General features: G+C 36.5%; 1 protein-coding gene across 2 annotated transcripts; it reads left to right on the forward strand.

Annotated features, from left to right (window-relative positions):
- Positions 1–3,362: 3,362 nt before the first annotated feature.
- LOC116259311 (uncharacterized) lies at positions 3,363–10,423 on the forward strand. Of its 2 annotated transcripts, XM_031637061.2 has the most exons (8): positions 3,363–3,802; positions 4,524–4,630; positions 4,746–5,009; positions 5,709–5,935; positions 6,773–7,037; positions 7,922–8,007; positions 8,967–9,058; positions 9,851–10,423. In XM_031637061.2, the coding sequence occupies exons 3-8, from the start codon at positions 4,905–4,907 to the stop codon at positions 10,084–10,086; spliced, it is 1,011 nt and encodes a 336-aa protein (XP_031492921.1). In that variant the 5' UTR covers positions 3,363–3,802; positions 4,524–4,630; positions 4,746–4,904; the 3' UTR covers positions 10,087–10,423. The 2 variants fall into 2 exon arrangements, with proteins under 2 accessions (XP_031492921.1, XP_031492922.1); XM_031637062.2 differs by lacking the exon at positions 4,524–4,630.
- Positions 10,424–72,089: the final 61,666 nt, after the last annotated feature.

A 72,089-nucleotide genomic window follows, 5' to 3' on the forward strand; every position in this document is an offset into this window, starting at 1 on the left:
AGGTTGTGAATTGGATCCCATATATGGATCCAAATGATAGGTTGAATGTAAGATTGGATTGCGATCTGGTGTCAATGTTTACATCTGAATTCAAAATATGGATCTTGACCAAAATTTAGACTTCAGAAGGATAGTCATTTAGAACTTGAATGTGGATTTCGATAAAAGCTGTAGATCTACTTGGTGTACCCTATCTAAGTCTTCCTAGAACTAGACGCGATCGGACCTAGGTTGACTTGAACTAGTTGCAGTAAAGTTTTGACTGAAGGTGAGTCCATTCTAGGGTTTGACCATGGTTGATTGGGCTTGAGCCTAGTTGACCTTGTTTGACTAGGTTTAGGAGATCTACATCGTGCTGACTTGGGTTTGGATTTGGGAAAAATTGGGTTGAGCCAGGGTCTAGGGCATGCCCTTAGTTTTGGACTTGACTTGGGGAGAGACAGGCCAACTCAATTGACTGGGTCTGGTATGGGCTGGGTTCAGTCTCACGTATGTTTCAAACATACATGCTAAACATAGGTTTACTAAATTCAGAACTTAGGAAATAGGAAAATATGGAATTATGATCAAAGACAAAATGTCCTTGGATTTCCCAGGCAATTGACCATTTTGCGCTTCATAGTCACTTCTAGTTTTCAGTGGAATAATGTGAGATAAACCATAGGACAATGAAGAATATGTAATATGTTCATTTGTCTAAAATTTTATACCAAAACTGTTTCCAGTTTATCAAAAATTTGAATGTCTAGAAACTGATAGAACTGTCTTGGGAAAAGACACTAGTGCAGTAACTGGACTGGAGTCAGTCAGAGGTTGCGAATCTTGGATTTTAAATGGAATTTTCTTTTGCGGAGCTGGCGGAACCCATACAAGAGTACCACAATCATGACGAGCTGAAAAACAGAAGAATTCTGATGAGAATTGAGCTACAAATATTTCTTAAGAATGCTGTTAAAGTGTCATTGGTGAAGTGACTGAAGTGAGCTGCATCTAGGATACCTAAACTCAATCGAAACTAGACTCAAGAGGTGTAGCATAGTTGGTCGAGCTAGGGGCCTGTGAAGAAAGCAGTAGGTCACTAGTTCAATTTTTGTATATACCTTTGCATCTTAAGTGGTGGGGCATAAACCAAAATTGAAGGGTGCACAGCTGCTATCACTAATGCAATCCGAACCAGGGTAGGCTAAATCGAGATGAGAAAATGCAATAGTGAAGTCGATTCAAATAAACTCTGGTTGAGCTAGAACTGAGACTAGGATTTCATTAAGTACTACAAAGAACATGTTCACACTAGAGGGTTTTACTTTGCAGAAATAGTCCTAGGAGGTTGAACTGCATGAGCCACTAAGGGTGAGCTTGTTGAGTGAAAATAAGCTAGAACTAAACTTGGTTGGAAAATCAGTAGCAGATTGAGTGGGAATTAGACCATTTCCTCAAAAATGATCCCCTTTGGCTCATAATCCAAGCCAAATCAAACTTGCTAAAAGTTGTTATATTATACGAGCCACTAGAGTTAGATTGGTTTAACTAGGATAGACTTATCAATGACGGACATGTGAGATAAAAATTTTGCATGTAAACACACAGATTAAGAGAATGCATGATACATATAAAAGGCAAGCAGCAAATGACAAAAAAAAGGTGTTGGTTCAATGATGCAAATGAGAAACTGAAAATTACATTGCATGTACAAAGTAGTTATTTATATGTAACTGAAACAAAAACTTGTATTAAATTGTGTGTTGAATGAGATCATGTGGATGTAGGTTAATGGCGAACCACGAGAAAATTTTCTTCTCGTGTTGCTTGATTCTTTTGTGTGTTGACTTGTGTTGTTAATTGGGCTCTTTCACATAATGCTCTTTAAGAACTCGGTAAACCATCATTCAACTGTTTTGTACTTCATCCATTGATAGCAAATGGCCGGTTGTGGGATTCTGTTAGAACAGACTATTCTTTCAAATGTCCTACCATTATTCAGGCAAATTAAGGGAACAATTCTTTGAGAAGAAGTTTCAAATAGAAGCTTTCTACAAATAAGGTGGTTAACTACCACTTTGTTCGATCTTCAGCTTTCGTTTTGCTTGACTTTGTACGACCTTGTATATTGATATCGACATCTAATGCATCCACTAGTGGAATTGGAATAACCAACAAGCACCGTGTTTTCCAAACCTAGTGGTATCTGTAGGAATTGGCTTGCCGGTAGTCTATAGTAGGTAAAAGTCTGCTGCCTTTGAACCCATTTTTATTATATACATTTTAAGTGCAAAGCTTTTCATTTGGCTTAACTCTGATTGAGCTCACATGCTTTCTAACTGAAAGTTAATATGGTCAGATAATGTCTCGTACCATCAGTTTGTCAAAGAAGGGAAGATCCGTTTACAAAATGAATGATGCAAGCAACAATATTGGATAAGAGTTTCAACAGCAAAGAGAAAGAGAGAGAGTTGCACACCTTACTGCATTTAGAACTTCACCGTCCATGTTAATTGAAGTTGGATAGTAGACATAGGCATGCTAGGAGTGGAATTAGTTGGACAATTTGCTTTAATCTCTCTCTCTCTCTCTCTCTCTCTATATATATATATCTATATATATATATATATATATATATATATATATATATATATATATATATATATATATATATATTCGGCTCCGGACTTTCAGTGCCACTAAATTACCTTTGATGGGAGAAAAATGTAAACTATGAAGATTGCGCCCAAGCAATCTAGCGTTGAAACGATGGACTCAGACAATGGAATCAATCTGTCATCTTCAATGTTTGCCACTGAGCGTTTCAAAGCAATAGAAAAAGTCAATTGATTGGGAGAGGATTAGAGAAAGATAAGCAAATGTTGGTTGGTTGTTTTTGTTTTGATGGTGACTTCTCAGGTTAATTTCTTTGGATCATGAAAACTCTGCCGTGGATCTGGGACTTTAAAGACTTTGAGGAGGTCGATTTTGGGTTTTCCCCTTTTCCTTCTAAATTTTGGAAAAACTTTCGGACCTCTTTGTTCGTCTTTGACCGGAATCGGTGGAGGTAATTGTGTCACTCTAAAAGAGGAAGAAAGGGAAGGGAGACGGAAGTGGAGGTCAAGGTCGTCCCCGCCATCTGCACAGGGAAGTGGACCGCTCGTTCTCTCTGTGCTCAACGCCCAACCACCACTCCATGATGCCCGCCCACACCCCTGAGCCGCAAGTACTCACACCAGCACCGTCCCCACTGACAGAACGCCGTTTCCTACCTCGGGCGCGTCCCGTTTCTCCTTCACCCTCACCCCCTTCTCCGGACTCCAAGCCCCATTATTAAATTCAGCCTAAAGTTCCCGTGCGTCACGCCTCACAGGACGAGTCTCAAAACTGGAAGCTTTTGGGAAGTGCGGGAGTTTGGAGTCCGGAGGCGCTGAGTCATTGCTGTGGGCCGGAGGGAGGGCGCCATGTATCCTGATCCGACGGCCATGAGTCGCCCGATTGGACGGGAGCCTGGACTCCGTTCAACTCGACACTAGCCACGTGTCCGCTTGCCTCCTTCGCAGATTACGACGATCAGTTCTCCATTTCCTCGCGATTAACTTGCGGCGACTCGAAGTAGAAGAATATCCCGAGATTCTGGCTCTCGCTCCCTCTCAATCTCGCCGTCGCTGCTCTTCGTCTCTTGCGTTCCCTCCGCACCCCTCTCTCTGTCTCATTGGCAGCACCCCAAGAAGAAGAAGTGGTCGTCTTCTCCGATTGGTCCTCTGATCGATCTTCATTCTGAAACCCGTCGATTGCAAAAAATGCCTGGGTTTTAATGGATGTAAGCGAGCTCTCTTGTCTGGTTTCTTCTGTGCTAGCGCGAGAGGCTTGATTTCTTCGTTCTCTGAATGCTGCAGTCGATTCATCTTCTTTTTAGCTGAACTTTTAGGGAATCGCAGCACCTTAGTCTGGGAAGTTCAGTTTTCTCTTTGTTCTGTTTTTATCGTCTTCTTGTGACTCGGACATACCTCGTGCATTTTCGTGTCTCAGTTCGGTTTCTGTAAAAGGAAGGAAATCAAGACGTCGATTTCCTTTCTACCTTTTTCTGGAAGAGAAAAGAAAAGAAACAACGATTTCTCCCGACATCCCTTGGCCTTCTTTCTTCAGTGTAAGCTAGCTTTTGGAACGGAAAAGTGGATGTTGTTTTCTGAAGGTGTTTTCTTGTACGAAACAGTTTCCTGTATATAGGCCCTTGGTTGGAGTAGGCAAGGAAGGGGCGAAAAAGTTTCCTTCATCATCGCCTTTTTTCTGTGTTCGAACCGACGGTTTAGGCGTTTCGTTTTTTGTCCTCTTTCTCACCTAGAAGTGATTTTTGTTAGTTCCCTGTTGCTCATCATTTGCTTTGGTTAGCTCAAATCCCTCCTATTTCGAACCAAAATGAATTCACTAATTTATGTATAGATGATTTTCCGAAGTTGAATACTAAACTAAATTCTCTCTCTCTCTCTGCATACTTCGACGTTGATGCTTCCGATTTTCTAAAATGTCTCTTCTCTTTTTAGGGAAGCGGTTGTCCTGCTTCTTGATCGTGGAATTTCTTAGACGATGGAGAGTCTAGAGAGCATTGTGCTCTATATGTCAATATCTCTAGGACTCCATGTTTACAAAGGTACAAGTAGGCCTTTCCCTTGCGCGGACTTAATTCGCGATCTGAGATAGAAAGCCATTTCTACTTGAAGAAGCGGCCGCGGAAGAGCAATCTCACAGCCTTCTTTTCTTTTCAGTGAAATAGATATCTCTGACGCGGGATGAGTCCTTTTCGGCATCCGGGGGACGCAGATCTCTGATCGAACCAGAGGGGAGTTCCATAAGAAGGTTCGACTGTTTCTGGTTTCCTTCCGGCATCTCTCTCTCTCTCTCTGAGAAGTCGCAACCGGAGGAGAATGTCGTGCATGAACGAGCATGCTCTGAGAATGAGTTCGTCTTCCAATTTGGATCGGTTTCTGGACTGCACGACTCCATCAGTACCTGCCATCCCTCTGAAGAAGGTACCAGCACCACCACCTCCCGTCCTTGTCTTCCCTTTGCTCTGATATGTTGAAATGGTTTCAGCACTACTTTCTCATTAAGGCAAATTATTCCGAATTTTCTTTATCGTTTTGCCTCTCTCTTGGAGATTTAAGTCATTACACCTCACAATGCGATGTTCACATGATTATGTAATGATGTACCTTAACCCGGTGACTTGGAAAATAGTTATACTTTCACGTGAAAAAACACAAAACCAAAGTTTAAGTCGGATCGACAAAACTTTCTACTGTGATTTTCATCTCTATGGTGCCAAACACTGGCATCAGTTTTCTCTTTCGTTTTGGTATTTCTCTCCAGTTTCTCTGTGTGCAAGGGCCGAAGACTTCGTTCTTTATGGAAGATCTGTTTTCCATTCTCTTCTATTTTCTAGATTGACCTTTCTGCTTTGGCTTCCTTTGCGCGTGGAATCCCATAAAATATGCTAATTTCTCCGCTTCCGCTCACGTGTCGTCTTCTTCGTGTCGGTAAATTATAGTTCCTGTTGGTTTGTGCTGTCGATGTGTTTGAGCTTTTTCAGTAAAACTTTTCTGCTCGAATCGTTTTGCTTTCTTGGCCCGCATTGACGGAACCGGTTATCTTGTTTGTGCGCATCGGGTGGGTCACTGATGTGTGATGGACGTCTGTTTTTTTGTTTTGGGTGATTGAAACTGAGACAGGGGATGGAGGAGAGCAGGGCGTGGGAGCCTCTGGAGGAGATGCCGACCCAATACTTTGGGTTGGGTGATCTTTGGAGGTGCTTCGACGAGTGGAGCGCGTACGGTGTAGGCGTGCCCGTGCTCGTCAATGGCAAGGAGAGGGTGGTGCAGTACTACGTCCCCTACCTCTCCGCGCTTCAGATCTACACCACCACTCCCCTTAAGACGGCCCTCTCCAACCCTCTCAGGTATAACTCGCCTTCCTTTGTTGATCGCCGATGTCCTTCCGGCTTCTGGTTAATGAGTCGGAGAATAGGTGACCCGTACCGCAGAAGAGTCGGACTCGTACTGGTCTGACTCGGTATCTGCTTCTCCGCCAGCAGGGTGAGCTAGAATGAACAAACAAACATTTTGAGGGTTTGTTTGATCTGTTTTGTGACGTTAAGTATGCAAAACGTAAGGTTATTTTGGATAATTTAGGAAAAACACACTTAAATGTTATCTTATTTCAAATAGGCTTAAGTTTTTCACCGTTAATAAAAAAGAAAGCCAATCGTAGGTTAGTTGAATTGTATTTAGATTCTTTTATTGCATCAAATAATGTTACTAATTTATGTTTAACTATGTTCAAACAACAATTGGTAACAAAATTTGGTTAGATGAATTCTCTTTACCCATTTATGCAAGGAAAATTTAAGCGTTTTTGTATAATAAAAAATGTTTATTATCTTTCTAAAAAATAAAGTAGTAATTCTTTGTCTGCGCTCTTAATTTTTTAAATCTTAATTAATAAAAGTGTCCGTGTTTAGCGGAGGCCTAAGCACTCAATTTTTGGTGGCTCGTTGGGTGCGCGGCTTTCTACTTGTTTCTCGACACTACTCTTTTCCGGATCAGAAAGGACGGGATTTAAAATGTCGGATCGGTCCTTAATAAGATAAACATTTGCAAAACTTGACCTATCAAAAAAATCCACTTGTCTTGTTATCTTTCCCGTTTTATCGTTTCTTTTTTTTTGCGGTGATGTTGGGATTGTAAATAAATAAATAAAATAAAGGTGTCTGACCCGACTCTGTGAAAAAAAACAGAAACCGTCAGGGGGAATGCAACGACTCCGATACGCACATCGGAAGTGAGACTAGCAGCTCGAGCGATTCCGAGAGCAGTCGGTCGCTGAGCTTCAGGAGCAGCGGGAGCGGCAGCAGCGAAAAGTCAGAATCGTGGGATTGTGGGTCCGATGATTCGATGGGGGAGCAGGACAGCTCCTGGTGCCCAAGGGGCCGGCTGGGTCACCTCTATCTCGAATATTTTGAGCACGCGCCTCCCCATGCCAGAGCCCCCCTCCTCCAAAAGGTATTCCTTTAATCGCCCATCTCTCTGCTTGCTCCTTAATGGGGCGGTGGGATATGGTCGGTCCACTACCATCTTTCTATTGTTGCCGATCTATTATGTGTTAGCCGCTACGCCAAGCAGAAAACAGGTCACGTTTTCAAGTGAATACTGTCAATGGTCGGTTAGATCAGATTCAAGATATATGTGATTCGTTTTCCACGCCGAGTACGCGTCTACGTGGTTATGTCAGCTTGGTTCGAGTGAGTCAAGATTCTTGCCTACTAGACGGATACCCCACTACCATCAATAGAGGACTTCCAGATTTGTTTAAGAGCTTTGTTTCTCTTCTTTTGGCTCTCTTTATATCCGATGGACCTTTGTTGGGTGGGAGATTTCATGGCACTGGTTCAACCCATAGTTATCGGCACGGTTCAGCCCATAGTTATCTTTCTTTCTCATAGTTCACAACTCCAAGATTTGAAAAAAAAAAGAAAAAAAAAAAGGAAAAACTCATTAACTTTGTTAGGGAGTGGAACCCTGGCCGGTTAGAGATTCCGTACGTTCATTCACAGTTGTGTTTCTTCATTGTTTTGCTGCCCAAACACGCAGACAACATACCCCCAGCTCTGACGTTGTTGGGATTTGGCCTGATTTGGCTGGCGTTGAGTTCGTCAATGAGTCGGTGTACTCTGACCAAAAGCCACCACCTAGCTAGACTAGTCCGGATAGATCCCAAGGAAGCTGTTCTTGCGTATTTTCTTTCTTTGGTTCCCTATATAAGATTTGATAAACTCGACTGGAATTGAAGCTAAGCAATTTCCATGTAGGCATCGGTCGTAGGAACAGTAGAAACAGTGGTGTTTTTAGCGTCCTCTTATGTGGCTATCCTGTTTTATTGGTGGCAGATCAATCAGCTGAGCCAGGAATATCCGGAGCTATACCGCTTGAGAAGCATCGACCTTTCTGCAGCCAGTTGGATATCCGTGGCGTGGTAACAGTTTTGCTGCCGAACCTTTCATTTCAGTCGTTACTATCAGGAACTAATCTGTCATTCCTTTTCCAATAGTATCCAACAGTTAAGGTAGAATATTCCCAAGCATAAACTTAAGGAAGGGCTTTGTCATATCTGTCTCCTACCTTATGGGCCACTTTCATGTTTGTCCTTACATCATAGCTGTTCATAAATCTGTTTCTATTCCCCCTTTTCCTTGAGCATTCCTAGTTAGCTTTGAAAATTAATTTGAAACCCCGATGAGAATTCGACACAATTCGTGAAGTAAATTAAAAAAAAAATGAACGAGGTAAACACAACGACGTGCAAATATTTGTCAAATAACATAAATCCATTTCTCTGATGACATGGCCATACCAAAAATGTTTATTTTGTTAAAATAACGAAGTGAAGAAAATTGCTCTAGAAGTACAAATGTCATTTAGATTTGTCAATCTCAACAAGAGTGGATTTACAAGTCGCCTGCTTCGCTACCTTGATCACCTTTCCAGCTCATATACAGGCAATAACAGCTTTGTCGCTATGTCTCATTATTGCTACTTGCTATATTAGCTTAGGGTCTTCTAATCCCTGCAGTTCCAACTAGTCATGCATTTTTGGTATGTTAGCATCCTTGGAGTACGATGGTGGACACTGGACAGTTGATACCTAAATTTTATTTTTCTTTATGAATGGCAGCTGTAACAACAATAGTATGGATTCTTTCTCGTTCAGTATCAATTAGGGACGTTTAATCATTTATCGTGAATAACCATCTGATTCTAATTGACCCTGTACTTGCTTATTACAGTTACTGATGTATTTTCAAATGCAATGCTTTCTCTAATAATTGACGTAATGAATTCGGCTCTCTGGTCGCACTTGTGTGTCCTTTTTGGCAAACGGTGCCAATTTTTACTGCTCATTCTTAGAACTTTTTACCGTCTTTCATGGTGCAGGTACCCTATCTACCACATCCCTGCTAGACGAGCGGTGCGGGATCTGTCAGCGTGTTTCCTCACTTACCATACGCTTTCGTTTCCCTTTCAAGGCACATGCTCGGACCTTGCAAATCACCGTCATTTTAGTTGTTCATATCATGCATGCTTACTAGTTGTTATTGTCTGTGTTGACTGCCCCAAACATAACCGTTCGCTCCCATTTTAGTTGTTCTCGTTATGCATCACGGATTTCATTCTCGACAAAATCTGTCTTTCTTAACAAAATCTTATTAAGGTTTTTGAGTAAAATTTGAAGTTGTGATTAACGTTTTGAAAGTCTTTTGCTTGTCGTGATTAAAAAAGATGGCAACCTTTCAAAATTGGTCTTACTTTCGTTATCAACCTTATAATGATACTTTCACATCTCACAAGGTTTTCAAAAGAGTGCTGAGATTTGTGACTGCAGTCTGCTGATGCGAGGTCTATGGTTGCCATGCCTGATGTTTACCCAATGCTTGTTATACTCGATAAACGACGAATATATAGCTCATCTTGGGCAAGGGACGCGGCTTCGTCGAATGAAATGTGCAGACCTGAGCTGCGAAAGGCAGCAATTGCATGTCAAGGAAGCAGGTGCCCTGTTGAGTATGTGGAAGCCATGCTCTTTGCGGTTCCTTGCCATTGGTCAGCTTTTTTACTCTGCCAGCCCTCGCTCTTTGGGTGATGAAAAGTAGGAGGGTTGGATCGGACTGTCTAGTTCTGAGTTCAAACCGGTCTACTTGGGTCGCTTCTTGCTCTTGGTCCCCATGGTTGATGGGGCCAGGGTATGCGATTGATGTTGTTACATGTCAACCTCACTACGTGATGTTTTGGCTGATTGTTAATTATGACTTCATTTACAGACAGCCACGACGAGTCTCCACCAAATGCTGCTGCGGAGAAGGAAGAGCCGTCGTCCGTGATCCGGCTGCCACCATTCGGTGTCGCCACGTACAAGCTGAGCGGGGAGGTGTGGTTGTCGGACGCTGCCTGGGACCAGGATCGCATCTACTCACTGTGGACCTCCGCCCTGTCCTGGCTTGCTCAGCTGCAGCTTCACCACCCCGATTTCCGCTTCTTCCTAGAGCACAGAGAATAAACAAACCACCTCTCTCGCTCGCTCGCTTCTCTTACTTTCTCGCTCTCGCTCTCTCCCATGACAGTGACACCCGTAGGGCTACTACGTACCGTTGCTTGCTCCCTGTAATATGACGACCCCCGCTTCCTTGAACACAGAGAGGGAGAGCGTTGGAGGTTTCCGTTGTGAATAGTTTTCGTGGTTTTTGACCGACTCTTTTCGATTACTAATGTTAGGTTGCATGTACCCCTGTGGATGCTTGGTGATGCACGATCTGATGAAAGTCAGAGATAGCCGCCCTCCATGTTTAATAGTGAACGTTTCCTTGCTTGAGGACAATGTCTTTCGTTGTTTTTCATTTTCTTCTTTTTTGTCTGAACTTTGACATGATTGGGACATGGCTAAGCACTTGGAAAAATCAATAGGGCGATTGAGTGTGAATGTTGAAGAACCAGGTTAGGGTGCTACCCATCTTGCAGATGCAGTTAGAAAACCTAGTCTGTGATTTTATTTATCTTAATATCACCGAACTGAGATGATCACCTTGTTGACGAACCTTGTGTAGGTTTTTGAGGAAATTTGCAGAAGCTAACAAACTAATCTGGAAGCAGAACTCTTAAGCTTCAGGGTTGGTGCGTTTTGTTTGGGAGTATTGTATTCACATAAAATATGACTTTTATATGCTGGAACTTACCGGCCCCAAGAAAGGGGCGTTTGTTTATTCGGGCCAAAACTACCAATACACGTAGCCTCCTTTTCTTTCCCTCTTCGATAGGGTTTCAAGGAGTGGCCTCCAATGGTGGAACCTTCCATCCTTAGTGGGGAGGATCCCTTCCTAGAAAGAAGCTCATATCTTGATATCTTGTTTAGTCAGTTACTTTTGAAGTCTTTGCTGGATGGAGACTGATTTGGGTAAGGGAATCAGTCTAAGTTTGACTCATTTGTTCTCCACAAGGAAAATTGGCCTGCTGAAAACGAGTGGGGTTGGGCATCGGCACAATCCAAGGCCTCACAAACCCGGGCTTGATTAGGTCCGTAGCCTTTGTTGGCAGTTTAGATTAGGCCTAATCATTTATTTGACACTCCAGAAGGTTTTCAAACTTAAACTGGGGCTACGACTGTCCCATTTAGGTGTCTAACACTTAGAGACTAGAAAAATTTTGAACCAGTTAGGTTGCCACCGTCATGCCAAATGACTTTTTTGTCCCTAAACTTTAGAAAACTCCAAGAACTCTAAGAATCTAAAACCAGCTCAACTAGATAATTCTTGCTCAACATGCCAGCTTTTACTTATATCAAAACAACTTGTTTTAACCCAAGGATGCTCATAGTGCTATATCACCTTCTAAGTATTGTTCACTAAAATCATTTGAACCCAAGGCAGCTCACAGAGCTACATCACCTTATAATTATAGTTCACTGTGACATTGTCAAGCTTGACCAAGCTCAAGTTAGGATCATTTCAGTGCAATCTAACTTAAACCCAAGTTATTTTAAGTTATAAGGAGCCATACTTCAGTTCTACACTCAGTTGTAACCCATACTTCAGTTCTAGACTCAGTTGTTTGATTACACTTGGCCACTCTCTCACTTATTTGGCAGGATGTGAGCTCAACCTAAGTTGAATTAGAAATAATCAGCTGACATTAAGGTGGGATAATATTTTTCATCGATAGTTTTAACTATTTTTGGCTCGGTTTGAGGTTGTTCCTCCTAAATTGAGTTCGAATGCATTTCTGTAGATTCACTAAAGATTATCTAATTCCAGCATAGTGTACAACTCATCTTATGAGCTCAATTATTATCAACCCTGGCATCAATGTTCAATTTCTTCATTGATCTATGATAAGATACACTTCAAGAGAATATTTCTCTCTTCAATTGAATTAGTTAGCTTGTTTTCCAAGGTTACCCTTCACTATATTCATGTAATGAGCCCATTTATGCAGCAGTCAATTTAGAAAAATGTGATATTAATTGGGAAAATGGATGACTTTTAAACTAAAACTTAGCACACTCTTCTAACTTACAACAGTTGTGGTCAGACTGCCCACCCTAGTCATAGAACCCAGTTTTCGTGTTGAGGGTAAAATCATCATTTCAATACATGCATTATTTCTACATAGACCTAACTTTAGAGTTACAAAAGCCTACGTATGAGTCATGCATGAACTTGAGGAACTAGAACTACACCCAGTAGATCCATGTTTGGCTGAATCAAAGCTGAATTTGGTTTGAACTAGTAGAACTTTCATTTATCAAAGCCTAGATTGAACCTAGTTCTTGACCTAATCTTGGTCACCATGAACTCGCTATGTTTGGACCTCCCTAACCTAGATTGAGCCTGGCTAAGTGCACAAATTTATCGATCTCTCATCTAGATCTCTCCATAGTATTCCAGGTCTATGATTTGGATCTTTCCAAACTCAAATCTCCAAACTCATATCCCATATACAAACATATCATATCTATGATGTGTTTTTTAGAACTTTCACTAGATCCAGATCATGCACTATATCCCAAAAACAGATCTTTATATAAGGTATGCATATATTGAAACTTGACACTTCAAGCTTGGCACCAAATATATGTGCCTTATATGATATGCACACGAGTTCATGTGCAGACATCCTTCTTGATTTCTATCATCTGTGCATCAACAGAGTTTGTTAAACTCTGCCGAACTCTCCTACTATTTATGTAGACCAATGATCAAGCTTTAAATCCTATTTTCATGAAAAATATGTGTAAAATGTCAAAAGTATCACTCAAACCTATGTTTAATGCATGATATCATATATCTTGGTGTGTACATGATATTTCATTAAGGGTGGCAATTTCTAATTGTCAAAAGTAGAGTCTTCATTCTATTCTTGAAAAGTTTTCCCTCTTGGGAGCTTATCAAGAGGGGAATCTGGATGAAGGCAAAGACATAAAATCTAGAGGCACTCTAGAGACTAAAACCATGAGTTAAGCATATCACGGGTTTCTATTTTCTTTTTCTTCTTTTATTTTCGTTCTTTGCTTTATGTTTCCTTAGGATAGTTTATACATGGTTAGGATAGTTTGCTTTTGTTTTGCCTAGGCTACTTTGTTTTCTTCTACATGCCTTAGGCTAGCTTTTTTCTGCTTTCATAATTAGAAATTTTATTTCCATATCTTTAAGCTGGGATATGGAGGTCATGTATGCCTCTTTCTTCCTTTTCTCTTTTAGTTCGGTCCAAAATGTCCTCATATAGAACTAAATATGTATGTGTTTGTAAGCATTAGAATCAAATTGAGAGGGCTCATTCATGCTCAAATAGATACAAGATTAAATATAAACCCTCTTAATTTAGGAGTAGTTTGAGAATAATGTTTATGCATGTGCTCATGTTTTCAACCTCTCTAACAATACAAACCTCAATGATCATGTTGTTGGATCATCCCTATGAGTAGTAGCTCGGAGGATGGGATCCAACAGAGCTTCATTCATAAACAATAAGATACCCACGCCATATGCAGCCACCTTTAGCAACCAGTGAGATAACCACCTGCAACACCAAATTAGGATCATTCTTCTTTCTTCTTTTATTTATCTCTTACTCCTTTTATTTTAGTTCTTTCTTGTTTCGTTGTTCAAGTAATGCGAACTTCCACTTCAATCATTCCCACGTGAAAGTGAGGTAGCTGTCTTTGCCATCTATTCCTATTCTTTTTTAATTCTTTTTTCTTTGTTTTTGCTTTCCTCTTTCTTTCTTTCTATTTTTTCCCTTTCTTCTTCGGCTTGAGATTTTCTTTTGTTTACGTTCTAGCAAAGAGTTGAAGGTGAAGAGTAGAGCCTTATCTTGGGTCAGCAGCGCTAAGTTCCTTCTATTTTCTTTGTTTTGTGTGTTCTCCTATTTGTGGAAGACCATGTTATGGAGATTTTTTTTTTTGGTTTGTACTATATGATTTATTTGTAAGAAAAAAAATTAAAAAGAGCACTCAACAAATGAGCAAACATCTAATGAGTTATTGAATTTAAACAACAATACAAAAGCCCTTGTCCTTGTTATCAAACTCTCAGACAGTTGTTCTTCAATTATAATTATTTAAATAATGAATAAATTGACAAAAATATCTTCTTATATATATTATTTAAAAAATTAAAAATGAAAAATAAATTTAGAAAACTAGTTGACCCTCATTGGACTTGCCAACAAGGACTGTCGGCTAGCTTGCCTTGGGTGAATCTTACTGGGCTATCCCTATCACCAATCCCCTTCTTGTTTCTGAGATCCAACTAGATCGAATAGCAAGTCTGCAGTAGCCCAAAATAAAATAACAAGTAAAGGAGATACCTAACCTGATGGGAAGAGATGAGCAGGGCATCTTCCTTGAAAAGAAATTGAAAATGGTGCATCTTCAAGCACAAGTTCCATAAATGAAAGGCAATTGTTCCTTGCTCATTTTCCCCCTCAGATGTCTACCAACAAATGACCCTCATTTTCCACATCACCAGCCACCACCCCTTCTCACCAAGGGCTAAAAGCCAAATCAAATCTATTCAATGAGACTCAATCCTTGGGTGAGCCTCACCATTTGGGGTAGGAAACCCTTGCCAATGAGTCTGGACTTACTTTTTTCTCGTTATTTTTTTATAACATATGTAAGGGTTTTTGTCATTTTATTCATTATTTAACTTTTTAAAAAAAATCAACAACTGTTTGAGAGCTTGAAAAAAATGTTGATGGTGTGTTTATTGTAAAAAGTCAGGCAGCTGCTTGATAATATCTCTTTTATAAAGTACTATTTTGTAATTTTTTCAATATGTAAATAGGAAAGTATGTTGCATGATATTCACACACAAGAAAGAGATCAACATGTATCATTTTTTCCTATAATCATTGACTGAGCAAAGACAACTTCTTTTTGAGCATCATCTTTTTGATTGAGTACTAACACTTTCAGTTGTAAAAAAGGAAGAAGAAAATGAAATTTTCTTTTCCATATTCCTGGCTCTTAATTACATACCAATACATTTACTTTTATTCATTGAAGCTACTACACTTGACTAAATTCTTTCTTACAATCCAAATTTTTTACTATTGCTTTTGATTTAATATTGGAAAATTTTGCTTGTCCAGACAATAGAACATCAATTCATCATAATAATCATCACATAGTGAACTATTTAAAAAGGGTATGTAACATTACTTTTTCGCCCCAAAAGAATTTTTTCTTACTCATCACTCATCACATAGTGATCAGGTTCTCTTTTAAATCTACTACTTGCCATCAAAAAGGTAAAAAAATGAAAAGAGTAGTAGAAATTTTTCCTATTCCTTTTTCTCTAGGATTTTATTTATTGAGAAAAACCCTTGGATTTTTATGTGAGGACATGGCCTAATCATTTGTTTTCTTATCTCATGATCCTTTACCACACAGATGTGAGTTAAAATTCAAAAGTAGTAGCATTATCTCTGCTAAGCTTGTTAACATGCAACAAATTATGGACCAATTGAATGACACAAAAAACATTCCGTAAAGAAACATAAAAGTTTGATATATGAAAGGCAATACTAACGTCCTTGATTTTCTCTCCAATCTTGATTGCATCACTGCCTGCATAGGACTCATGCATTGAGATATTTCTAAGGTTGTTAGGTTTATGATAACTTGAGCATTGATCCAAGAACTAACTATTATCATAAAAAATGTGAGAACCGATAACATGGAAGGTGACATTGTCTTCATTGTTGTCGGTCTGGCCTTCAAACAAGTTCTTACGAATGATTTTGAAGCATTTTTGGATGAAGGTCGACAAATCACTTTCAGACTGTTCTAGTCCTTGCAGCTTCCACCAATCTTTCTCCTTACATGTTGCCACTTCCTTGGCTGAAGTGAACTTCTTTAGGATATGAGCTTCATCGAGAAAGATCAATTGGAAGAATGGTGGCATTGAGAGTGTTCTCTTGATCCTTGAGTTGGGCTTCTTGAATGAGAAGAAACCCATTTAACTTGTGAGGGAGACATGATTGATGTGAGTTGTTATGAAGGTTTTGATACCATGCATAAAAGGTATTATAAAGGGAAGCAATGAGATATACAAAAGACAAAAAAATAACACTTTTATGTTGTGTAAAGAGTTTTCTTTCTATGTCCATGACATCTTTATTGTACACCCAATAAGGAAGATAGTCGATTAATAGAATAATATTAGGTTACAACAAAGTTGGATGAGAATTCTTTCTTTATCTTTTTCTCACTCTTCAGTTACCATTTAGGAGAATTCAACTTCTCACTAGTTATATTTATTTTGCTTACCATTGCTATTGTCTATCTTATCCATTGTGGCACCTGCTTGCCACAATCTCTTGTAGGATTTTTAGCAGCATGAAAATATGATACTTTAATAGATAGTCAACAAAAACTTCAACATGTCATGTGAAAGAGGGCATTGTCAGTGGTATGAAAGATCTTAATAGCCTACATTAGAATGTTAGGATGTTACTTAAGTTGTTCACATCTTTGGCTGCTCCATTGTCGACGCAACTACCAAGGTAGGACCCAGTCTATTGGAACTCAAGTTTTTCATGGATTATAGAATGTCGAAAGGGCAAAATAATAGTCATCAATCAACCAAGAAGTTGATGTAGACGTTTGGCTATGTGAGAATTTGCATAGACTTGCCCCTCAACTAACTCTAACTTTTGCCTTTGGTTGTAGAAGTTAAGGTAGGCATAGAGGGACTGGTGTTTCAACCTCTCATATATGAAAGCCATCTTTGATTTTAATGCACTATGGATTCAGCTAACATCCACCAAAAATATTTGCTTGGAGAGGCACTAGAATTTCCTCCATGGGTGCAATCAAGGCTAATCAAGGGGACGATGGGAATCATGTTTCTTAGTATGGAGATTTGGCAGCACACTGCAAAAAATGGCTAAATCTAACATTCTTTATAATGCAAGTCGATTGTACTTTCTTTAATCCCACATTGAGAATCAAGCTTAGGAGGGGCTAATAAGAGTGACTAAAAGGCTAAGAAGTGTTATTACTCACTTATTTTTGATGTCTATTGTAGGACAACCCCATGCAAGGCCTCAAGCAACTACTATCAAGGAAGTATATAAGATGCCTTAGTTGAAGATTTAATTTAGCCAAGAAGAAACAAATCCAAATAAGGAGCTGGTGAAATCCTTTAGGACGTAATATGAAGAGGTAAGTTACTACCAAATGATGAATTTTCCCTAGCTTTTCTTTCAACATCAAATCTCCATACAAATGGTGATAGGCCTTCCACTGTTTGCTCGTAAGGTGTGTAACTCATGGTGTAGTTATCCTGTAGCTAAGATAAAGAAGAAGCTATCCCGCCCCATGGAAGGTGGCCAACCTATCTTATGCAAGGTGTCTCTACATAACTGTATATGTTAGCTAATCTGGATGCTTTTTGGTTCATGGTCTTCTCATTCCTTAGGGATGTCATTCCAAGCTCAAGCTAACCATATCAATTTTTCGTTCTTGAGGAGGCAGCAATACCGAAGCCTATCACCATTTGTCCTGCAAATTTCGTTCTAGATCAGTCATAGAAGGTGGTACTAATTTACAAAATCTATCCACCTAGACTAAGGCCAAACAATGGCTAGCATAGCCTGGAAATTGTGTTGGCGCAGTTCTACTTGTGGTTGATTCAATCTCAAAAGAATTACCTCAAATTTTATAACCATTGTTTATTGAAGTCAGTTGACAATGTGTCCTGGTTTTTCAAAGGCCCATGGTCAAGCTGGAAAGCATTCACAGAGAGAGCCAAGCGGTCAATAGGTGATGAAAAAATGGGGTCGGAGAAAGAGGAGGAGGTAGTCTGATCCACATGCTCACACCAGACAAGAGGTCCCAATTTGAAAGCACCTTGAAATTTCGTATCAAATAAGTGTTGAAGTTGGACTTAATTAAGAGATCTCATAATTTCAAGGATATCCTCCATAAGGTTACTATCATACTTAAGAATGAGGAGCTTTGTATGTGGCTGACGACATCCATTCTCCCAGACTGTTGGCCAAGTCTAGGAGATAAGGAAAACTAAATTCAGATTGCCTTAGGATTCGTAGTAACCCTTCTAGAAGAGAATCCAATGGTTAGCAGAATATTCCAAAGCATCTGTTTGCTAAAAAAATGATTGCTTAACCTCATCCCTAACTCTTTGAATTGTGTGACGAATCTTCTGTTTTGCTTGTCTCCAACCAGATTGCATGGTTCTAATGGCTGAGACCTCAATCTGAAGATGGGGGTTGTATTGGAGACTTCTATAGCAGTATCAAGAAGGTAATCATGAAAAGTTAGCTTTCTCTTGAGATAGTCTCTGTCCTTTTTCCTGCTATGTCTATTCTCTAAGAGCTGTCTCTACCATTTTTATACTTTAGGTTAGTCTGTTTGTGCATGTCTCTTCCTAATAAAATTGTCAAACTAATGGTCATTGTCAAAGTAATGGTCATCATCCCGCAACGTTGTTCGACAAGAAATGGTGGGTTGATGACTATTTCTAATGCCCATCATGTTGCCTATCACTACTTGTTTAGGATGCTAAATCATGGATGATTCCAATGTTGTTGCCTATCAACATTCAAGGTTGGCGAGAGACCATAATACAATCTAATAATCTATCATATTGTGTTCTTGACCCAAAAAAAAAAATCATATTATTAGAGCCTACAAATTTATATGATAAAGCATTTCAGATATTGATTAATTTGGATCATCACTAAACCAGTTCTATGTAACACCATCTGAACAAGGGTTGGATATATCATGTAAAAAAATTAAATAATAAATGACCCAAACCAGGGGCAGAGCCACATGTGGGCATGTGTGGGCAATTGCCTACACAACCCAATAACATTCATTTATTTACATATTGGTTAAAGCCAAAATTTTGCGTCAGATGTTTTGCAATTATATGAGCCAAAATCTTTCAGGACTCTTGGCATGTGCACCACCAAAGAGTACTTGAATATGAGATTTTATTGCCGTTTTCATGGTTCCCGTCATGGCCATATTAAAAATTATTGCCTTTCAAGAAAGCGCACGTTTAAATCCTTCTGGATCCACTTATGGCTGCCATTTTTTTGTGGTCTGTGAGTTTTTTCACTGCGTAGCCTCAAGGGACCACTGAGAACCTTGGCGTTTTCAGTTTGGAACGTGAAGGAAAAGATACTTTCTTGGTTTTGCCTCATTATTGTTGGACGTTTCAAGGGCCGCTGCTGTGCACACGAAAAATGCAACTGTAGTTGGTGCAGGAAGCAGGCCCAGAGGACTCCGTAAATGGTCACTGCATTAGAGTGGTCCATCCTGTTGCCTTCTCCACACCGATCTAATTACAATCTTAAGAGTTCGATTTAAATCCAAATCTTAAGTTACATTCTAAATCCTGAGACATGTCATGGCTTCGCTACATTATACCAAGTTGAAGGTTGCGTTTTGGATTTCCGGATAATTGTAAGCATAAAAAAATCAGCTGAATTCAAGCTTGACCTCATTGGGTCGTGTTTTTTTGTTTGTTTGTTTAAGAGAGAGGTAGTCCAAACCGAGCTGATCATGAACCAAGCTCCAGTTGGCTGAATTCACTAAACGCAGCTTCATTTGTCTCGTAGAAGAGTAGAACACAAGGAGTTCGAGTAGCTTAACTCGTGTAATAGTGAAGTTGAACTTGACAGGCAGGCTTTTCGTCCAGAAGCTTAGCCGAAACTGTGCTCCTCTGCGGATGTTGAATTTGATTTTCTACGTTGAATGTATATATATATATATATATATATATATATGTTGAATTCAAACAGTTCATCTAAGTGTGCTAAACAGATTCATGCAATCCTCTCCCAAGTTTTGAAATTTTAAATTTTACTATTAAATTTTTTAAAGGTTAACCCCTACAAAACTCTTAAAACACAGGAATTAGATAGTCATGGAACCGCTCAGCCCACTGATGATGAAACCATGGCTCCTCCCCTACCAGCAATGTCCTTCTCAATGAGAAGGATAACGCTCGTCCTTTTGGCATGTGAGGTCTCATAATGATAGGCTGTTCAAGATTAGGCTGGGCCGCCCTTACCTGGAGTAGACTTCACTTCTGGCATCTTGTACTTCACTTGGACTTTGTACTTCAATTGATATGCAGTCTTTATTGATCCCTTGTCTAAATCTAACGGTCACGGCAATTGCTCTTTAGATCTTTCTCGCCTTTTGTGGAGCATGTGATGCCCATGGACATTTTTATGGAGAATTTTTCATTTAAAGCCCGATATTTTTTGCATAATTTTGAGAAAGGCCACAAGTTTAATCATTTCAAGATAAAGCTCAATTTTTTCAAACATTCGCCGTAAGCCAGAAAGGTCATTTCGTCCAGTCATGTTTTCCAGTTTTATTTCACTATTTTCTGGTTTATTCAAGTTCAGTACATAAAATTTCCAAATTTATCTGATTAAGGAAAAATCATGAAAGTCAAATGTGTAAATAATATTTCATAAAGTTTCTAACGGTATTGATCTAAGCTTTATAGGCTCATCATGAAAATTCAACATGGTGATCATACTTTTGTGAATTTTCTTATTTTTATATTTTCGTCAGTCCTACATTTGTCTACATGTGGTTAAGTTTATTAAGAAAATGAGTTAAAACTCTGTGCAGCATATTTTGAAACCCGTATAATTCGGATCCATGAAATTTATCATGGTTCTTTTTTCTTGTTCCGAGAGTGGGCAAACATTTTTGAAAAGTTCGCAAGTAAAAGAAAGGAATGCACGCCCGTTGCAGTGGGGGCAGGACCCCTCCCCTTTTATAAAATATGGTATAAAAGGCCAACCTAAATGAAACTTTTTACGTTTGCCTCGTCGTCATCTCCATCCTCTTTTCGCTGCCTTTCGCCTCGTCCTCATCCCTATCATCTTTGGCTTTCTGCAAAATTGTCCTGCCTTGATTGTGGACTATAATGCGACACGTTTTGAGTTAGTCGTCTCCTTTTTGCTGCGCTTACTACTTTGACACAACCAAATTAAAAAAGACGGAATCATCTTGTGTTCGTACAAACAGTTAATTTTCAAAACGCAGTTTACTTTGAAACCTTATAGTCGATCAAGATGCAGACTTCATGTCTCAAGTCATGCTAATTGGACTAAAATCATGTGCTAGAAGTGGCAGGAAACAATTTTAGTAATAATAATAATAGTAGTAGTAGTAGTAGTAATAATAATAATAAGGCACCCTTATAATAAAGAAAATTTTTTGTGGCTGGTGTAAAGAGTTGCCCACATGAGATAAGATAATATGTAGCTATGTTATTGTACACTATGGGTTTCGGAAAAGCAAAACTACCTTTCACCCTCTTGCTCTTCAAAGTTTAAGGCTGTTTCAGGATGTCGGTGGTCATACCGTACACCATTCAACTCAAGCGTAACACATGTGACCATTTAAAAGAGTACTATCTACCGAAATCAAACTGATGATGCATGATCATCACGGCACTTGGGCTGCCCAACTAGTCTTTGCCTCCTCAGAGTGTGTTGTTTATTGTCTAGATAAGACACAATCGGCCCAAGAAGGCTGCTCGTTCGTTTAAAATAAGCTCTCCGTACACTACAATTTGCACGTCAACAGCATGCAGTGCATGTTAGTCCAACGTTTTTACTTGCATCAGCGTATATGGTTTGACTCCTAAAAAAGACTGTAAAACTTGAATGTCAACTAAAGGCTTCCAAACAGCGAAACAGCAATCATTTTCATTGAGAGATAATGTTCACATAAGCGTTAAATATAGACGGTCTAAGATTTATAAACATGATTTACGCTCAAACTGTGGAAATTTTGGTATTGATGATGAAAACCTCGCAAGACAATTCATATGGACGACATGATAATTTTATTAATAATTTTAGCAGCTTTTCTTGCGGGAGAAGAGTTTTATACGTATGAGATGAAAGTGTGCGTCGATTCACGTGACTTGTACGTATGAAATGGACAGGCCTTATAAAACCAAAGATGGGGTTCACATGGCTATCGATCAGAAGAGTATCGTTTAACAGTATCCAGTTCTGTCCTTTGGTCTGCGTGCTTAATAAATTGCTTTGGAAGTTTGGAGTTTATACAAAAGTATTGTGCATCTAAGAAGCCCATCCATCTAGGAAGCCCATCCACATGGCCGGGCCAAAAGGAAGATTGTGAGTGTGTATGTGCGTATAATATATATGTATGTACAATAGTTGCTGATCGGCATGAATGTCGATGGATTGGACTTGAATTAGATGGACCTTTTAGCATATCCAATTGTTCAGATATTCATAAATTCACAATCAAATTCGGATGAAAAAATAGTATAATATACCTGAATCATACTTTTAGATTCAACATTCAAATCCAATCTGCGTCCTAACTTTTAAATTTCAAATTTGATTCCAACTTTAGAATTTGAAATCCAAATTTGATTTGAATCTGACCTTTAAATTTGAGATCTGAATCCATCTCAAATCCAACCTGAATGCAACTTTTAAACTCAAAGTTGATTTTGTTCCAGTTTTGACTTTTAAATGCACAAAAAATTTGATCTCAAATCCAATATGGATGCTAATTCTTAAACAGCTGAAGTCAATCTGGATGCTAATTTTGAAAATGCAAATTCATGTTATAAATCTGAAAATCTAAATCTTAATCAAATTTAACAATGAAAAACAAAAACCTAATTTTTTGAAGCAACAATCAAAGATACAGGGAAAAAATAAAAAAGAAAAGAACACACATTTCACATAAATTACTTTTATATTTGTATTATTTAGGTACTAGGAAAACCTAAAAAAGTTCGTAGATGCAGCACAAAATCCATTTCCTTTTTCACCCGACCTTCGGATTGGAATTGGCCTGACTGAATGATTGTGTAATAGTATATATCCATTATTTACTATTAGTTTAAAGAAATCAAAACCTTTAAATTGCAAATTATCAAACAGTCCATAATAATAAGTATCACAACATGAGGTAAAACTAGTTTAATAACAATAAAAAGAAATAGAAAAGTTCTTCACAAAATTTTAAAACATACTTCAAACATGTTTGTGCCACAACGGGGACGAACGTTATTACGGAGACTTCCATGATGTGAAAAACAAAATGTACTTAAATAAATATCTTCAACACATTAGAATATAGTTTACCATTGTTATAAAGAATGCATATAATTATAAGAAGAGTTAAACACATGACTTGTCGATAAGTAGGGCTGAACACGAGCTGAGCCGAGCCCGAGTTCGGCCAGCTCGAGCTCCGCTCAACTGTTGTTTTGGTCAGCTCGGGCTCGGCTTGAACTCGAGTCGAGCTTTACAATCGTAGCTTGAACTTGACTCGATCAACTGTGTTCAAGCTCGAGACTGACTCGACCAACTCGTTTAACTCGATTAGTTGCTTTTTCAGATGCTTTTGATGTGGAAGGTGATGTCGCTCGAATAAGGGTTTGAGGGAGAAACTTTCTCCCTTGGTCTTCTTCACAGAGCCAGAACCAAGTGCCTCTTTGGGTGCCTTCTTCTCCAAAAAGGAGCTAGATTCAGGCGCTTCTTTCTCCTTCTTTTTCTTCTTCTTCTCCAACACAAAGCTAGAAACCTACACCTCTTTGTCCTTCTTCTTCACTGGAAGAGAGATTGAATCAGACGCTTTGTCTTCGTCCTCCTTATTCTCTGAATCAGAAACTTCTTCGAAGCCCAAGATCCCATGACCACCCATCAGAACAACCCCATTTGTGCTACCACGCATGGTCTGACCACTAGACTCTGAAGGCAGCAAGAGGAGGGCAAAGAAGAATATGAAATGGAAGAAGCGCACAACACCCATCTTAGGCTGAAAATCTGTTTCAATCTTCTCAGTCATGGATCTCAAAGAAACAAAGAAAGAACAAAAATGACTCGAAGACGAAAGGATGGGTGCCTTCAAGCGAAACCCTCACTCGAGTGAAACCCTTGCTCGAGCAGAAATCATTGGGTTATTGAGAGCCTCTCTTGTTTGAGGGAGAGAGGGTTTCAGAAACTTTGTTTTCTATGATTTAGAGAGAGAGAGAGAGAGAGAGAGAGAGAGAGAGGGAGAGAGAGAGAGAGAGAAGGAGAGAAGAGTACCATTGTTGCAGGGTTGCCTTCAGTTCCACCGATAGCCGGAAGAAGGAAGAGAGTGAAGAGAGAGAAAAAAAGATGAAAAATGAAGTTGACTGAATGAGGAAAACAATAAATATCTGTTCCTTGACCTAACGAGCCGAGTTGGGTTAAGCGAACTTCGTTAAACGAACTCGAACTTGGCTCGATAAAATAAACGAGCTCAACGATCAACTCGAGCTCGGCTTGTTGAGTAGAAAAGCTGGCCCAAACTCGAAGTCAAGCCGAGCTTTAATGAGCCGAGTTCGAGTTACTCGGCTCGTTGTTCAGCCCTATCGATAAATGGAAGTACCGCTTACTATGGGTTACTAAAAATCAACGATGACACTATCGCAGCGATGCCGTTACTTGAAGTACTGCCATGCAAGGTTTTGTTATGAAAGGTTCACTATTTAACGCTGAAGGTTGTTACTGAAAACTATGGCATATTAGTAAAGCATAGTCCATTACTAATTAATCATTTCCCACTCCACACCTGCCATGAGAAACAAAGGCATGTGTTTCGAGTAAGAAACTTTTGTATTTATATTGAAGCAAAAACAAATCTCAACAAAATTGACAACAAAGTACACGCAAGGAGAAAGTGGATATCATTTGTCCATGACTGGTTTTCATTGGCTTTAAGGTCTCCCCTACTGCCTGTAGGAGTTATTAATTTGCTTCTTCACAAGTAGCAGCAACATTTTCTTCAGACTGCAAAATTGGTGAAAGTTGCAAACTAAGGAAAATAATATTAATTTTGCATGATGATACTTGTTTGATTTTGATAATTTGGTAGTTGGGAATCACTTTCATGTAAATTTGTTGAAGTATCACAAATGGTTAGCAATAATGAAGGGAGACAAGCTCATGTAACATCACCCTCTTGAAACTTGAAACTAAAAAAACACCTATAATTAATAATATGACTATGTTCATTAAACTTTCAAATATCCAAATCTGTATTTCAAAGTGTAAGAGGCTAGAATAACCAATATCTTCTACTTGGCTAGAGTCCACCACAACATCTAAAAAGAGCACAGAAATTTCAGAAAGGTTCCACTATGTTATAAAAAGCAACAATGTGGAGTATTGCATAACCTCCGCTACACAAAGAACTGTAATGCACTTCAGACCAAAAGCTCAATCAAAGCTCTACAATCGTTTTCATGAATATGTTCAAGCAAGAAAGGATCAAAATAAGATTCACAGAATTCAAGTTGATGTATTCCGCCTAGGCTAATGTATTCAAGACAATTTCTTGTGGGGGCATGAGGTGATTCATTCTTTTAGTCGATATAAAGGCAAAACTGTGTGGATCAAGATTGACCTAAGTTGTATCACGGTGTAAGCCAGAGGTTCTTGGAGAATGCTATGAGGTGGCTGCTCTATATGTTGAATTGTGTGGAAAAGATTCTCACCTCTGTGACCTCAGTTTCCACTATTATTTTGTTGAATGAGCATGAAGGGGAATGAGTTTTTCCAGCCCATCTCCTTTGCCAAGGGACCCACTATCCCGTTACCTGTTTTTGATGGTAATGGAGAAGCTTTCTCATAGCATTCATGCACATCTAGTGGAAGGTTTTGTAAAAGCACCATGACTAGGGAGCATATGCAACTTAGTCCATTCTATCACATTTTGCTGATGACATTGTTCTTTTCTCTACTAGGGTCAGGAGTAGTCACAGTGACATCAATGAAGTTGTCTAAGAATTTGCCAAGTGCAGAGGCTATTGATTAATGGGAAAAAATGTGAGATGTATTGCTTCAACTTTTGTTAGAGGGATCAAAACCAATCAAGAGCAATTTCTGTGCTGGAAACATAGAAAGCTAAGGTCATGAGCTTGCAGTTTGCATGCAAGGGAAGTAACCAGCATGAAACAAGGAACCTTGTCATATATGAGACAACCCTATACTCTCTACCATTCCACAATATTGGAGATTGGTTTTAAAGCTTCATAGTAATACTGGAAGCACATTGAGCAAATTTGTAGTGATCTCCTATTTTTCATTTTTTTTTGGGGGGGTGGGGGGTGGAGCGGGAGGGGAGAGGACCAATAGGAGAGTAGTGAATTCACCTCCTCCAATGGGCCAAACTATGTATACCAAAGATGGAAGGAGATTTGGGCTTCAAGTGAATTAAAGAGATATAAATTTCTTAGCGACCAATCCCAATGGACTAAATTTGTGAGAAGAAAGTATCAGATGTGTAAAGGCTTATAGACTATACATCAATGTCTACATGTGTTAACTGCTTTGAAGGCTATAAACTAGGCATGCAAAATAGCTAAAGAGAAAGTGAAATGAGATATTAAGGATAAATTGTTGGTAGAGGCACTGAATGGAGTTAAATTTTATGATCATTGAGCCTTGGCTTATGAAATCGGTGGCATAAGTTGTATCTAATGCCCATTGGATGTGCCAGCTATTGGATAAAGACATCCTCCCAGTAACTCTCTACTAATTATTACCTCCATTTCACCCGATATAACTTACATGGGTTATACGTAGAGGTTAGCGACATGTCATAAGACCATGTAGGATTACTTACAGACCAAAGGAGTTCAAGAGGAGTGGGAAAAACTGATATGCATGGATCAGTCAAGACTTGCGACAAGCTTGTTGGACCCTCTACAACAACAGTGAATCAAGGCTGCCAATAAATGGGAGGCTAAAACACTTGGGAATCTCTCTCGCATCATGGTGCAGTCTCCGCAAGGAAGTAGAAGAAGCAACCAATCATGTCTTGTGCTCTTGTCTTATTGCAGCAGGGATTTAGAAATACACAGGTCGTTAATTTGGAGCTAAGTGTGTATTGCAACGTGATGCCAGAAATGAGCTGAGAAGATTGATGAAATGGAAATTTTATAACAATGATTCATGTGGATGCTGGGAAAACATATTTCATGTGTGCATTTGGTTTATTTGGAAGTTGAGAAACTTTGCAAAACATGAAAAGCTTATGTCATCTCCTCATTCAGCCATAGGAGCCTGGGGTCTTTGTAAACAACAAATCCTCAAGCTTAATTGAACATAATAAAAAAGGTAGGCAGTCATGGACTGAATGCATATAAGGATTGTAGGGCATTCACATGATACTAGGCAGTCATGGACTGAATGCATAAAAGGATTGTAGGGCATTCACATGATACTTACATATAATAAAATGTGTCATGCTTGTTGTCGTACTTGGAAAAAAAAACTGCAAGTGTGATGGCCTTCACATGATACAATGCATTTAGAAATGTGCCCAACACATGCCAACGTTGGTTCTCAACTGAAAAGCTGATAGAAACCATCTTGTCATCCACTTTCTCAAAAACCTAAAAGGTATTTCTAATGGAAGTTATTCTCATGAATATTTGCAATTTATATTATTTATTGTTGTTCAGATTAAGTAATTAAGCATCTTGTCCAAATGTTCCAGTAAAAATATAGGTAAGATAAATGCAGTTTATAGTTTACCATGTCGTCGTGGACCAATTTCTATAAAATATGTATCTCTAAAAGATGTCAGCAAACAAGTAGGTTCTTGCTCTTAATTGCTAAGCAAGTCGAAAAAGAAGACATTAGACTAAAAATTGGGGTTCAAACTGCGATCAAGCAGAGTCATTATCCATGACACTCACGTTTCTTAGAAGTAAAATGTTTTCCATTGAGCTATAAAAAAGAATAAGCTGAGACATTGCTACAACTACAAAATGTAGATATAACTTCATCAACCTTATCAACTGCAGCTTGGAGACTTACATGGCCACCCAATGACCAGATTTACTGGAATATTATTCACCTAAAAAAATCATTTAAAACAATTAAAAAACATCATTAAAACAATTAAATCAAATAAATTTACAATTTATAATAGATTTTTAAACCAGAAAAAACGAAGATTTAATTAGCAGCGTGACAAGACTATAAACAACCAAAATATTCACAATCCAAAAGATCATTGTACCTTCCACCATGAGATTTCCAAATTGATTTTCCAAGACCAAATTTTAAGAACAAAAAGTCACTTTTTGAGTTAGCATTGAAGATACAGACCCAAAATGCTGGGTTGTCCAAGCTTAACGTTATCATTTTGCCCCTACATCCTAGCATCTTGACCTTAAAGGTATGGATTTTTTATCAAAATTCTGAGAATTGCCGAACATTTGAGTAGTTATGCTATTTCCCAACTTTACATAAAGCCAAGAGTCACCGGAGTCAAGTCACCAAGGCTATCCCAATATGAAGCCGCCAGCTCCCTTATAGATCAAATCAGCTCTAGAGCTTAAAAATATGTTATTTAGCTCAACCAAATCAAAACAAATTCACTCTAATGGGGAGAAAGTTATATTTCGCTTATTTTGAGTCCTCATACTGGTAGGTCAAGTCCTGTCTCTTAGAATCCTATACAAGGAACGGAGGCGAGTATTGGTAAAATCTAATTTATATGGTTTGCATGTAAGATTGAAAAAAATTACATTTATAAAGAAAGCAAACAAACCATAATTTTAAAATCATGCATGTTGAAAAATTGAAGTAGATTTAAAAAATGGACTTGTGAACAAGGAGAATAAAATTTTAATGTTTGTTCATTTTGAATTATCATAGATCAAAGCAAATCAATATCCTAAATCTACTATGATGCATGCAAAAGCAAAGTCATGTAGACCGTATGCAATACCCTTGTAAAGGGAAATCGAGGAAGACCATAAAAGTCCAATTTTTGTTGAAATTTTCACACATAGAGCTGGAGGTGCTTGGGAAAGCAACTTATCTACAAGTTCATATTGAAAAATAAAAAATGTTGCTTTAATTTTGCAAAATTGAGCTTTACATTAGTTTTTAGAATATATCAAGTACTATGAATGAGATCCACGACCTTCAGAACTGAATTAACTGAAATTGGAAGGAATGAACTCAAACCGAGCTCAGGAGTATTGATTTACATATGGTAGACATATTCCCCACTCGGAAGCATTCAAAGCTGAATAGAACTCAAACCAAACTGAATGAATTCAAATTGAACTAAAAGAAACATAATTTGTACATGATAAACATGGTCCTAGCTTGGTTTTAGATGACATGTTGATGTTTCCGAGTTGAGTTTATTTTCAGCTCAAACCCCTAAAAACAAAAGAGAAAAAGCACATGAAACTGAATTGAACTCAAATCAAGATGAATGAACTCAAATTGAACTAAAAAAAGCTTTATTATACATGATAAACATAGTCCTAGCTCGGTTTTAGCTTGCTTTTCTAAGTTGAGCTTAAATTCAACTCAAAGCCCCCAAAACAAGAGAGAGAAAGACCAGCGGCAACCTATAAGTTAGTATAAGACTAAAACTTGAGCTGGGCGACTCAAAATAAGTATAATAAAAATTTCTCTCCATTAAAGAAAAATTGTTTGGGCTTGGTTGAGCTGAAAAGCACGGTTTTATGTTTTGGAAAGTGATTTGAACTATAGGGGAGTTGGCTTCGGACTGAGATAACCCTGATAAGCTCACTCTAATAACTTCTTTGGTCATGTAAAGTTGATAAATGGCATAATTGCTCAAACGTTAGGCAATTATCAGAATTTTTGTGAAAAATCCCATACTTTCTAGGTTGAGAAGCTAGGACGTAAGGGAAAATGGTAATTTTCAGCTTGGACAACCTAGGGTATCTGGGTCTATGTGTTCAATGCTGGTATATAAAGTACTTGTTTGGTTTAGAAATGACCTCTTGTTCTTGAAATTTGGACTGTGAAAATTAAATTGAAAATCTCATGGTGAAGGGTAAAATGGTTATTTGGAGTTGTTAAAATTTTGGGTGCTCATAGATGCCCCTCTTTGCAATTGGGCCAAGAACTACACTTAGTGGTAAAGACTAAACACCGACCTAGAAAATGTTAAAATTTTTGAAATTAGACTTTTGGAAAGAAAAATCTTTAAAAAAAATGCCCAATGTGGATACTAGTGCGGTTTTTGTGAAAAAAGCTTGAAAATTCTTGAGAAAAATATGCTTTGGATATCTTAGGTGCTGAAGTGCGAAAATCTCACATAAAATGTGAGTTCTTGTGGAAAAGCATGTAAAATTCATATAAAAATGCATGTGTGTTAACACCCCAAATTTTTCCATCTAGTTGATGGAAGCAATTTCAAAATCTTGCAAACAAATTTCAGAAAGCAATTGTGAAAAACTTCAATTTCATAGCCAATTTTGAATCTAAACACAATTTAGGTTCAAATCATGAATTTAATTTGTAGCACAAATCCCAAGGTAGGATTATGAGTCCAAGTCCTAATCCAGAGCTTAAGACTAAATCAAAATTAAGTTTTTCAAATTCAAATCCACTCACAATTGTCATTTGGGATCCATGTTCAACTTTTAATCTAGATCTAAATTCAAAATCTGAATCTAGATCCAAATTCAAAAACTGAATCCAATTCAAGATCCAAAATGTTGTGTCGGGCCCACATGTGGGTCCCACTTTGTCTGCATGGGCAAGGATCCACCCAAGAGGTCACACATCCCCCTCTTTTTCAAAATATCCATTCTCAATTAACATTTATAAGGAGGGATAAATAAGATAATCCAAGTAGGTTTGACCCTAGTGCACCCAAATGTGGTGCCAACTAAAAATGAGCTCAATCAACATGAGCTTAACCAAGTCAAAGGGCTCGGTCTATTCCACGATCCAACTACTGGGCAATGATAGACCTTGATTGGATCAAATCTACTTTGACTGAAGAAATTTGAAGTACAATTCGAAATTGAGCACAATTGAAACACACTTAAGTGCTTCCTTAGCTCAAATTCATCAAATTCTCTCAAGCAAGTCAACATCAGCTTACAAAATGAGCTTTGACTTTGATCAATTGAATTAGAATTCTATGAAAATCAAATGCACATTTGAATTTGTCAAATGCACAAATCAAATACAAAGTTGAAAATGAATACTTCAAATCGAAATTTGTTTCATTTAACTCCATTTTCAATTGAATTATGGACAAAAATGCACCTTCAAATCAAATTTCATATAATTTTCAAAATCTTTTAAAATTCAATTGAATTGTCAAAAAATGAATTCACAATTCAATAACATTTAGAGTTTATCACTAGGTTTGAACCTAACATATTTGAATTTCAAAAAAATAAAGCCAGAGTCAAGGGTATTTTCCAGATCTTTGGTTAGTCTAGGACCCAAGGTAGACTTGACTAGGTTTGGACCACCGGTTGACTAGAAATTAGCCAAGCACACCCAGCTCATGCGTGTGGGCTAGGTGTGTTTGGTTGGAGTCATTTAAAGAGTACTAAAAGCTTATTTAATCCCCTTTGACAAATCATCAATCCATGCAATATGGATTGAACCAATGAAAAATCAAGTTCCTCTTAGCTATTGGCTGAATTAGAGGCAGGTTGAGGTAGCAGCCACCTCAGCCCTTTTTCTAAAATTTAAGTCAAATTTAATTTCAGTTTGGCACCTAGCTGGACTTATCCTATCCTACCAGCTCAAACAGGGTCAAATTCCCAAAGCCTTGAGTGTGTTGCAAGGGGTGGTTAAAGGAGGTAGGTGCAGCCACCTCCTCCCCTTCCTCATTCATTTTCATTTCTATATAAACCTCCTTGAGGCCAAAGGAGGGGGACGGTTTTTTCTCTCACATCTTGTCTCTCTCTTCTCCTTAGTAGCAACCAAGAGGAAGAAGAAGAGAAGAATAAGTCAAGAAGAGGAGGAGCTGCCATCGTCCAAATTATATACAAACAAGCTTGAGTATCCCCTTGTTTTCTTCAATTTTGTGTCATTTTGATTCATGCATTCTTCACTTAGTTGATTAAGGGTCGTAGAGGAGATTAGAAACTGGTTTTCAATCTTCCTATGTAAAAGAATCCAGCTATGAATCATCGTGGTTCATAAGCTAAGTGGCACCTTGTCAAATATCTCATTTCGAGAGGCAAGTATATATATACATATATATATCTACACATATACCATCTTATTCAAAATCATTTTTGTCTTTTAAATTTACGTTGAAATATGTTTCCAAACAGATTTTAAAGAAAAGGAACTTCATTTTGATCTTCGTAGTTCAAAACTACAAGATCACTCAATATTTAATCTTAAAACTTTATCAATTCTTGGCATACATGCGTAAAATGCATGTAAATTGCTAAAATCAGACCATGCTTTTATAAAATTTAGCTTAAATATCTAAAGTTTAAGCTCTTTAAATGTTAATTTTCAGCCACAAAGTGGCTATCTTCCAAAGAACTAGAGAAAGTTACAATCTTATTGAAATCGGCGCCCTCAGAATATTTTAAGAGTCATTGGTTTCAATTCATATATTTCTAAATCTTGTGTGGGATTAATCAACATCCCATAATGCACCAAAATCATATTCAAATTCCAATCTTTATTTTTCCCGAAAGAGAACATCAAACATGTTGAAATCATCAAAGGAATGGATGAACCTTTTGGCACAAAATCTGAAATCTAATTTGATTTTAGAGAAGAAAGTTTTACTAGAACTTTATTCATGACCCAACGTGTATATCTAATGCTAATGGGAACATGCTCTCAAGAGAAATATTCCTTTTGTTGATTTAGATGTTTAACTCATGAAAAGTTAAGCAATTTTCAATGATCTGTCATCATTCACTAAGAAACAAGCTTTTTAGAATCAGCATTTCTAATTTTCAACCATTATTGATAAAAAAAATCTATGACAATTTTGAGACCAAATTAGTGTTATCCACGTCTCATCTTTCATGCATTCCCCAAAATCAATTGCACCACGTACACCTTCTTTATAAATTAAGTGATTATATTTCAAGTTGCAAAAAGTGACCAAGTTATATTACAACGAGAACTTGGAAATCTCACTTAGTTTAAAAAGAAAACACAAATAGCATCATATCCTAATTTCACCAAAAAATGATTGAAAACAACATGTTTTCAAGCATTTTAGAGTCATCAACAAAAGAGTGAGTTTTACTTGATCCCAACTCTTTTGTAAAAAAAGAACTCATTTGAAATCAAGTTCATATCTCTTAAATCTACTTACATTATTTAAAGAAAAGAGAATTCCAAATCAATCATTTACCAAGAAAGTTTAACCACTTTGTCCAAAATTTGGTCTATTTGGTAAGTCAACTTAGCTATTTTTTAAAAATTTGATCACAAGTTGCCTCTAGATCAATCCAAAATTGTGAGATGATCTTGAGTTTACAACAAGAAACTAGTTCTCAATCACCAAAATCTCCAATTTTTCACGCAAAATTTTCAATTATCTATCAAATTCTTCAATCTAAATTCAAATTGTCAGACAAATTTCCAAAATATTGGGTCAAAACCGCGACCCAAATCAATTTTCAATATTCTTGCTAAATTTCAAAGTCTAATGCAAATAATACATTTTCGAACAAAATAATGGTCTTCCATTTTGGAGATGTTCTAATTTTGCCCAAATTTCTAAAGGCAAATTGAATTTTCAAATAATTTGTCTAAACATGTTAATCTTCTAAACACCTTGTCCAAACAAGCTTATAAATTGTTTTTTCATAACCAAATTCAAAATGAATTTCCAATTTCAATTTCAACTCTCTATGCACAAACATTTAGGATTACATCAAATGACTTGTATACAATCCGAGAAATGCTTAGCCCTTAGTCTGATATGATGAAATGCTTGTGAATTTGTAAAATGCATGTAAAATTTGATAAAACTCATTTGCTTGTATCTCTTATATCTGGAAAGGACTTGGATGATTTTGTCCTTGTAAGGTCAAAAACTTTTCAGCCAATGTCATGAAATTCGAATAAGAAAATTTTTCTTTTATTTTCAAATGATAAGCTAAAGAAAATTGTTCTCTATATCGTAAGGCTTCTTAATGTTAGGATGTGTCATTATCCCGTCTCTCTTTGTAATCATGAGAGACTTAGGTTTTTATCATCAAAGAATTCTTGGACTTGGTCGCCTTTGATTGTCCAGAGAGGCATTTTGCTTATTTTGTCCTCAACTTTCGCTATTTTTAGTTATTTTATTCTTGTTCTTACTTGATATTTCAGGCTAGCCTCCATACATTGAAAAATATCTCACTACCCCATAGGATACTACGAGACTCTATTGCTTTGATGGACATGTAGCTTTGTCATGTGCAATGTAATATCTATGGCACTTTCTACTAAAACCTTGTAACGAGGTTTGGTTGGTAGGTCCCAAACCAGTTGCCTTATGGTACCAGTGTAGAACACCCATTGGACTTACTCATTCAAGCTCAGAAGGCTTTGACATAAGTAAACAAATATTCGTCGATCATACAATTTTGTAGAATAGACGCAAATCAACTTTACACCTACCTGACACTTTTGATTATTGATCTAGTGAAACAATTACATTTGGCTCGAGGCCGTCTCTCAATGCTCATATTTCATGTTTTGCTTTTCTTGCTTGGGTGAACTCAGTCACTTCTTTTCCAATTGATTCTTGATAAGCTCTTGTTTTTAGTAGAGAGTCAAAGTGAGTAACATTTCTTTACTTTGGTGCCCTTTCTCTTCCTGCACTTTCTTCATGGCTTATAATGTAGCCCTATCAAAACTTTCATCTTTCAGCAATCATCAAATCATTGGCTGAAATTTTCTTGTTCATTTAGAGAAACTGAAATTATTGACTACTTGCAAGATAAAATATAATAACTTGTAAAGAATTTTCATCAATCTTGAAGTGTTTTTATGACAATGTGCACCGAAGTGTGGAAATATGCACTGAAGTGTGGAAATATGTTTTGAGGTGCATATACTTGTGTGTGCCAATGTATAAAATCTTACACAATAGTATGCTTACTTGAAGGAACTGAAGTGTGGAATAATATGTTGAGACATGTTTACTTGGGTGTACGAAAGCATGAAAATCTTATATTAAAATCTATAATTTTGATAACTTAACTAATACGTTACTTGGGGGTGCAGAAGTACAAAATCTTATGTTAAGGCATGTTCACTTAGTGGGGTCGAAATATGAATATACAAAAGCATGTTTGCTCATATATGATGAACCACAAAATCTTACACGAAACATGAGATTTATGCCCTGGTACTTTTAGTCTGGGGTTCCAAAGTGTGAAATCTTATGCCGAGACATGTTGACTTGGGGGTGCTAAAGTGCAAAAACATATACCGCAACACGGGAGTTTGAAAACTTATGTAAACTGTTTGTAGGGTGCATCAAAACGCAAAAGCTTATGCCAGTGCATGTTTTTTTAGGGGCACTAAAGTGTGAAATCTTATATCAGTGCATGTAAATGTAAAACTTGTATGTGATGATGAAACTGTTGAGCTTAAGCACAAAATCATTTCAAAACTTGCATAGTTTGGGTACATCAAAGTTCAAAATTTTGGAAACTTGTGAAAATTTGAGTGTGTCATAGCACGAAATTGAAAACTTATTTGCACTTGTTGCAAATGGAAAACTTGTGCGCACTGATGTGTGAATTTGAAAACTTTCATGCACTTTGGTGCAAAATTAGGAAAATTTGCTTGCACTGATGTGAAAAATTTGAAAAACTTGCATGTACCTAAAAAGCTTGTGGGCATTGAAATGTAAATTTAGAAAACCTAATGCAAAATTTGAGAAATTAGAGGTCATCAAGGTGAAAAGTTGAAAAAATTTGTGGAATGTGAAATTAGAATTCATGCATGCAGTATGCGAAATTTGAAAGCTAGTGTAAGATTTGAAGAACTTGTGTACACCATATCGTGACAATTGAAAACCTTATAGTAAATGTTTGAAAACGTTATGGTTCTTGAAAAACTCACAAAAACTCTGAAGTATTGTCATGTACATGGATTGTGGATTGCTCTCATATTTTTGAATACTTTGACACTTTCCTTGTTGAAATTTTTTTGTGTTCATTTCCTTACAACTTGTGATCTTTTGTTCAAAAAGATGCCCCAATATGAAGGGACAAGGAGAGAATGCATAGACAAAGACCAGAGACTAGTTTGATGACCAAACGAAATTGTATTGGTAGGAAAATTTTGATACAACTAGATTATGCAAAGAATTTCTTCAAAATAAATAGCATTTAGAGTCAAACAAATCAACCCTATCAACGTCAATCAGTCGACATGAGTTGCCTAGCAAAACTTCCTTGACAACATAAGGATCATCCCAATTGAGGGCCCACATTCCACGAGAACAATTCTTTCAGGGGATGGTTGACCTTCACAGTAGCTTATTGATTTTGAAACTTTACTTGACCACTGACTTTGCATAATGTTAGGCTATCCTTTACCTAAATGCTTTTGTGTGTTCTGTTGTTTGCACTCTTTTCTTATCGAGCAGGTCTAATTATAGCATCCACTGCTTTTGATATTGGTCTGTAAGCTAGCTTGTGCACATGTAAAGAAATGACCATGTCCATGCTATATACTAGTTATGTTCGGTGACATGGGTGATAGTTTTGATTGTAGATAAGCCCATAATGCATCATGCAATTTTTTATGCCAATATCAGCCAGTTTCTTCTATCATTTCCATGATTTGGATCAGGATTTTATTTATTGTTTCCACCTAGCCATTTTCTTGTGGATAGTAGGGCACCAAAAAATGATGCTTGGTTCTAAACTTTGAGCAGAAATTACACATCCTCTCATTCTTGAAATGTGTTTCATTATCAAACACGATGTCATGTAGCATGTAAATATGCACGAGATATTCTTGTGAATGAAAGAGAGAACATGCTTGCCTTTCACAGTTTTCAGGGTGATGGCCTCCACCTACTTGGTGACATATAGCCAAAGGGAATACTCTGTGCCTAAAATCATCCCAAGCACTGATAATGTGGATACTAAGATATTTCTTTCGGAAGTTCTTACTGAGATGGAAATCCCCCGATCAAGCTTCTAGTACCTAGTGATCTCAAATTGGCCAAAGTGGAAGATAAGGAAATGGTAGGGAGAATCGACATGGTGCTCATTGAACCTCTGTAATATCTAACAAGTCGAGTCTTATGTTGGTCATATAAAACACCAACACTTAGAAAAAGGGCTGAAGGAACTGGTCCATGACTTGACATCAATAGAATGCTACCTCCAATTCTTCACATGTTTGATGGAGCCAAATATCCTCCTCCCCTCACCCAAACGGAGTACTCTAATTACCCCCAAACCATACGATATGCTTGCCACCTATCGTACGGCTTTCTAACTCCTTTATTTTCTGGCTGTTCTGTTCCATTGGGTCGATCATGAAAGAAAATCCACATATTTTACCTACCTGGTTTGGAATGTCACTCCATTCACCATATCTACTTTGATATTGTTCGCCTAAAAAAATATCATTAAAACAGTTGATTAAAACAATTGAATCAAATAAATTTGCAATTTATAAAAGATTTTTAGACCAGAAAAACCAAGATTTAATTAGTAGTGTGACAAGACATACTTGCCCAATTTTTAATAGCTTTTATGCTTTGTAGGAACATCATAACCTTCAACCTTTAAGCAGAACTCCTTGAGCTGCAAGATAGAGATATCACATACAAGAAACAAGGAGATGAGTATTATTAAAGCAAATCGAATGAAACAAGAGCACCTGCAGATACACAAACCACACTAAACAACATCAAGAAAACCTCCCACTAAGAGACAAGATGAATTCTTCATCTGTACCATACTAGTTATACCATATCAAACATGCAGACAATTTAAAAAAAGACAAACTGGGCAAGCAAGAACCATTTCACCAACAATGTGGAAAAATATGTTTGATTTTGTTTTTTGATTTGCTTCTGATAAGAAAATAGTTAATGAGTGATAAGGTCTAATTAGACCAAATGCTCAACGGCGAATAGTTGCATGTGTATATGTCTATTTACACAAGCTAAAAAGCATCTGGTCAAAGGTCCTTTTTATGCATGCAAAACCAAGTTATTGTAGGTTACTACTGATGCAAAAGTAGCAATTAGCTAAATTGCATGGTCTTTTTATGCATTGGCACTACAATTAGTTCCAAAATTATCAATGACCTGCTTTGAGGAACAAACTGCACCATGTAAAGACACCACACTTTCAAAGCCCTTGGATTCACAATTTTCACTTCTTTTAGAATAATTTACAAGCATTTTCAGGGATTTTTGGCTATTTTTCAATTTTTTGGGTCATAATTGGATCCCCTCTATGCTCAGTTTCTTACTATGGAACACAATTCCAGCTCCTTTTCTAGATTAGGAATCATCCCCTATCTAACCTCCTATTTGGATGTCAATCAAGATCCAATATTCAAAGTTCGGATGCATATTTCAACTTCTTTTCTAGATCAAGTTCCATGTCTAAATTCTAGTTCCTTTCTTGCATCCAGATCTAGAACTGCAACTCTAGTTTGCTTCTTTTGCCTAATTCCAAATCCAAATCTAGAACTGCAATTCTAGTTCATGGTTGGGATCCAAATCTATATCCAGATTTACATTCTTTATCCAACCCTAAATTCAACTCCTATACTAGGTCCCAATCATAATCCAGACCCCTGATCTTGGAACCAAGCCATATCCACCATTGGAATCCAACCTGGTTTTAAATATGAATGACTCACCTAGATTCATAGTCATACACAAGTTCCAAATTCATGATCTAAATCCAAAACCCAAGCTTCAAGTACAAGCAATCTCAAGTTCTTGGGATCAATGCCCCAGACCTACTTATACTTGAAGGCAATATGGCATCTATCCTTTGATCCTAGAATTGGCAGATTTTGACATCTAAATACATTCAATTTTGCTTAAACTATACTAAATGGTCAATTTACCATCATGTGGAGGTCAATTTTTTAAATTTGCAAATCATTTCCTCTCCTTCTCCTATTTCCTTTCTGCCTCCTCGTGCACTTCCTTATCCCTTCAATTTTTCTTTTGATTCTTACCTTTCTTCTTTTTCTTCTTATTCTTTTTTTCCCTCCTCTCTTTTTCTGAATTTTCTGGTGGTCAAAGACCCGTCAGATCATGGATGACCATTGGTTGGCAGGCCATACTAACCTAGATTGGCCAATTCTACCATAGGTCCTGGCCAGCCAATCAGGCCAGCCAAGCAGGCATGGCCAGATGGCCAGCTTGGGCATGCATGAACCCCGTTGGCCATGTCTGCCGACCATCCATTTCCCAAGAGATTTGAGTTGGCCAAATGAAGGGATTTTTCCCCTTAAAAACATTCAGTTTGTTTTATTCATTTCATAAGATTTGAGAATGTTGAGCAAATATCTAATTTATCTTTTGTCCTTCAGAAAAATCTCCATAAAAATGATGGAGATTTTTCTCCATCTCTGTATAAGCACCTCTCCCCCCAATTTTCACTTTGCAAACATGAAGGAACCTAAGAAAATACTATGTCCCTTAGGGAAACAAAATAAAATTAAACTCTCACACTTCAAGGCTTTGCTTCTGTGCTTGGTGGATTTTGAAGGAGCTTGGTGGAATCTTCTTCAACCTTTGCCATGCTCTCTCTTAAAGTTTCTTCCCCATTCTCCCTTTTTTTCCTTCCTTCATTCCTACTTCCCTGGAATCATGGTGCATAGAGGCTCCCTCCCCTTGATTCCCGCATTGGTGCCTTATGGACCTTGACAGCACTTCCTTCTCCTTCACCTTCCATTGGTGGCTCATGAAACCTTCCCCCCTCAACCTTGGACATGCAATCTTCTTCAAGACAAGTCTTCACCTTGCTGGAGATAAAAATTTTGGTGGAGCAACTTGTGTATAATCTTTTTCAAATCTTCTCTTCATTTGGCATGATAGGCATCTTCCTTCTCTTCTCTAGAGACCCAATGACCTAGTTCTACTTAAGAACTTCCTCTAGATGGTTTTCGTTGCTACCGTTAGACTTCTTAGTAAATTGATTATGGTTTAATCCTTAAATTGACAATGGTTGAATGCTTTCTTTTTCCTTGAACGAATTTTGAATATCAAAGTGATAAAGTAGTTCTGGTTTTATCTTGCGTAGGAAAAACCAATTGGAATGTGCATGTTGCAATTAATTAATAGTTTATAAACTTAAACCACCCTTAGCACCTCAAATTCCATACTCCTTGTATAGACCTGACCATGACCCACCTAGATTTCGATGAAGCCACAATAAAGCCAAACTTGAGTGCTTTCTTTGAGTGTTAACCATCGTAAGCATAGAGCAATGTCTTGGAAATTTCAAAGGCAATAGCATGGAGACATCCGACTCCAAAACAAGAAACAAACAGAAGATTGAACTCTTCTTTCCTACCATTTAACTTTTTATTTTTTCATTCAAACAATGGAAAGAATATACATACAATTAAATATATAACGTTCTACTAGATAGGTTTTAAGTTAAAAATATCTCATTTCAAGATTTTCGTAGCTCTTTCCCAAGGAACACCAAAACAGCCTTGGGATTCTCTAGTTTTGAACTTTCTATTAGTTCAAGGGTTAAAGCAATGGAATTTTCAAGTCAAAACCTTTGTTCATTCCTTAGCACCTTATTTTCTAAGACAAATTAAAGGTTCTTTTATCAAAGTTCTAAAGTCTAAATATATTTTACTCTTTAAGATGAAAATTTCGTTCCTTTTCTAATCAACTATGACCAAGTCTCTTTTCAAAACTTAGATTGAAAGGTGTCTGCTTTGGATTTTTCAAAATCCCTCCAATGTCAAATGCCAAAAAACATAACCCTTGATTTTTATTGAAGTCTCTCTCTTCAACAACCTACAAATTCCAAGTACTTTCACAAACTCTTTTCTAATCTATTTTTTTCACTAAAATAGATGAATGAATGGTAATAATACATTGGTTATTCCTTGTTCTTTAATGTATGGAGGCACATAGAATGGAAAATCATGAATCACACACACCCTCACTGTGGTTAACATGAATGAAATTCTTTCACTCATTCAGAGCTTAAATAGGCTGAATTCTACTTCTATCATCAATTGTAGTTGGGATATAGCAATTATTTAATTACCTTTATGTCGCAAAGAACCATACTTCATTTAAGTCAAGGCTCAAGACCCAGTATGTTTCTAAAGAACCTCCTTATAGGAACACCTTCATTTCTCATAATTTTTTCATTTTGATCTCCACCAAGACCCTACACTTAACTATGTTCATGAGTTCGATTTCAAGCAAGACCTGGCATATGTTCCAAACATCCTAAAATTTGATCTTGTTCATGTTTCAGCTTATGCTTTGACAAAAACTCCAAGCTTGATTGAAATAAGGTCTTCCAAAATTAAGGTCATTAATCTAGGACTTATGTTTTGAAGCTTTTATTAAGGTCTTCATAAAACACATTTGAAAATTCTCGCTAAGCTCAAAAATAAATTGCCTTATCCAATTTCCTTCAAAAGTTGTCCAGCATAATAGACACATAAGCTAAGTCATAATTTCTTCACCAAGGATTTGACCAAAATCATATGTAACTGAAAAGATGCCAGGATTAATCCCTCTAACCTTGGAAGATGTACCTAAAATTATCAAGTATTTATTCAAAACCTCATCAAATTACTAATGTGTAATTTCCTTCTTTCAAATAAACTTAAACGTAGTATTCCTCTCCATGTTTCATAAAAGCAAGAATTTTCGCCTTAAAACATATCAAGCACCCATCGATCTTGTTCTTGTGATTACACTTAATGAGGTTGAAATATGCAAAACAAGGAGCCTAGTCCTTGGCAATGTTATTGTTAATAAAGATGTAGGAAATGGACGGAGCTCCTGCTCATGGGCAAGTCCCATTCTTTTTGGATGCAAACAACTAGGTGCATCCGCATGTGCACAAAAAGGGAGGGACAGATTTAGCTAAGGTTTTAAGTCTGACAATAAGCACAAAAACAAACTAAAGTTTTAATTATATCATTGAGGACAAAAAACGAACATGTTTATGATGATATGTATGACAAAATGATGTACATAGCAGATAACTTTGGCATAGTTATATGCTACAAAAGTGATTTGTTTTGGAGAACAGTAAATAAAACCAAATACAGATTACCTTTTTTGTTTGATACGTCAACTACCTCAAGAGTTGGTGGTGAACTTTGATGACTAAGCTTCTACTACTTGGGTTTGACAAATCCAATGCTTGTCAATGACACAAACCCTAAATGCAAGACTTAGTGCCATAATTTGGCTAGGCTGCTTATTGGGCATGAAGGGAGTTGGTTGAAAGGCACCTACACCACGAAGAATATAGCCAAAAATGACTGCTTGGAAAAGGCAATTAGATTACTCTAAATTGCAAGCACAATGGACAAAGTTAAAGATATCAAAATGTGTATAAATTGTAGTGGCAACCAATCACAACGTAATCTTGGCAAAAAGAAACTTTTCTATGATGAATGGAGAGTTATAATTGAGGTAGAAAGTCCAAGATCCAAATGAAAGATGTAATTAAAATTTCAAGTATGGGTATCTTGGGGATTTCATATCTACCAAAAATTGGATTTCTAGATGTGCAGGAGAGCTTTTTGGAGCAAGGAAAGTAGTTGAGGAGCTAACTTAAAGGTAACTTGAAGAAAACCAAGCTAATGGATGGAGTGAATTTTCAGGGGAAAACATGAAACATTTGTTGTGGATCCAAATTAGGGTTCGGATCTGGACCTAATGTTATTTTGTGCATGTATGAGATATTTCCCAGTCATTTGGAGGCAATTAGGACAGTGGGTGTTGTTGAAAAGAAAAAAAGAAAGAAGAGAATACGAGAGAGAATAAGAATCGGGAGAGTAAGAAGAGGACATGGGAGGAGGCAACAATAGAAGAGGAGAATGAGGTAAGCAATTGGTCTTTCTCCCTCACTCTCTCTCTTTTTTCCTCTTTGTGGGTTTTGTTTTGGCTGATGCTAGATTTGGAGGAAATCACCTCATTTTCCCCTGTTTCATACCATAGAAACTTTGTTATAACAACAAAATAGCTTGGCTTTATTCAGCAGATTTCACACCTATTGCCAGTGGCTGGTCGTCGACAGTTAGGAATTGAGACAATTTTATATGAGCTGTGTAGATTTCATACATTTTAATGAAATGCCTCCTCAAATGATGTGATAATTTGTGGTTGTTGCATGTGAAGCTTGTGATTTAGTGAATTGATGAAATTGGTGGACTGACTGAGACATAATGTCTACTCGACTTCCCAGTCATTTTTCTATTTTAGAAATGTTCATTTGATGATAAAAAACAATAATTAGAGCAGTACTAAGATTAGTTTAGTGATTGGTAATAACTATGACTGAGTTTTAACATAACAGACAACTTTTAAGTGTTTTAAGTGCCTTCTGAACTTGAAGATGCAATCATGCTTCCTGCTCTATGTTCTACACTATTGAATCCACTAGACATGATTTTTAATTGGTGAAACTCGTGATTTTTAGGGCTGTTAATTGGGTGATCAAGATTTTTGCTTAAGTGCATGAATAAGACCTTGTTTTGATGATTTGATTGATATCAGGCAAGAAGTTCATGACCTTAATGCTGCATTATGGCTAGACTTTTAGTTTGACCAGGCTTATGTCTAAATACGTCAACTTATCTGTCCCTTAGCCTTGAAATTAGCAATTACTTAATGCAAGCTATGGTTAGTGATTTTTAGAGTAGAGTATATGCTTTTTGGACTCAAGGGTTTACTATTTTCTCCATTGTAGAGTTCATTCTCTCATTATAACTAGTCAGCAAGCATGGGCTTCTATCTATGGAAAATGCTTTTATTGACACATTCAGATGGTAGGCCTACTTTGGAATGGTAAGTGATTTTATGTCTCCCATGATTGATGGAATTGGAACTTATTGCATTTGAGTTAAGAAAATGCTATAAACATGTGGCAATGGCATGAAGTGACTTCTATGTGGAAGGGACAAGTATATATATCTAGTTATGGAGCATAATGTATCTGGTTTCAAGAGGTTGTGATCAACAAGACTTGAAAGGTGTATTCAAGGTTAAACAAGTCCTGGCTAGGAATGTAAGTTGATATTGAAGCCATTACAATATCAAAGGAAAGATCAAGTGGGAAGATTTTATCAAGGCTTCTATTTGCCCTATGGCCAAAATGGAGAATTCAAATCAAAGCTGAACAATCTGGTTTGCGTCACCTCCACTTAGGAAGAATTGCATAGTTGGGGATTTGTCCTCTCTACATCACTAAAACCCAGTTTTATTTGTTATAGTTTTGCTACCCAATTAGGGACTGTGTTGAGCTATGCACATTGGGGACTCATCGTTTTGAGTTTTTGTACATGGACCCTGAGCTTTGAGTTGATTAAAGGAATATGTTTCTACTCAATTATTTCATTTAGGCAAAACATGATTAGCATTGCACCTCAAATTCTCACAATAATTTTTTCCTTAAATACACAAATGTTGTTGACATAAAACTTGGAGATGTAACAAACACTCAAACAAAATCACATAAAACATGAAACACTATCTAGGCCATTTATTTTCGTTATATACAAACCCTGTATGTCCAAACACATTTATACAAACACATACAACCATGTTACGCTTTTTGAAAATATTTACCTGACTAATAGAAAGCTAAATTCAACAATGATGCGTTGACATCCAAAGTTCTTTTCTTTAATGGAATGTGATCGGCTGCATTGGATTTGTCTACTGCCCTTGCCAAGCAAATTACTAACTCCCATGGGTTTGTGAATTATATCATATTTGTGCTACTCATCAAAATAAAACTTTGCTATACAATGCAGATTCCATTGGGAACTTTGTTCACAGCCCTCATAAATTGCAGTTTTTAAAGTAAGTTCATAACTACACTATGATTTCACATAATCGTATGTCATATCACATTCAATCAATCATTCCGTTGATCTTCAAGCATTTGATGTCTCATTCATTCTATCACAATGCCCTCATTCACAACGTATCTGATCAATTACTCATTTGACCTATTAACTACACATGCAAGATATATGCAATTGGAGCAATATTTGCTTGATTAAACAAGTTTCATGCAATTAGGGTACATATTTCCATCATTAACCATTCAATCATTTATATTACTATTCAATTACTACAGACCACTTTAGACACTCAGCCTATATCACAGAAATATATAATACATTTATTACGCAAGATGTTCTTAAGTGCATTTTAATTTTAATTTTCTTAATTTAGGTGGCCTTACCAATTTTTAATCATCTCATATTACAACCATTCCACATTTGTACTTTTTTATTATACTCCTTTAAGCACATATTTATACACACTATAGGTGACCTTATGCCCAAAAGAAACCACTTTGATGGTTTGTAATGTGATGGACCCTAATAGGCTCTTGTAGTGGAGCATGGAAGTTCATCCACAAGAATTGTTGTTTGGCCTCCCTTAGGTCATTTGCTTTGAAAAGATGAGAATCTTTCACTAAAACACATAATATAATATGGTACCACCATAGGGCCTTCAACCGCTAACCCTCTCAGTAGACTAGTCATTAGAAAAAAAAGGTACCCCAGCATGGATTGCTCTATCTAAATGGCCATCGCTCATTTAGTATATTATCAATTTTACATGCTGGATATAAAAACATAAACTTGTATATTCAATTATTCATGCTGGGTATAACATATTATAATAAGCTCATACACGTAATTAAATCATAATTGAAGGACCATAGTGGTCAGAAGTTATCCTAGTCGAGACTATTTAGAATTAGCGCAAACATAATACTCCATCAATCTATTTCAGGAGCTCAATTCTATATCTTAGCCTCTATTACCTATTCTGACCAAAATCTACACTTGAGACAGGTGATACTAAATTGTTTTGTGTTTACTAGGTTTGCCTAATACCTATGTATTCATTATGTTACACTTAATTAGGAATTCGAATTTATTTATGGTCCATTCAATTTTCAATTCGGCCTCTTTCTGTCCAAGCTACAGAGTATTCTCAGTTTGCTCAACAAACAATGGTCCTATATAATGCTATCTAATGCAATGGCTGTACATGAGATGTCAATCCCAACTCATGGACACAGTTCTATTAGACAAATATGATATTATATACATGTGAATGTTGGCATTCAATCTAAACAGACATCCAAATCAATTTTCAGCATTCACATAACGATCACGATTCTCCAATAGCTCACATTCTATCAATTCAATCATATACTTTAGTCCACTATGCAAACTTTGGGCAATAAGTTAGCTAGGGCAGCCATGTATAGAGTGTGCACTTCAACACAGTCAAATTTCCTGAAATTGCACCCTACTATCTGTGAGCGTTCAGTGACTTCAGTCACTACTGCGGTTGCATGCATGACTAGAATCACTCCAGCCGCCTCTCTCTTTATAAATTGCAATGCTGCTATAGTAGCCAGTACCTCCGCTTTTTTCCGCACTTTCTCTTTCTCATTTTTCTTTTTCTATACACACACACACACACACACACACACACATATATATACCTATATATTATTCCTCTATGCATGTCATGAAAGGCCAGAGTAATCGAGTTATTACTATTATATATAAAGAGGAAATCTGAAATCAGCTGCTTCAAAAAATATTAAAATCCATTGCTAAGAAACATTAAACTGTCACTAAAAGTACAATAAACTGAGACTGCACGATAATTGTTGCCATTACTCCCAAGACAATGTGCTTGTATTTACAATTTTTAAATATTGTGCATCTGGTAGAATTCAGCAAACAATTGATGTCTCTCTCATATATATATATATATATATATATATATATATAACTAGCAGCAGCCATTTATCTGTTGCACCCTTGTCCTTTCTTCTTTTCTCTTCTTTCTCTTTTTTACTCTTTTGCTTCTTTTCTTTTCATTTTTGTCTTCTTCTTTTGCATATTGCTGCAATGTTTGCAACTGTCCCTCTTTCCCTTCTTCTTGTTCTTATCTCTTCTTCAATTCCTGCATTTTGTTTCCCTTCGTCTTCTTCTCTTGCAGCTTCTCCTTCAACCCCTCTTCATCTTCTTTTCCTCCTCCTCCTTCCTTAATCTCTACCACTGCTTCCATGCGAGGCTCCCTTTTTTCTCTTCCCCTGTGTCAAGATCTCTTTCTCTCTCTCTCACACACACACATGTATCACAGCTTTAACCCTTTCTTTTCTCTCTCAACTCTTTTAATGGGGTCAAGAGATCCATGACCCTAAAATTCCATCTTTGTTATAATATTTACTCTCTTGTATTTATATGCATAAATAGCTATTTTTAGGGTTTTTTCGGCATAAATTCACTCCCACTTGTCTATGTAGTCACTTGTAGTTTCACTTTTACACTTGTTTTTAAAAAAGAACAAAAAATCAAACTTTCATTAGGAAAAATTATATGATGTCACAGCATATATAAGCTTACACTTGCACCAACATTTAGTGCATCTTGTAGCTCAATAACATTCTTTGTTTTTTGCCTCATAATCGCTTCTCCTAGCACTGCTTCCTGAATTTCCAAATGATAATCTAATTAGTTCTTCTCAAAAGGAATAATTGTTTAACAATTAACCTAGTTAATTTCTCTAAGAACTACTTGCAATTTATTTAATAGTCATTCCAGTGTTGAAATGTGCATTTACAATTAGGCCTCATGGTTCTATGAACTTTATAGTTTGTACATATGTTCGAAATTGCAAAGTTCGTGAATAGATGAAAGGATGTGTGACCTATCTAGAAAAGATCATTCTTTGAATTCAGACCAATTAATGATTCTGGAGAAGGAAGGAAAGGCAAACATATCCTAAATCCTATCTCTCATGGCTGACACTTGCAGATCTCTCTCACACACACACACACAATGTATATATATATATATGTGTGTGTGTGTGTGTGTGTGTGTGTGTGTGTGTGTGTGTGAAAGAGAGAGAGAGAGAAAGAGAGAACTCATCAGATATTTATGTGGATTAGGTACAACTTATGGACTTCTATATAAACAAGTAGAACACACAAGAATTTATATATGCCTATATTCTTTCCACCCATGTACTAAATCAGCAGCATGTAGCAGCCATAATCTAGTGATGGATGCAAACTTTGCCATGGGACATGAGCCTCTAGGAAGTTGCCCATTATATGCAGGGCATGATTTCAATATAATAATTGTTCAAGAAGAATCACCTATTGACTGCATTAATTATCTCATCCTTTAGCTATGATGCTTTGATGTATTCTATGTAAATACTAGCTTTAAGCACATAAATATTTAATATGAAAAAGAAATAGCTAAAACAGAGGATAAGCATTATTGATATGGAAAAGTAGTCACAGTTTTATAACCTACCAAAAATTTTGCACTTCCAAAATCACATAATTTAAGTTTGTTTGAGTATCAGCATCTAGATTTTATATTATTAGTAAGCAACATCCAAGTCCTTAAGAAATAGATAAATATTCTCTTGATACAAACCAACAAATTTTGTGGCCTGATGTCCTAATTTTGAACCCTTATACCGCCATGAATATATTCCAACCCATATAGTTCTGGTCATGATAAATATAAGAGACTGTATTACTGAACATGCAAAAACCTAACAACTTTGCTAGCATGATACTGTAGTCAGTCAAGAAGTAAACTAACAAAGAATAAATCTCACCTCATGAATTGAAGTGCAACAAAGACAAGTATGAAGAGTTAAATTAAATCTTCTTACCTAGAATAATAGAGGAAAACATAACAATTAACATAAAATACAGATGTTCTCTTGTTGACTTTGGCATAACATTTTGCAACACAATAAATAGTCTCAAGTACATACTCAAGGACAAGCTTCTGATATAGCTCGTCCTTCTCAGTGGTTAAGAAGTAGTGTGTGAGCGCTACAACATTTAGATTATCTAAAAGCCACACAGTTTGCAGCTAATAATTCTTATAGCATTTATCATGCAGCAATTTGCTATAATCTTCCCTGCCTCCAATCACTTTTCCTATGAATAAATCCATCATGATAATTAAATATCAAGATGAGCAAAATAAAGAAATGGCACCAGAAATTATGAGAACATGGATAACAACAATAAGAACTACTATGACTAGTACTATTCAAAATACATTAACCACAACAATCTTCAGTAGTCTAGAAAATACAACCTACAATCCCATCAATTCGAGGTCAAATTAATAATTTTAATAGAAGTCTTACATTTATGCATTCAGATGGTACAGTATCACCTATGGCATTTTGTAGGTTGGGGTCTCAAAAAGAAGGTATAGATTGTAGAAAAGTGAGTTTGGGATATTACACGGCTATTATAAGAAACAAACTTCAACCAATAAAGAGACTAACAAATGGTGCAATATCTAAAAATGTGTCATTTTTTCACATCTACTTGTTTTACATAGAATTTTCTAAAAAAATCAAATTTCCTATTCCTGTCCGATGTCTAACTTTTCAATGAAAAAAAAAATATAAATGTCTTGCTACAATCTTACCAACAAATGTTCAAACTCCATATTGGAACTTGAGCGAAGTTGTAACATCTCTGGTATATGCATATTATACATTTAAGATGTAACAAATGGCTAGAAGGTCTAGCTTCTTCTCTTATAGTGTAGGCCTAGTTCCAATAAGGTAAGAAAAGTAAACCTCGGAAGCCCAAGATTCACATGTTTTTTGTTAAACGATGTCAAACATTTAGAATTGCATATTTGAGAGACTTAAAACTTCCCATAGAAACAAGGATAAATAAGAACAAAGTAGAAATATACCTTATCCTACAAAAGATTCATCTCCTTCACAAGACCAAGGACAACTACAAACTGAAGAGGAAGATAGAAAAAGAGGTTAGCATATACCAAGCATTCTGAGTTGGATTCAACATAGCACCAAATTAGGCAGCACCTAGGGTTATGACCTTCCTGCACGATCAATTGTTTTAGGAAAGGATACCTAATCTCATGTTAAGTTGCCATCTTTTTCATAAACAAGCAGAGTATCTGACATGAAGGTATCTTTAGGTTAGATGTTTCACCTAAATCTAGTAAATAAGTTCACCATATATTGAAACCATCTATCCTACATCCAATTGTAGGTTGCTCTTTAGTCATCAAATAATGACATAGTTTGCTATATAAATACATTATCTCATTTTATTTCATTAGCTTAAATTCTTTAAATATAACCTAACTTGTCATATTCCATAGTGGAAAGTCACCCATAATGGAAGGGAATAGATGAACCGTCCACTTCTATGACTAGCAAGTGACTTATCCTGTATATCCAAATATGAATGAAATACATATGCAAAAGAAATTCTGGAGAAAATAGTTCAAAAAATGTTGATGACTACTTTAAGTTGAATGAAGTATGATTGCTTCATGTTGTCTGTGGGAGGCAAAAGCTAGCCCCTTCCCCCATCCTCATAGTCTAATGCTGCTTCGGAAACTAGGGAGTCCTACAATATACCTTTTACATTAAGTGTTATGTGTGCTTGCAGTCCAGAGGAGTAGCATCCATGTCATCTGCACATCCCTCAGGCCAACCAGCTATGGTCAAGTTCAATTAATATTGACACAAAGTAGATAAAATCATATGGATCATGGATGAAACAAAAGAATTTGCATAGTCAACTCTGATTGTAGGGAAAGATCTAAAAATAGTTCAAACGTATACAAAGAGACTCATAGATAAAAACCACTATAGTAAAATAAACACATATTCATATTCCAAGCAATAGATAAAAAGAAACATAAAAATGAAGGTAAATCCACCCAAAACAGCTAGAAATTAACTAGATTAACATAGACAACATCAAACTCAATGAACCAAAGGCCACCTTCTCAGGGAAACTACAGAATCTGCTCCTATGCTTCTTTTCCAAAAAAGATGCTTCCATCATCATTCCACCAGCAAATACCGATGTTATTGATTGCTAAACAAGAAGGTGCTTCCCTATTCTACTCTACTCCATCTCAGCTACCGGTGGGGGAGGAGCAAATACCAATGGCAAATCAGCCAATCACGAGCAATGATGACGAAGAGAGTGAGACAATGATTGGCTTGACAAGAAAGATCATGGTTGGCTGGCAAGCAGAAACTTGAGGATGGTATTATTGAGAAAATGGTGGGGTAGAAAAAAAATGGGTAAATGAGCATTTGCAAGGTTTATAAGGTTTCTTGTAATGAAAGTGGTCAAGCTTTTGAGAAAGCCGGCCCTTTGGTCATGTAGGAGTAGAGAACATTAAAAATAGCAACCAAACTGTAATGAATGAACAAACTTTCATTACAAATAGTTGGAAACCTAATGGGTTACACAACATCCAACTTGCATTACAAAATCCTGACCATAAAAGTCTTTTGCAAGGTAGACCAAGCATAGTGTTACAAAAAAAATTATGAAGAGGATTTAGTAATTCATTGACACTTATTATAAAATATCCCCATTATATAACACATTTCGGCGGCTACACTAAGGAAACTCTTACTAACATGAATGAATGATATGTTTACGCTACTAAAAGTGTAAACTCTTGCAGTGCTTTTTGGGTAAAGGTGTATGCAATTCAGAATCATCTAATAAAAAAAATGTAAATAAGTAAAAAAAATTATATTTAATAACTTTAATAATAAACTATTTACCTTTGCTTCATGCACATATTAATGCTTCAATTGTATTTGCACCCAATCGACTTCTATATGAATAAAAATTGCACCATCCACTGCTAAATATTGACTATGATGCAACAGTTAGATATAGAATTATCTAAATTATCATGCGCCATTTAGATAACATCAGATACTTAGGTACATTAATTGTCGATGACAAAATATCAATTGGAGGGTTCTTTGGATAAATAGGCTCTTCAAATATAATTTCAATCATCACATCGAGGAGCTTGGCCAATAAAGAAAATGAATATGGATCGGTATGTAATACATGTTCATTACTTTAATAGTCTAGCGCTTATTCATTGAGGCATCTACAACATACACCTTGACCCTTGTGGATTGGCAAAGGAACATATTTGTTTTTCCTTTTTCTTTGTCTCTATTATCTTTCCTTTGACTCATGCTAACATTTCATACATATCCAAGATTGTCTGAAAGACACAAAAGGTGTAGTCTGTCTAGAGGGTTGAGTTGTAAGAATATAAAAAATCATTTCTAATCTAGTACAAACCCAAAACAATCCCTTTTCGTTTTTTAATTTTCAAAAGTTTTACCCCCTCCGTTATTTTTTGCTTCCTATTACCTGCGTCTAAGTTATTTGCATGGTACATAGTTGATGATGTATCTTTTGATTCATCTTGTTGACTTGATTCATCCACCAATCAATATGATATGTTGCATATTGGGTAATATTTATTTTGTGAGTTAAATTTGTGAAAATTGTTCAAGAAAACTTATCTAATGCACTGGTTTTAGGCATCTTAGTTGAAGAAAACTCAACTATAGAAATGAAGCTATACGCATCATTATCCTTATTAACATTAGCAATACAACTAATCAATGATACTTTTGACGCATAAATAGTTTTGTGTGTATCATAAGGATCACAAAGATAGGTTTCTATTGTAAATATGTACTCATGTGCTTCATTTTTAAAAAATTGTTATAGTAAAATTCAATTAATACCGAGGACAGAAAACAATAAAAATGTCAAAACTAGATTGCACATACCCCAACGCTTATCAAATTTTCCGTCATCCTCCTTCGCGTATTGGATAGAAAAAATTTTGAACTTGAACATGTTCTATCAATTTCCACCTAATGTCAAAATTCTATAAAGAAAATGTTGGAAGTGAATACTTCATAGTAGCAATGACATCAGTGGATCATATTTTTTTTTAAGCTATTGTGAATAATAGTTGCCAAATGGTTATTTCATCCATTTTTTTTTAAATAACTAAATGCATATTTATATTTTAAGACTACATCAAGCATAAGAAATGTCGACTTCCATCTAATTGAAACACCAAGATATAACTTTTTTTTCATAAGAAACTTTCTTATGACATGTTCAATCAAAGATGTCATTTGAGTTGGAGATGCATTAATAGTCATAATGTTCTCTTAGATCTTGTTAATCACATTACTTATTGCTTTTATTTCATCTTGCACAGCTAATTTAAGAATATGGATAACATCCTAACTGGGAATAACTTCTCCTTACAAACAAGTGCATCCTTTTGATAATTTGTAATAATGAATAATTTTAACAAATAATTTTTGACAACTTTCGCAAGTTTTTCTCCTGTTGGAGGATTCTCAATCGCACAAAATTGAGCACTTCTCTTTTTTATCTCCTAGTCGTTGTCAATATAATGTGTTTTTAAATTTAAATAACTACATTTTTTATAAGAAGAAGACTAAATGTCCAATCTGAGACTTCTTATACAATGATCAATCATTTGGATTTGAATCTCTTTTCCCGATTCTAGATCTATGTTCCTTACCTTAAACTCGATAAAGGCTGGACATTGAGTCGACTTGATCTAGTTTGCATGAACCTTTTGACTTAGCTCTTCATTTTGCTTGGATCAATGATGAATGAGACATCAACAAATTTCAGTCTTATCTTTCCTTGTTCATGCCTCCCTTTTTCTGAAGATCCAATTAGATTTTAAAACTTACATTGTTTCAAATATAGGGTATGTTTGCTTATACTAGGTTTTGGAGAACATGTAACTCATAAAACTCAGGTAGATTGGTCAAATCTTGTCTCTTAGATTTTCCACAGGAAAATTGGAGGCAAGCACAGGTGATATTCATTTACTACAGTCTACATGTAAAACATCAAAACCTTTTACATGTTAACAAAAGCGGCGATCGTGAAAGGTCCTGTCATTGTCTGACTAGACCACATGTTCTAAAATTCTAAGTCTTTGATATTGTCTCACCATTAGAGCCACCTAGGTGTCTGCATGATTTAATATTCATTGTATGCATTAGGACAAAGAATTGAGTGGGATTTATTTATGACCACTTAGATTAAGAATCTCATACTTCCCTTCTTAATTTATTTGTTGATTGAAAACAATGGTTGCTTTTCTCTTGATTTTAACCTCCATCTTAGGCAACATTGCATTAAAGCTATTTAGTTGTGCAAGTGCTTATGAATTTTGAAATCTTTCTTCACCTATATGCCCTAGTCATCATGTCGCAAAATAATCCCTGTATGCGTTAGCTTGGGGTGGTTCAATGGCTACTTGCTTTCTATTTCAGCCAACCTATCCCTGTGCTGACCTGTTAATTCAGCTGAACCTTTTTTCAGCAATTGCTACAATCTGACATCCATTCCTACTACTATAGTTTCTTGTAATATTTCCCATTCTAGCTTCGTGTTCTTTTGTTATGGCTGCACAAGGGATGTCCATGAGTTTGCAATTAAGTATGCCTTAGATTATGTCCTTAATCATGCATACCATCAACAATGGCATAGGACAAGTTGTGTTCCCTTTGCTTTATTAGGCAACTTGATATTACTCTTGAAGTAGTTCCCGTAGTGTCAAAAGCCTTTATTTGTCACATGAGCAAAGATTATGCATATATCCCAAAAGCCAAATCCACCAAATCGTGATTACCATCCACATGAGTGGAAATGGCTTGAAATAATCACAGCCAATGTAAATTGGGTTGCTCAAATAGTCCAACAATAAATGTTCACTTCCTACTGTTCTATAAATGGGGATCAAACATCCGTGAAGTTACCATTCTTTTGCAGTATAAAGCTTAGAAAGATTAGGCATGCAACCAAAAATGATAGGGCAGTTCAATTACCACCATTCAAGGGGCGCAAATTAATACGATTTTCCTTGAAATCAAGGAAAAGGTGTAACTGGCAATATAAAGCCTTGTATTTCCACTTGGATGTCATTTCAATCAGTCCAGCAATTTGATTGAGTAAAAAGCCTCATCTAGATGTAGACCATAGGTCTTAAAAAGGGGGAGAGCCGAAGAATGTGTAAGAATGGGCATGGATTTGCATGTTTGATTGATCTAATTTGGTATCTGATTAATATTATGTGGAATTGGATTGGTTTGTTTTTACACGTCTGATTAGAATTTGGAACTTATATAGGATTGATTGAGCATTATGGTTTACCTATTTTGCCATATATTTTTTTTTGTATATGAGATTGCATTGGTTAGAGCTAGTAATTCTAAGATCATGCTTTCCAGATTTTTCTTTATTTTTAAAATTTTGTTTTGTTTAAATGCAGTTTTCCTTGATTTTTTCTGGTTAATATAGTTTTGGTGAACAATGCATTTGATTCGTGTAATAGTATAGGCATATCTTGATTAGCTTCCTTAAAAGGTGGGATATGCACACTTATTTATATTAGGACCAACAAGTTTGGCAGTTGTTTCAATCTTAAAAATAAGTAGAAAATAAGTTTCCTCGCACGAACCATGGAAGGAGAACATGAAGAACTACGAAAAAGAAATTCATTAGTTTTGTTGGCATGAGCTCTATACTTGGCTTGGGCTTGAAGCATTTGAGCTCAGGAATCTGGGTTTAATACTGATGAGCAAATCACCAATCCTAGACTCCTGTATTAGACAAACTATAAAACTTGTAATGGATTGAAAGATAACTTGATGTATATTCTAGTGGGTACATAAACTAATTTTCATGTTACAACTGTTATTAAAATGGGAAGAATCCATATCCATAGTAATGGCATGATTGTGGAGATGATATGTAGCATTAGCATATTTATATTCTTCAATGATAGAATTGCTACATATGTCTTTACCTAAAATGTAGTTATTGGCTTTTATAAACCATAGAAATTCAAATAACAGTGCAAGAAATAAATTAAGAACTGAATCAAGATCATACTAGAATAAGTTATGAAGCAATGGAAGAGAATAACTTGCTAGGAAAACAAAAATGGTGTATGTCTAGAATCTAGCCGTATGACCCAAAGCACAACCATAATCTCCATGCACAAGAAAAACAAAGAAACTAGTTGTCAATCTATGGATCTGAAAGAATGAAGAAATTGGGATTTAGTATGGCATCATGCTGCCCTTTGTGCTGAAGTGAATAGGAAACGAAGAGTCATCTATTCTTTGTAAGCCCAATCAGCATGCCAATATGGCAAATGATAGATCACGCTTTCAGGCACCATCAGCCACTAACATTATGTTGGCTTTCAAGTGGAAGCATGGAAGAAATGAAAAGAATAAGACTATTGAAAAGTGTTGGAAGAATTGTTTCCATGTAGCAGTGTGTTATATATGGAAGCTAAGGAACAACCTAAGACATGGTTCTAAGAGCAGGCTAGATGATGAAGCCACGAGATGTTGGTTGCAATGCACAGGGGTGAAATGAGGAATGCAGGAGAGATTTAATCAGCCATATGGATACTGGGATTAGCAGGAGGGAAATGGAATTGTGGCAAAAACAATAAGATTAGCATCCATATCTCTATCAGGATTAGAGGATTGATTATATGGGTAGCCGGTGTAGCGTAGCATTGGGATGATAGATTTATATTTGGGACTATGAGACGGGCTATGATTTGCGGAAGTGTTTCCCTTGATCTTAAGGAAGTTTCAAGATTTTGCCCTAAATTTATTATCACCTTATTATGATATAATCTTGTCTTACTTAAGCTTCTTAGAAATGTGCTTGTGAACATACGTGAATCTCATAAGTGCATGTTTATGAATAATTGCATGAATTCTATATGCTTGAAAAAAAATCATTCATACCATGACATTCAACTAAAAGTAATGAAAAAGGAAAATAAAAACATTTTAAAAGTTAATGGGTGTAATTCTTCATCTAGTGAGTCACTTAAATATATATTCAAAGTCTAGATGGGCCATGCTTAGCCAGAAAGGAATGAAATATTCAAAAAGGGTGGAGATGGACTTGCAATTGGAAAATTGCAAAAATTGCATGAACAATGCAAATTAACTTGTACATCAAATATATTAGGTGTTTTCTCGACTTGGGCATGCCCTAACTTTAAAAAACATGGAAATATAAAAATATCCTGCCCCAAGTCTCACCATCATAATATATAACTACAAACCAAGAAATCATTCGTTCGAACAAGCCATCAAGGCAACTAAATGATAGAGAGGGCTGCAAAGAGAAAGGGGGAGAAAGATGGATATATATTATGAGAGAAATAAAGAAAGACAAAAATTATTTAATTGAGAAATGGAAAAATAGTAAGAAACAAAAATAGAAAAAGATAAAAATATAGAGAAAGAGTTTCAAAAAAAGGAGATAAAAAGAAACAAAGAGAGATGAGAAGAGGCTTTTCGAAAGAGAGAAAGGGAGGCATATAGTTTTTAAAAGGAGAGATAAAATTTAGTTAAAAAGAGAGAAACAAGTTAGAAGGATAGACAAAAAAGAGAGATAGAAAAAAAGAGAGACAAAAATGAGATATGAAAAAATAGAGAGAGAGAGGAGTTCAAATGAAAGAAAGAAAAGTTAAAAATGAAAGAAAAAATGTGAAATTAAAAATGTGAAAAAAACAAGTTAAAAATAGATAAACAAGCTAGAATGAGATATATGAACTAAAAAGAAAGAGAGATTAATTTAAAAATAAAGAGAGATGAAGTCATATTAAAAAGGATAGACAAAGAAAGATTAGAAAGTTATACTTATCTCAGTCATTCCTGAAGCTTTAAAGAATAACTAAAGCTCTAGAGAGGTACCTAGTCCTTGCCTTGTCATGAAGTAGAGAGAAAAAGACAAGGAAAAAGAAAAAAAGAAAAAGGGTGGATTAAAAGAGAGAGGGTAAAACTGAAGGCTACATACCTTAAAGAGGAAGATCTGGGATAGAGGTGACTCCTCACTCTTCCGGGCAACAGAAACTCTTTAATGGTTTCCACTTGCTAAAGATGGAGACTTGAAGTTTTGAGATAACCAAGTTAGGGAAGATGAAGAGGAAGAGAATAATAGAAGTTGAAAGAGGAGAGTAAGATGGTTAGAAGATGAGAGAGAGAACTCCAGGTTGTTGATGTGTTCGATGAGAGAAATGAGAAGTATTTCTAGAGGAATGATGCCCATGAGCATTATCATCATATTCATTATGTAATTAGAAGTAATCTAGTCATTATTACCTAGAAAATTAACTTGATTACAATAATAAGGTCAAATTTTCCCAAAATCACCATGGGTTTGACCGCATCAGGGGCCAGGCTGCCTCCTAACCCTGCCCAGCCTCAGCATGGCCGAGTGTTAGGTGTAAAAGGCTATACTGTCTTGTCACATGTCTAATCTGGCCGATTGCAGACCTCGGCTGGCCATCGAGGCGTATCCTGCTGGGCCACAAACCTCACTTGGCAGGGTTAGGCCAACCAGCGGCTAGGGCCGAATCTTCCTAGGTGGTTCGGCAGGCTGGCTGCTGCTAGCTCAGCCACTATGGCTAGGCACGGCCAAGCTTGGCCCTGCGAGGCTAGCCACCACTTCGCCAGAACCTGTAAAACCTGGACGGATCTGGTCGTGCTGGGTATAGCTTGAGGGAGCCAAGTCAGCCTGCCATGCCAGCCGTGGGCCACATGGAGAGAGAGAAAGGGCAATTTGGGTATTTTGATAAAAAATGAGGGTATTTCTAGAAAGATTAAGGAAATTTAGAGAAACATCAAAAGCATTTTGGGAATTCGAGGATATTTTGTGAAAATTTGTGGCTACTTTGGTAATTTTGAACAGTAAATCAATGTTTTAAAAAAATTATCATGAACCCTTGATCCATAGCTCTCCCAAGAGTTTGTGACTTGGATTTGGATATGAAATGGGACCCAAATATAGGTGCAGGTCAATTATAGAATTTTGGAGTAGCATTGGATACGAGGAATGGATATGGATCCCAAATGTGAATTTGGATCTGAAAACGGATCAATGAAGCGGATCTGAAAATGGATTTAGAATCATAAATTTGGATTGAATACTGGAATTCGTTAAGTAACTCAAATTTATATGTGGATATCATGTTTGGATATCAATATTTGATTTTGAAATGGAATTGCGGATTTCAACATGAGTTGCGATAGAAACAAGGAATTTGAATCTAGATCAAAGATTGGATCTATAAAAGCATATGGACCAAAATTTTGGATCTTGGATCCGGATTAGATCTAATTGGATACAATGCTAGGATTTGAATCAAATGGGTTTCAAATTGGGATTTAGATCTAGATTTAGATATCGAAGTTTGTTTTCGATGTGGTTTGGATTTAAAATTTTGTGTTGGACCCCGTTTGGATCTATAAGCATGTTTTGGATTTGGTTTGGATCCGAAATTCTGTTTTGGATCTAGATTTGCATATAAAAAACTGTTTTGGATAAAATTTTAGATATAAAAGCCTGTTTAGGAACAAAAGTTGGTATTTGGATCTAGGGCTTTGTTTTGTATCTAGAGCTGGGATTTGGATACATATCTGGATCTAGGGATCGGTTTTGAGACGTTGTATAAGTTTTTGGACTATATATAGACTTGAGTTTGGATCTAAAGTATAAAATAAGTCTAAATTGGGGTTGGCCTTGCATCTAAGGATTGAAATTAGATCCAAATGAGTCACAAATATAGTTGACGATCAAATTAGAGAAGAAGTTGATCAAAATCCAGGGAAATTAAAGTGTTTGATGCCAAAAATCATTGATATTTACTATAAATCTGTCATAAAATGTTTGCACAATGTTGAATGTAGACTTTTGAAAATTTTGGGGTGATTAAATATAGTCTTCCTTTTTGGAAAGGTTTATTTATTTTGCACAATAAAAGGAAATCAACCACTAGCTATTTCTACTTCATGCACACACGGAACAAAAATATTTTATTCCATGCATAAGTATGCAATGTAAACTGAAGGTTTGGGCACATACTATTTCTATTGTGTGCACATAGAGCAAAAATAATGCAGACAAAATATTCAATTTAGCTACTAAACCTAGAATATTAACATTAGAATATGCACAATGATAGTCAAGCAGAATTAATCTAATAAACATGCATATTCTTTATTGCTAATTTTAAAAACATAAATGACCCTCTATTGAGGGGCTCGTAGTCTACTAATGAAATAACTTACGATAGGTGAGTGTGCTTTCACACAAATAGATAAAAAGAAGGCTTTATGAAGTTTTTTGCTTTTAGGTGAGGAGGAGTATTTCATCTTACTATCCGGTGGAGAACTGAAGCGCCCACCTTTCCTTCCAACTCTCCAGGATACTAAACCTACTCTCAATACATCAGGGTGATGCCCCAACTATGTTTCAACTTGCATATCGGTGTCCCCTTTTGCAGCATAAGGAGTTTGATGCCATAGGAGCTCAAAACAAAACTAGCTGCCTACTATCCTCTGCCCAATCCATTGTGCCAACCCCTTGGGGGGATTATGAAGTCATTTTCCTTTCATATTTAATCTTGTGTAGTAAAAACAATAGATGGAAGCTCTGGAACCACTGATACTAGGGCGATTGAATGTGTGAAAATATGGAGGTTATGGGTTTGCTTCAAGATGTCTACTATTGTAAACAATTGTGTTGAGTTATTAATGTTGGGCTCTATCTATTGAGAGATAAGTTGTCTCCAAGAGAAAAAAAGAAAACTTCAAAGGTATGGATTGATTTTACACTAGTTACACACAAAGGAATAGTTCATGCAAAATGCAAATATTGTGGTAAATGATTGAAGGATGTAGTGCTAATAAAAAGTAGTCACTCAGATCAAAACAAAAATTCATGTTTTAGAAAACACATTAGTGACCAAAAACAGTGAACTTTGTCACTTACAAGTGGTTTGATATCAAAGTGTGTAATAGCACATGAGCTTTTGTTTAATTTAGTAGAACATAAATATTATAAGAAGCTTCTTTAGGCTTGCAATCCAAGGTTTGTTCAATTTTTCAGAAGAATACTTAAAAATGATATTATATCAATGTACAAAACTGAGAGAATGTGATCGAAGGATTTATAAATTATTCTATGAGCAAGTTTCATTCACATTTGATATGTGAACTTCATAGGAAATGTTAGGGTATTTATATGTGATAGGACAGTATACAAATAAAGATTGGAAGTTGCATGCTCACATATTCAGTTTTGTATATGTACCTCCACCACATAATGAAAAAAAAATTGTAAGAGGTTTTATCAAAATGCATCTCTAAATTAAATATTTAATTAAAGTTATTTTCCATTACTGGCTTTCTTTTGCTACTATGACCTTCCCAACCACAATTTTTTATTTCTTACAGGCAGTTCATTTTCCCATGAATAAATAGTGGGTTCCATCGATGGTTACTTCTTAAACAGCGAGCTCCTATCTATATACCGTTGGTAATTGTTCGATAAATGATAGTGCAATAACTACATTAAAAATGACCATAAGAAGAAGAAAACTTATTCCATTGAGAGGGTAGCACTTGCATATCTATTGTGATACACATTTAAATCTCATGGATAAATATGGTTTGCAAGATATGCATGATACAATTTCAAAAATTCATGAAAGTGTTAAATACATAAAAAGGTTACCAAAACAATTGCATACTTTTAAGGATTGTATAAGAAAATTAGGGTTAAATTATACATGGAAACTAACCTATGATGTTCATACTTGATGGAACTCTATATATTTCATGTTGAAAGATAAATTGTTCTACAAATGTCTTTCAACATTTAACTTCTGTTGATCCCAATTATATAAATTTGTCTTCTGATGATAAGTGGTCTATGTATCTCTTTTGTGTCAATTTTTGATGTTATTCTACAATGCAACAACCATCTTTGTTGCCACTAGACATGTAACAACTAATGTAGATTTTGAAGAAATATAAAAGGCATAACGAACGTTTGCATAGGCATCATATGGCAGCTAATGATTATATGAGGACATTAACATATAAAATGCAAGAAAATTTTAACCAATATTGAGAAGATTGCACTGTTCTCTTTGTAATTGTATTTGTTTTATATGCTAGGCCTAAATTATATATTTAAAGTTTTTGCTTGAGAGTTTGAATGAACTTAATGCAATGGTACAATATGAGAAAATAGAAAGCAGCCTTCATGAGTTGTATGATGGGTACAAAAGTGTGTATGGTGCAAATGATAGAGAAAATGAACCTGCAATAGTGCCATAATGGAAGCTAAAGAAGATAGAGATTTATCAAATGATGTTTAATTGTAATCACTCCAAATTTTTCCAAAAGACTATATTATTTTACCCATGCACAAAAATAAAATTTAGACGTAAGATTCAAATCCAAAAGCCAACTCTCAGATTCAAAACCTAGGTTTAGATCCAAATTGAGCATTTCAAACTCAAAATCCAAAATCGAGCTCAAAACAATAAAGTCTGGTGCTATAAGCATCGCGAGCGCGTGCTCAGACTTCTCCATTGTTTTACGCTTTGTCTTTGCACCAAAATATGTTTTTGAAACCTGAAATGAAGCCGACCACCCTGTTGTAACAAAAAACCTATTTTATATACTTTTTAAATAAATTAAACAAAAAAGGAGGTTTTATGCTCATTTTATCTTATTTTTATTTCTATATTATTTTATTTTAAAAAAACAACATCAATTGAGAGTCGTACGATGCGCAAATCGCGTGACACACAATCGCTCTGTCCACACCCCAAAGGAGTGTTTGCAGGGCTAATGGCCAATCCCACTTAGTCAAAACCTATTTTTTAGAAAGGATTTTGAAAATAATTCAAAATTAATTAAAATTCGCATGAAAATATTGTGAAATTAAAAAAAATCAAATTTTGAGTTTTGGATCTTAAACTCTCTATAAATACCCTCATAATCCCCCTCTTGGGCATGAGCTAGCACTTGGAGAAACTCTAGTGCATTCTCACTTTAAGATTTTTTCACTTTAGCTCTCTTCCTCCATTTCCCTCTTCCTCCTTCCTTTTCATTCTTCTTCTTCTTCTCCAACTTGGAGCAAGCTTCATCAAACTACAACTCTCTTGGAAGCATCCTCTTCCTCATCTTGGAGCTTCACTCAAGGAGATCTAGGATCATTCAAAGCTAAGGTGTTCATTTTCCCTAAAGTTGTTCTCATTAGAGGTATGTGATCAACATCTCATTCCATTTTTTATTTTCTCTCATCTTCATCTCCCCATGATCATATGAGATAGCTCCCGAACCTCTATTTTAGAGTCAAGGAGCGTGCTTCGAGTGCATCAGGAATATGAGAAGATGAGATGATATTTCATTTTATGATTAAATCATGTTCTCTTTTCTTGAATATAGCCATGTTTTGGTTCCCTTGGTTCCTCTCCTTTTCAGCTCCCCATGGCCATATGAGATAGCTCTCAAACTTCTATTTTAGAGTCAAGGAGTTACGCTCGAGTGCACCAGGAGTATGAGAAGATGAGATGATATTTCATTTTATGATTGAATCATGCTTTCTCTTTTCTTGAATGTTGTTTTATTTTAAGATATTATCTATGCATAGTTGTTTGATTTTTCATTTGTATGTGAACGCACAATGAGAATGAGAGTGTGGTTTGAGACTCTTCATTTTTATATTAAGTTTTGAGGTTGGGGCTTGTCCAACCTAGGGAAAACCCTCACGAATGTGTACATGTTAATATGCATTTTCATGTCATTTTTGCGTTAGTTTCCTTTTAATCATTCGATTAAGAACCCTAATGTACACCTTATGGTGTGGTTTGGCTTTCTTCCATACCCAACGGTCCAACCCAGGGAAAACCATCATGAATGTGTACATGTTAACATGCATTTTTCATGTCATTTTGCGTTAGTTTCCTTGTAATCATTTGATTACGAACCCTAATGAATGCCTTATGGTGCGGTTTGGCTTTCTTCCACACCCAACGGTGGAAGAAGCATATTCTCTTGTAACAAATGAAATAACTATGTTTTATGTTCATATATAAGAATATTTGAGATCATGCTTTCCAAAACATTTTCGAAAGAACCCTCTCTAATGTGGCTTTGGAGACTTAGCTTAGGCTATTCCATGAGTCCAAGCTCTCTTCCGGCCTACATCAAACTTAAAGTCGGTTATTTTAAGTCATTTTTTTATCTTTAATCTTATGAAGACATACAAGTTATATACATATATGTGCGCATGATGATTCCCATCATCCTTCACTCTTTATGTTTTCATATTTTATTTTTACAAAATTTCATATCCATATGAATGTGTATATACATGAATGTCCTATTTTCTCTCTCTAGAATCTTTTATTTCGTTTTTCTAATCAAATGCTTTCATCTACAAATTTCGTTTATATATCTTTGTGTGTGTGTGTATTTCCCTATTTTCTTTCTTCTGAAATCTCTCTTTCTATTCAAATGAATGTCATTTTTACAAACTTTCATATATATGTATATGTGATAGTATATACACATGTATGTGCATCTTTTTCTATCTCCCTTTCTTTCTCTCTTTCTTTTAAAATTTTCATTTTTCTCCTCTACTTAATTTAAAACGTCATTATCAAAAGCTTATATATGTATACATACATACATATAAAGAATATGTATCTCTTCCTCTTTCAAAAATCTTTCATCTAGTCATCTTTGAAGTCTCCCTCTCCCTCTCTTTCTCTCTCTCTTTTCATGAAAGTATTTCATCTTTTCTATTCTTTTAGATATTTTCCTCATGATCTTTTATTTACCGACTTCATCAAGACCAAAACTCAAGTAATGACCCAATATTGGATTCATGTTTGATGGTCTACAACCCCAATCTAATTTCAAAAATTTTTCTATCTTGGTAAAAATATTTATGTTAACTACAAAACAAAATTCTTAGATGTATGTTATGGTAGAAATGTTTTTAGATGAATGTTATAGTAGGAATGTTTTGCTCTCTTCTAATCATATAGGATCAATGCATCTATGCATTTACCTTCACTTAATATCACTTTTGATCACAAGCACCACTCTAAATAACTTAAGCAAGAGGAGATGGAGATCTAATTAGGTGGTAACCGAATTAGAGCAAAATCTTAAACCTACTTAAAGTCTTAAGAGAACACTAAAGTGACTTAAAAAAGAGATCTCCAAAGTTTTCCAAATATTTATAAGAATTTTTGAAAATCAAAATGTTTTACACTCTCAAAATCTTGAAGCATGAAATCTTCAACATTTTCTCAAATACTACACCACATATAGAGTGAAAAGGTGGTTAAGTTAAAATGAAATGCATCAATAATAAACATAGCCCTTGGATTGAATACCCCCATAAAAGCGTCGGGAACGGTTGATCCTCGTACCAACAAACGAGTCTCTTTCTCTTCTATTTTCAAAACAAAACCTCATTTTTTCTGAAGCACTCCAAAAAACCAAAAACGAAAATAAGTTTTGGGGATACGAGCAGATGGCAACCGTGATGGGACCTGTAATCATTTGGCTATGATTATAATTGATGCATTTATACTACTAACTTGAACATCTCACGTATTGCGATGATAAAACACGTTCCCTTCTTTGACCTTAACCCTATCGGCATTGTATTATTTTTCTTGGTGATTGTATTTGCTTTCTTGCATATAAGACTAACTGAGGAGAATCAATCATGTTTACTTAGATCTAAGGTCAAATACAACCCTCCTCAATTTAAGGCTTGATTGAAAACAATGTTTGCTCCTTTACTTATTTTAATCACCATCTTAGGCAACATTGCATTAGTGACAACTGATTTTACATGCTTGCTCATATTTCAAAAATTCATCATACCTATTTGTCACGGTTATGATGTTGTTGGGCTTGGTCTTAAGTGGTAGTACAAGACTAAGTCTTACAACTGGATCACACCTTGAGCGGGAAAGCCCCTTCGTTAGTACCATGAGTGGTAATTTGTGGTATATCGACGAGTGATCAAGAAAAAGTTGATGAACCCTTAGTGGCCCAATGAAGAATCTATGGTAGTACTAAGTCATTCGGCTAAAGTATATAATCATAACTTAACATTGGATTATCGTGGCACAAAATTATCTTAATTAAGTCCCTATATCCATTTTATTCAAAATTATTTCAAATGACATATGAATGTGTATAAAACCTTATGTGATGTTTTACAACCTCATTATATACCTCTACTTCATATTGTCTTTGTCAACTTAGTCAATTTTTTCACTAATCTAATCTTTACCTTTCAGAGTCATCATTCAAGATGTATTCTTTCCAACAGGGTGTCACTTTTCCTTATGATCACATCCTCTTCGACAAAAGACCCGAACGGTCTACCTTTCCTTATGATCACATCCTCTTTGGCTCCCGAATGGTATCAGTCTTAACATCCCACCTTCTTTCGGATGTTTCCTTCTTACTTTGAAGAATGTGGGCTGGAGACAGTAGCAGCCGGAGGAATGCAATTAGTGGATGGAAATTTGGTGCATGCAATTGTCGAGCAATGGAACTCAATGACCTCCTCTTTTTTACTTTCATGGGAAGAAATGACAGTATTGTTAGATGAATTTACTGAAATACTATATCTTTCCACCGCAACTTGTGACCCAAATGAACCATTAGAGAAACAGTTCCTCATGAACCCGCCTAAGGTTAATGCAAATGTACTTATAGCTCATTTTACGGGACGAAAAACTTGGCCTCTAGTAGAAAACCATGAGAACCAAAGCATCAACCTTAAAAACTTGTATGAAGAATTTGAAGCCTATGTTGAATCTTCCTTTTTACCTCGAGAAGCTATAAGAAGAATTAAACATTGTATGATGCTCTACACAGTGGGAGTGACCCTTTTCACCTATGGAAGTGACCTCATAGATGTGTGTGTTGCCTAACTTTTTCATATATGGGGGCATATTGGGACCCGACACTTGTCAATAGCAATGATAGCCTTGGCTTTTCTTTATCGAGGACTCACCCGCTTCACCATTGGAGATACTGACTTCATAGAAGGATGCACATATGCTTTGCAATTGTAGTTTCTCAAGCACGTGGGACCCCAAGCTAGTCTATTCAAAAACACTGATGGAGCATTGGCAGTCTTAAAACAACACTGTTGCTCGATTGAAAAGTTGGATGGAGATGAGATCATTTAAGACTATTGTGATCGACATCAGGGTCCGCCTCGATACACTCACCAACATTATGGGCATATCACACTCTTGGGCCCTTACTTCATAGTTGATTACTGTGCGGATAGATGCATGAGACGATTCTCGATAGATGCATGAGACGATTCTCTCAGAGGTAGAAGATGGTTTCTGTGCATGCATCAATTGGAGCTATTGCTAAATTCGACCTCAGCTCTCCTCAATGGGTGGCATTGTTCGCAATGGCTCGACAAGAGTGGAAGACACAAATATCATACACTTGATTCACAGGCCCAGTGGTAAAGAAGGAATACACCGAATGGTGTGATGTCAATCGACCACCATTCATCCTTCCCTAAAAGTTTATGCTGTCAACTTTGTACTCCTTATGTCATCTTCAGCCTTTGTCATCTTTGTTAGTGTTTTCTTTGGATGCAACTTTTAAAAACTCGTAGTACCATGTGAACCTTCATTTTATCTTCATTTTCTGCCAATGACTCTTCATTTTCTTGTCTCATAAGGTGAATACTTGAAAGCCAACAAAATGGTGGAAACTAGATCGCAAGCTAAACATGCTCCTTAGAATGAGGCTTCATCTTCCGAGCTTAGGCCAGAAACGTTTGGCCTTCCAGCAATTGAGCCAGAAGGCTACCATATGTTCTGGTTGTTCATGAAGTGATTCATGAGGGAACAAGAAGAACAAAAAGCCCATATGGACATGACAAAGAAGTCAATCACAAGAAGAACACATAGTTTTCCAAAGGCAATGATGAAAAAAAAAACAAACACCCATGTTGGAGTTATGACCGAAAATTTACTCCTCTCAGTCAGTCTCGCGAGAAGATCTTGGAGTACCTCATCGCCAAAGGAACTATCGTCTTGCCAAAAGTATCAGAGCCTCCAAAAATGATGGGAGGAAATAAAGAAAAACTATGTACGTTTCATCGTGCCCCTGGTCATGACAATGAGGATTGTTTTGTCTTCAAAAACATTATCCAAGATTTCATCAAGAAGGATAAAGATTGATGATGATAGAATCCCTGAGGTGTTAAGGAATCCATTTTCTGATCATGGGAAGGCAACAGTAGCCACGATCACCATGGGCACTCCACTTTCATATCATCCACAGGAGCACATCTGACCTTGTGATGAAAGCAGTTCACACAAAGTCATGATGACAAATCATGAAATGAAACCTCTAGGTCTCAAAATGGGGATATTACCATGTAAATGCTCTTTACATCGTCGTCTAAGTCAATAGAATGATTGTGTCACATGTATTGATCGATGGAGAAAGTGGCTTAAATATTTGTCCTGATCTCACGGCCAAAGCATTGAGATGTCGTGAAGACAAATATCGCTTCGATGATATCAAGATCTACAAATACGATGGCCGAAGCATGAACACCAAAGGTACCATCGACATGAATGTGATCATCGAAAACACCAGTCATCGCATTGTATTTCATGTGGTGGATGTACCATAATTATATAACTTACTTTTGGGACGACTGTTGATCCACCAACTACAAGGAATCTCATCTAATCTTCATCTTGGTCCATCAGTGATCACCGTACATGGTGAGAATCCGTTCGAAAAGGTAGCTATGTCCATTCACTAGCCTCAGAAAGAATGAAGATGACATCTTGCAGCCGATTGACATCCCTTTTCAGATAAACACTAGAGGACTGGGATATCATGAAAAACTTGAAGAAGATCGTGTTGGCTGATAGTATTCACTTTTGTTTCAAATCCTCCTATGAATTTTGTAATCTTAAACTTCTTTTTGTCTGGTCTCATGAGAGGACCCCTTCTATAAACTAAGAATTTTTTATATAAAAATAGTCTTTTGTTATGAATTTTGTTCAATTTTCTCTTTATCCTCCTCTTTACAGGAGATCGGAATTCAACATGTCTCAGTTTCTTCTTTTTTCTTGGAAGTCTCCCCAGAAAGCATTTGTCAAAGAAACAGTCAGTGAAGTTGAACCTACGACAATACTCGAATCGAAATTACTGGAATTCACTTAGATTCTCAGAGACAAGAACATCTGTCGCCCTTAGTTAATGATCGTATTGAAGGGATTAATATTGGAACCAGTGAGAATCCTAAGATCCTTCAAATTGGTACCAGTTTGTCAGCATACGGGAAGAAAAAATTGGTGGACTTTCTTATAAGCCACCAAGAAGCTTTCGCATGGACCTATGAGGATATGTCAGGTTTAGACCCCCAGTTGGTTGAGCATTGTTTGCCTTTAAGTCCTAGTTGCAAACCAGTTAAACAAAAATTGTGATTGATCCTCGACTGTAAGGGCATGTAAAAGAAGGATTAAAGAACCTACTAAGGGCAAAATTCATTCATGCCATCGATTACTCAGAAATGTTGGCTAATATCGTGGTAGTCTCCAAGAAAAATGACAAAGTCAGATTATGCATCGACTTTCGAGACCTGAACAAAGCCATGCCAAAAGATTATTATCCACTTCCAAACATTGATTTGTTGGTAGATACCACTGCAGGCCATGTCATGTTCTCTTTCATGGATGGATATTCAGAATATAACCAAATCAAATTAGCAGTCAAGGATCAACTTAAAACCACTTTTACTATACCCCTGGGGCACTTTCTGTTACACGGTAATGCCATTTGGGTTGAAGAATGCTGGAGCAACTTATCAAAGAGCCATGGCTGGTATCTTCCATGACCAGATGCACAAAATCATGGATGCATATATCGATGACATATTGATTAAATCTAAGACAAGAGAAGACCACATTGAAACCCTCGCCTAGGTGTTTGACAGACTCATACAGTACAAGCTTTGTTTGAATCCTCAAAAATGTGTATTTGGGATTCAATCGGGTAAACTTTTGGGTTTCATGATCAGTAAAAGGGGGATCAAGATGGATCTTACCAAAGTTAAAGCAATCATCGATATGCCACCACCTACCAATATCAAGGAACTCTGAAGTTTGCAAGGGTGAATCCCATCAGACGATTCATTTTCAATCTAACCATGAGATGTGAACCATTCAACCAGCTGTTGAGGAAAGACATCAACTTTGAATGGGGCTTTGAATGCCAACAGTCATTCGAAAAGATGAAGAAATACCTTCTAAATTTGCCAATCTTAAAACCCTCGGTGTTGTGAAGACCATTGTTGTTTTACATCACAGTGAATGAGTCAGCATGTGGCGACTTTTTGGCAAAATATGAGGAAGGAAGTTGCATCGAGCATGTATTACATTAGCAAAACTTTTGTCCAATGTGAAAAGAAATACTCACGAATAGAAAAACTTGTCTAGCATTGGTTTGGATGTATAAAATGCTGAAACGTTATTTGTTAGCTTCTGAGGTCAAGGTACTCTCCAAACTAAATCATCTTAAGTACATCTTGGAACAGCCCTTCCTCAATGGACGCATCGCTAAATGGCAATTTCTGCTGATGCAATATGATTTTGAATATGTGTCCTAGAAGTCAATCAAAGGATAAGCAATTGTGGATCAATTAGCAGACTTTCCCCAGTACGAGGAAATCAAAACGAACGATGAGTTTTCAGACTAACGTATACTAAGATTGGAAACAATTCTGATATGGAAGTTGTACTTTGACAGATCCAGAAAAATCCAGAAGCATGATAGGAGCTGGTATAGGCATTTTACTCATCACTTCGAAAGATGAATGATCCTGCACTCTTCGAAACTTGACTTTCCATGTACTCATAACATGGCTGAACATGAAGCCCTCATACAACGACTTCATTCTTTATTAGTAAAAAGGGTACATGCCTTCGGTGACTCTCAACTTATCATCAATCCAGTGAACAGAGAATGGCAAGTCAAAGATGAAAAGTTGTTGTCATATCAAGAAATCGCCACCTCCTTGATTTGTCAGTTTGAAGAAGTGCAACTGACCCACATAAAAAGAGAAGGTAACCCTATTGCGGATGGTCTCGCAAGTTTAGGGTCAACCATCTCCTTTCGAACCAATGAAGCAATCCATTTTTTTGAGATTTGAAGATTAGAACACTATGCTTTTGAAGCATTGAAGCATGTTCATCATATCTGAGAGGGGAGTACACCTTGATATAATGACATTAAAAGATACATTGAAAGTGGAGAATTTCCAACTAGAATGTCCAAAAATGAACAAAAAGTAATTCAACGTATGTCAGCGAGGTACTTTATTCTTGCAGGGGTGCTATATAGACGTGGATATAGTACTGAATACTCTCGGTGCCTTGATGAAGATGAGGCAAAGGAAGTCATCAAAGAGTCACATCGAGGAGACTGTGGTGGCCATGTTGGTTACCAAACTCTCACCAAGCAGATAATTCGAGTGGGATATTATTGGTCCACTATGCAGAAAGATTGTCACCAATTCGTCAAGAGATGTAAAGAATGTCAATGGCATGCTCCAATGATCCATGCATCAGCTTCTCATTTGCATCCATTTTCAATGTGGGCATTTGATGTAGTCGAACCAATATCCCCTACAGCTTCTAATGACCATAAATATTTTCTCGCTGCAACGGACTATTTTACCAAGTGGGTAGAAGTCGTTACACTAAGAACAGTAGAAGGGCATCATGTAGAGTCCTTCATTCATAAAAATCTTCTTTGCAGATTTGAAATCACTCATGATATAGTACCTGACAATGGGACTCATTTCAAAAATAAAAAGATGAGAGCAACTGTGTGGCAAATACCGTATCATGCATCATTTTTCAGCTCCTTATTACTCCCAAGGTAATGGACAAGCGGAGGCCACAAATAATATCATGATCCGCATCCTAGAATGGAGAGTAGAAACGGGAAGAGACTGACATGAAAAGATGCATAATGTTTTGTGGCATATCGCACCACTATGAGAACTCTAACAAATGCTACTCCAGCAGAGCTAGTTTATGAACGGAAGTGGTCCTGCCATTACATGTGTTGAAACCCGCTTTGAAGTTCGCTTCCCCTAAACCAATATCAATAGAAAAGGCTAATGCAGCTCGATTTACTAA

This window comes from Nymphaea colorata, chromosome 8, assembly GCF_008831285.2.
Source record: "Nymphaea colorata isolate Beijing-Zhang1983 chromosome 8, ASM883128v2, whole genome shotgun sequence".
Taxonomy (NCBI): Eukaryota; Viridiplantae; Streptophyta; class Magnoliopsida; order Nymphaeales; family Nymphaeaceae; genus Nymphaea; species Nymphaea colorata.

What these genes read in the sequence shown, in the direction of transcription:
- LOC116259311 (XM_031637061.2), top strand. Translation starts at nt 4,905, where the DNA reads ATGTCGTGCATGAACGAGCATGCTCTGAGAATGAGTTCGTCTTCCAAT. An exon ending in CTGCCATCCCTCTGAAGAAG is followed by an intron (nt 5,010 to 5,708) that starts GTACCAGCACCA and finishes AAACTGAGACAG; the next exon opens with GGGATGGAGGAGAGCAGGGC. An exon ending in GAGCCCCCCTCCTCCAAAAG is followed by an intron (nt 7,038 to 7,921) that starts GTATTCCTTTAA and finishes TATTGGTGGCAG; the next exon opens with ATCAATCAGCTGAGCCAGGA.